Genomic DNA, 72,089 nt, shown 5'->3' with positions numbered 1-72,089 from the left:
TTATTAGGAACATGTGAGCAAACTAGAGGGATGTCAGAGAACACAAACAAAAGTCAGGATTAGTTTGTAGGAATTGGTTTCATTTTATTCAGTGTACTAGAACAAGATGTATAGCTTGGCCGAGGGATGATTAAAAGGAGATACTGTAACTATTTATGAACGGTTGAAAGGGTAAGTACTGAGGAGGGAGATGAATTAATGGACTAGTGGATAGCACATTCGACTGTGACTTGATGCATAGGTGCAGTTCTCTGCTGTGCTATGGACTTCCTGTGTGACCTTGGGCAAGTCGCTTAATCTTTCAGTGCATCGGTTCCCCATCTGTAACATGGGAAAAATAGGTTTCAGAGTAGCAGCCATGTTAGTCTGTATCCTCAGAGGGGCATTGCATAAAATCCATTAGTGATCCTGAGATATGATGGTGATGAAGGCCAGATAAGTACAGAGCAAGAGACAGACAGACAGACAGAATTTTTCATAATCAGGGAAAATGGGATTAAATTAAAGCCACTAATACAGTTAGATTTTACACTACCTTTTCCATATGCTAGTTTTAAGTGTGTTAGCTGATTTATTTGCAGGGGACTGTTTCCAGATTGGTATGAGTGTAGGTTGCATGTGACAGGAGGTGAGCAAACTGGCCAGCCTGCTTGCATTCCATATTTACTTTTTATCAATGCCCTTCCTGAGCAAATTTTCTGAGTTTACACACCAACTGCCAAGTGTAACCTGGAATCTGATAATTAAGTCATGTTCTGCTTAATTTCTAATTTTAATTTAGGATTTTGTACTCCCATTTCCTTGTTTTTGTTCCCTTTCTCTCACAGCCAAGAGGAGCATTATGCCCTCTGTAACAGACCTATGATTTACAGCGGTTTAGGCATACAAATACATGCTATTTGCATGACTAATTTGCTCTCAGTTATCAGATTTTCACAAACAATCACAGTAATTAGACATGCAAATGACCAGTTATGCATTTAACTGGGTATTTGCATGTGCATTCAAGCAATTGTGCACATAAGAACACATTTTTGAATATGTATTTTAGAAACCAGGATTCCAAAAGACTTCTGCAAATTACTCGTTTATTCTCTTGTTTTACATCCTACATCCCTGTTCTTCTTGTCTGTTTCTACAGACTTTGTTGTAAGTAATGATAATGATCTCACCACAAGGGTTTCCCCTCCTTCAAACTAGCATTTTCCATCAACACAAGTGAATCAAATACAGCCTTGAGTTCCACACTTCGTTACACCACCCAGTAATCTGTCCATTCTAATTTAAATCAATAATAGCTTAAAAGAGGTCACCAAAGAAACATGATGGGCCAAATTTATCCCTGATATAACTTCATAGAAGTCAGTAGTTCGGATCCTCAGACCAGACTCTAAATCACCTTTCCCACTTACCAGCCGTGGGAACAGCCCTTGACATAAATATAGCAGCTAGAGGAAGGCACTAACGATGCCACCTGGGTGCCTAGCAGTCTTCCTGCTGGTCCAAGATTGCCAGCGTGCAATATGCTCCAGCCGCATATCCTCATCCTTCATCACACCTCCTCCCTGCCCTAGAGCGTGCCTTGTGTGTGTGTGGGGGGGGGGCGGGGGAGGGTGGTATTGGTAAAGATGGATTGGCATAGATCCAGCTATGCTCGCTTTATGTCCCATGGGGATTCCTCTGTATCGTTACTGCTAGAATGGCACAAAGGGGACTTAGCTTGGGCTGAGGATCTGGCCAGTGTATTTACACATAAGTGAATTTGGCCCCATATGATCTTCTTTTGTATGCGTCACAAGTCAATATCTAAATTGTTCAGCATCTGCCTTCTGCATCATCAAGGGTAGAAAGGGGTTGCAGTCCACCCTCCAATCTTCCTCCACCATGTTTGACTGTCCACATCACTGCCCTGCAGTCACACTGTGAAGATTGAACTAAGTCAAATGTTTGCACTGTGGCAGCCCCTCTGGCCATTTCAGCAAGCAGCCTGTTCAGCCTAGTCAAGGATCTGCATCCCAGGTTGAGAACAGGTGAATGTAAATTAGCGCTTCTGGAGTTCATTAGCATGCCTACGTGGCATATTAGGACCAATAGTTGTTCATCTGAGATTGGCATTGGGCCGGCAGTACTGGACATGAATGCATGAATGGTTGCTGCAAAAGGATGTCATGAAGTCAGTCAGGTCCAGTATGATTAATTTAACATACTGCTAAACAAATTTTGCAGGCAATTACCATCCAGAGAATTTATAACTCTTGGAGATGGTGCCTAAGCAAATCCCAGATGAGAACACTCTTAAACTCTGGGCATATTAAACTTTGAAAGTTGAATCCCCAAACACACATCATCTTTGCAACTCAGGCTCATCAGTGCAACACCTCTATTAAATACACTGTAAAAATGGATGTCAAATGACAATGATCATAAATAATGGTAATTAATATGAATATGAACAGAACCATCTTAAATGTAATTATAACTTATATAGCATATTCATTTAATGAATATTGAAAAATTAAAATATTTGCTATTTTATTTACTAAAGGGAAACACAATTGTAGACAAATTTAAGTTATTTTCTTCCCTTAGGGCTGGTCTTCATTATAGGGAGATCGACACTGATGCAATTGATGCTGCAGGGATCAATTTAGCGGGTTTAGTGAAGACCTGCTAAATCGATGGCAGAGAGCTCTCTGGTTGACCCTGGTACTCCCTACATGGGTAGGAGGTGACCAGCCCTCTGTGGAGAAAGAAGTGGTTCAGGACTATTTAGAAAAGCTGGATGAGCACAAGTTCATGGGACCAGATGCACTGCATCTGAGGGTGCTAAAGGAGTTGGAGGATGTGATTGCAGAACCATTGGCCATTATCTTTTAAAACTCATGGCAATCAGGGGAGGTCCCGGAAGACTGGAAAAAGGCTAATGTATTGCCCATCTTTTAAAAAGGGAAGGAGGAGTATCCTGGGAACTACAGGCTAGTCAGCCTCACCTCAGTCCCGCCTCACCTCAGTCCCTGGAAAAATCATGGAGCAGGTCCTCAAGGAATCAATTCTGAAGCACTTAGAGGAGAGGAAAGTGATCAGGAACAGACAGCATGGATTCACCAAGGGCAAGTCATGCCTGACTAACCTAATTGCCTTCTATGATGAGATAACTGGCTCTGTGGATGCAGGGAAAGCAGTGGATGTGTTATTCCTCGACTTTAACAAAGCTTTTGATATGGTCTCCCACAGTATTTTTGCCAGCAAATTAAAGAAGTATGGGCTGGATGAATGGACTATAAGGTGGATAGAAAGCTGGCTAGATCGTCCGGCTCAAGGGGTAGGGATCAATGGTTCCATGTCTAGTTGACAGACGGTATCAAGCGGAGTGCCCCAAGGGTCGGTCCCGGGGCCAGTTTTGTTCAATATCTTCATTAATGTTCTGGAGGATGGCGTGGATTGCACTCTCAGCAAGTTTGCAATGATACTAAACTGGGAGGAGAGGTAGATACACTGGAGGGTAGGGATAGGATACAGAGGGCCCTAGACAAATTAGATGATTGGGCCAAAAGAAATCTGATGAGGTTCAACAAGGACAAGTGCAGAGTCCTGCACTTAGGACAGAAGAATCCCATGCACTGCTACAGACTAGGGACCAAATGGCTAGGCAGCAGTTCTGCCGAAAAGGACCTAAGGGTTACAGTGGACGAGAAGCTGGATATGAATCAACAGTATTCCCTTGTTGCCAAGCAGGCTAATGGCATTTTGGGCTGTATAAGTAGGGGCATAGCGAGCAGATCGAGGGACGTGATCGTTCCCCTCTATTCGACATTGGTGAGGCCTCATCTGGAGTACTGTGTCCAGTTTTGGGCCCCACACTACAAGAAGGATGTGGAAAAATTGGAAAGAGTCCAGCAAAGGGCAACAAAAATGATTAGGGGGCTGGAGCACATGACTTATGAGGAGAGGCTGAGGGAACTGGGATTGTTCAGTCTGCAGAAGAGAAGAATGAGGTGGGATTTGATAGCTGCTTTCAACTATCTGAAGGAGAGTTCCAAAGCAGATGGCTCTAGACTGTTCTCAGTGGTACCAGATGACAGAACAAGCGGTAATGGTCTCAACTTGCAGTGCGGGAGGTTTAGGTCGGATGTTAGAAAAATCTTTTTCACTAAGAGGGTGGTGAAGCACTGGGATGGGTGTACCTACGGAGGTGGTGGAATCTCCTTCTTTAGAGGTTTTCAAGATCAGGCTTGACAAAGCCCTGGCTGGGATGATTTAGTTGGGGATTGGTCCTGCTTTGAGCAGGGGGTTGGACTAGATGCCCTCCTGAGGTCCCTTCCAACCCTGATATTCTATGATTCTATTCTATGATTCACTTAGCTGAAGTAGTGTAACTTCGGTCGACTTACCCCCTGTAAGGAAGACAAGCCCTAAGAAGCATTAAATGGAGCTACAGATAATATGCTGTTCAAGACAAGAGAATGTTGGTGCAGTGTTGGTGTAGTGGTGTTAGTCCCAGGATATGAGAGAAACAAAGTGGGTGAGGTAGCATCTTTTATTAGACCAACTTCTGTTGGTGGAAGGCATGAGTTTTTGAGCTTCACAGGTCTCTTCTTTGGGTTTGAGGAGCCAGAGTGCCTAAGCTAAATACAATTTGGGACAGATTAAGCATAAGGGGATTCACACATAAGATATATGTATAAGAGAATGTAACAGAGCTCAGAGTTGTGAAAATGCAAGACTTAAAGTGGGTAAAATGCAATAACAGACCTAGCACTTCTTGGAGACTCCTTTAAGGTCTGGCTGCTGACTGGCACTAAGGCCAGACAAGGTGGGTGAGGTAATGTGTTTTATTCAGGACTGGAAGAAAAGCTATGTGTAAGTGGCAAAGCATGTCTCTTTCACCAAAAAAAATTTCTCCGATAAAAATTATTACTTCACCCATGTTATCGCTCTAATATCCTGGGACCAGCATGGGTACAACAACACTACAGACAGAGACAGAGCAATTTATCTGTGCTACAGGTTTTGCCCTGTGCTTTAGTTTGATTGTGCACAGTTTCTTTGACAGACAATAAATGTGAGTAACATGCCGGCCATTGCAAAGAAAATCTAAGGTTAATTTGCTGCTTCCATACTAGCCAGTCATGCTCTGTTAATGAAAAATATCTTCCCCGTTCTGTGTTAAACAGCACATCCTGAACAGGTGGAACTCCACCCACTTTACGCTTGAATGAATGTCCGAACAATATGAAACCACTAACTGCTTTGCAATGCTGCTGAAGGTCAACAAGGAAGGACAATCTGTAGCTATCATCTGTCTTGTAGAAAGTTTGCAGCATCCCAGGACCTTTGGTAGAGGCCACAGTATTGCTGAGCTGCAAGGAGGAATCACAATTTTGTACCATCACTACTACTGTGGTGAAACAAACATCATTATGACAAACGGTGTCAAAAGCAGTTAGCTTCATGATCGTACATGCTGTTACTAGCAAAATGAAAGAAATGTACACATCGAAGACAGATGTTTTCTGTACTGGGATTCATGCTAAGTTCTAGTTAGGGTCTCATGGACCTAAGTGCAAATGCTGCTCAGGACTTATTTTACTCCAGGTTCCTAACTCTTGAACTATAGCTGGAGCAGTATTAGGGCTTTTGGCACACGTCTGCAAGTTTTACATGACTTCCAGTAGAGAGCAGTGGTAAGAAACAAACTACAATGGGTGAACTCCTAGCCCCGTTGAAGTCAATACACCATATAATAGCCTATAGTATAGAAATGAACATTTCTGTCTCTGGCAGTTATAGCAACATGATTTTTCCTAAGATGCTGGTCTGGACTGAGAGCAGGTTTTTACAGAGTCAGAGCAGTAAAAGGGTGATTTAGGAATCTGTTGTTTGATTTCTAACATATGTGATAAGGTGGTTATAGCTTTAAGTATAATAATTCTGGAATATATGTTCCCAAGGCTGAAAGCCCTTGTCCCCTGAAATCTCACTGAGGAGTAAAAGTCACTGGGTCAGGAACACTCTAAATCCAGATTGACTCTATTGACTTTAGTGGAGTTTCTCTGAAATTACAAGTGAGATTAGAATCAGGCACTCTGAATACTCATAGCTCTCAGGGTTTCAGGAGCATGTCTGTGTAAACAAAGAGTTTCTGACAGGACCACCTCTGGAGTGAACCTGTTTTTTGTCAGCCTGGCTGTATATCTTCCTATGGAGTTCATAACTGGCATCTCAGTATTTAAAATGCCAGCTGAAAATTTGTCTTTTTATTTTGATCACCTGGTTTACTGTCTCACATGAGAGACTGGAATTCAGCAATTTCTCTTCTGTCCTCATTTCTTTTTCATACTCTGAAATCTTGTTTTGGTTTCTAAAGCTACTGTCACTGGATGCGAAAAGTCATGATGTTATTTCTGTATCCTCTCAGCCACCAGCCTCTCAGCCATCATCTGTTGTTCTCTTCCTAGGGGATCTTCTCTACTCTTTCAAATGTACATAGGTCGATTCATGGAAGGAAAAAGCGGAGAGTGTTTAATGATATATCTAGTGGCCATTGCTGAATGTTTATAGCAGCGACTCATGAGTGGCCTGGTTTAGTCTCATAAATTGCAGTTGCTCTAGGATCCTGTATTTTTGGTTTTCCCTTTGCTTTGTATATATTTCTCTTCTTAGTAGCACTCTACTGAATGATGACAGATATCTGAGTTTTCACATCCCCTCATCCAGTTTCCAGCTCTCTCACTATCAAAAAATGAAACCAGATCCTGGTCATTAAAAAAAAATATAATAGTTTGATTGGTTTTGTAAGGAGAGTGATCACTTACAATGTGTATGATAACACCCATTTTTTCATGGTCTGTGTGTATATAAATCTCCTCACTGTATTTTCCACTTTATGCATCCGATGAAGTGAGCTGTAGCTCACAAAAGCTTATGCTCAAATAAATTGGTTAGTCTCTAAGGTGCCACAAGTACTCCTTTTCTTTTTGCGAATAGTTTGATTGTAATTCAGCTTTTTTAAAATAAATTTTGTGATTTTTAACATCTGGATTCAGGTTTAAACTTCCTTTCTCTTTTCCTTTTTTGCAGGCAGACATATGCATGATAATTGCATACACAAATAACTGGTTAGACATATCATTTGACCAAGTGTCCAGTCAAAATAACTCACATTTTGAATGTCAAATACTTGTAACAAACTGCTCCTAAACCAACTACAGAGCAAGCATCATAAGAAGGAATTATTTGATGAACAATATGAATAATGAATAAATCTAAAAGAGATTATAATCTGTTTGCAGACAGGTCACAAATAGATGAAAATGCAAAATTAATAGAATAGAATAACTTATATAATTTATTCAGATCTAGTCTGAATTATCTTTTTATTTTTCTAGAACTACAATTCTGATCATAATATAAAGTATGAAACTCAGCTAATAAACACCCAGTTTAGTGCTGGTGCATGAGGTGATAACTTGCTTTGGTTTCAGATCAGTGAATAAAATGATATGCTGGATCTTTGAAAGCCATGGACTTTGTTTTAGAGTAGTTGCTTGCTGTGTTTACAGACAGCTATTTATGCTTCCTGTTTACTGCAACTTACTTAGTTATAGCATAAGTTACACATGATTATCTTCTCAATAGGATGCTAAGATGACATCTGTCAAGTTTAAAAGTCCGTGTAGCTGCTATTAGTCAGTAAAATGATCCAGAGGTGCATTCATTGGCATAGTGGCAAATCAGTGCTTTAAACAAAAAAGCTTGTGAAAATGTTTAAACAGATTTTTGGATGACTCCATCTATTCAGTAATGAGATGGTTTTAATCATTAAAGGCTAATGCGTGGAGCAGGAGAGTGGAAGACCCAGGGGAAATGTACAATTGGTGGTTATGATAATATTTATCAGAGTAATGTCAACTAAACAAGGAAAAAATCTGATGTTTGTAACCTCTTGTTTCTTCACTGCAGCAGCGCCACGGGAGTTTAAAGCATCGGCCATTTGCATTAGAAACTTCATTTCCCCAGGGTTTATAATGTTGCCATTTCAAACTGTATCAAGCTGAAATTGCCTTATATGTCCTCGGCTCTCGCACAAATTTAATATTCCTTTAAGTTGAGCTTTCCACTTTTTATGCAGAACTGCTCTAAATACAAATTCTTGGATGTTTCAGATGTTGTTTTCTTTCTAGTATGGTGCTAGAGAAACAAATAGCTGGAACTTGAAAACTGCTTTTCAAGCCTCTGTGGCCTGTGGCTGCTGAAGTCAATGGCCAAACCTTCTTTGACTTAATTGAGAACACAGTCGGGCCTTCACCCTACCAATGAGTTTAATAGCTTTGACGGTTGGGAACAGAAACAAGAGAATGGCAATGTTACTTAATTTTGAAGAGTGGTGGACCTCCATGGCCTTTGGAAATCTGCTCAGTCACCCACATGATGCACAATTCTCACAGTGCACAAGCTATACAAAATACTGTTACCTTTGAATTGCATAGAAGGATTACTTTAAAGCTGCACCAAAGGTACCCCCACTTATCTGGGATTCTGTGGATTGAAAACATTCTGCACTGATGATTAGCTATTTAGGTTCCTAAAAGGGAACAGAGGAGTCTGGATAGAAAGTGCTTTCCTTTCTTTCACTTCTCTTTTCTTTCATTTTTTAAATTGATTTGACAGTGACAAAGACTTCAGAAATAACTAGTGTGTGTGAAAAATTATATGCAAACTAAAATTTACTTGTCGCCACAACTCCTGGAGTAAAGTAGTACTCAGGAATGGATAAGGGTGACAGAATCAGACATTTAAAGCTGATTCGCCTACCTTTAATCATGATGGGTAGCACTTGACTCTACAATAGTCCTATTGACTTCCATAAGGGATTCAACATCAGCAAGGGGATCAGAATCTGGTCCTTGGATTTTAAACTCTTTGGGTCAGGGACTGTGTGGCTTTACTACTGGAATGCACCAGGCACAAATACGATGCTGTACAAAGATGGAATAATAATAATGTCATTGTTCAGATCTCGGTTTCTAAGCGGAGGTTGTTTGTGGCCTGAGAATTACCTATCCTCTTTTATTTTATACCTTGTCTTCCTGTTTTTTTGTTGACAACACATCTGCTGCTCTTCTGTCTGACCAAGATTGTAAATACATAATAGCCAAACACTCAAATAAAGACAGAAAGGAAAGTCTGAAACAAACCTGCTGAAATGAACAAGTGACACAGGAAGTGAGCATATTCGTGAGAACAGAACCACACTTGTGTGCAGCAAATTGCCGTAGTTTCAGAGGGAGAAATGACCACAAGCACAGGGGCTATAAGAACAGAAGCCGTGAACTTAGCATTCACATCAGAATATTAATAATTAATGTAACCATCCAAAATGTGGGAAAATGAACACTGAAACCCTGCTATTATGGCCTGTGTTTGTTTGTGTATGAGATAGAGATGTTGGTTCTCAACACATCATGAGTCATTCAACTGTACTCTGAGAATAATGGTTGCAAATTGATTTTCACTGTATTCGTGGATTGGAAAAATCAGCAAAAAATTCATTTATAGCAATTATTTCTAATAACAGGCCAGGGCAACTGTTCCTCAGCAGAGACTGGCTGGGAGTGTGAAAACAATTGAATATAAATATGCAGTTGGGCTCTTTGGAGCTAACATAAACAGATACTAAAACAAACAATTCTGTAATATATAGGTCACACACACTTAATATGAGTACATAGCCATCTCATTGGCCTAAACTGTGTGTGCAAACTAGTGTCCACAAATATTTTTGCCTACCAATTGCAGTTTCAAATTCTAAGTTCAGGCTTTCAAAATCTGGGCTAAAATTTTCAAAATTGCCTAAATGACTTAGTCTCCTAAGTGCCATTTTCAAAAGAGATATAGGAGTCAATGAGACTTGGCTACTAAGTCATTTAGGCACTTCTGAAAATTTCCCTCAATCCCATAATGTCAGTGTCCACAGGGTCTTGTTGGCTGATCTTTATAGTTTACATTGCAGTAATGCTCAGTGGTTCTAACCAAACCTCATTGTGCTATGCATTGAACAAACACATATTAAGCGGCAATCCCTGTCCTGAAAAGTTTACAATACAAGGAGACAAGAGGGGAAACAGGCACAGAGAAGGGAAGTGACTGGTACAAGGGGCCACAGCAGGTCATTGGCAGAGTTAGGAATAGGACCCAGGTTTCCTGAATCTTAGTCTGTGGACTCCACTGGACCATGCTGCTTCTAGCCATCCTCCCAGGCTCTGACTGCTTTGGAAGCAAGTGATGCATACACAGCTACATCACAAGCTGTTACTGGAACTCCATTCCTGATACCTATTACACTTGTTTGTATTGGTTTTGGTTTGGAAAGATACTTGCCATAGGGATGATCACATTTACCCAGACCTTTTGACTCATGTTTAGTCATTTTTTTAATGAACAATATCAGTACCCTGCATTGTTATCTTGTTATGAGGTGACTTAAAAGGGCAGATACGCTGGTGCATATTCTTGGACTCATAGCATTAGTTGGCTTTATCCTGTAGTCATGGGAACTCTGATTCATTGTTCGAGGACAGTCTGTAATGAATAATGTATTATAAGCCTATTCACTAAGATTTCCTGTGTGCTATAGCATTAAAAATTTCCTACACACCGGATTCATAATTGTCCTTTCCTATATTTAACAACAGAAGTAGATAATGTCTGTTGCTCAGCCAACACATATATATTCTGATGTTGGATCTGTTTGTTGTTTAACATTTTCAGAGCATGCTGAGCAGAGAAAACTTCATAACCTATTAAAAATTATTAATGAAATAAAACACAATACTGTGCGTTTCCCAGAGAGAGATTCAAAAATAAGCTCTGTATTTAAATGGCACATTCTGTAACTGCAATACACAAACCTATGTATTCTGAGCTGATGGGAATGCTGCTCAGAAATGGCCAGGCTGTATTGTGGGATGGTGGAGAATATAGTGTAAAAGACTTTAAGCTGTAAGACTTTAAGACAGGTCTGGTATATTATGCAACACATTAATACACACAGTCAGCTTTATGCTGTGTTTTTGTTGGGCAAAAAATTAAATCTTGGCATGTCACAGTATCAACTCCTGATCAAGATAATGTAGTATGTAGCTCTTGAGTTTAATATGCAGAAGTAATTGTTTTTACAGCAGATGAATGAATCACCAGCTAATTGATTTAGTGGGTATGTAAGTGGGCAAGGTTTATGCTTTACATGGTTCAAAGTGTTGAATCAGTTACTGAATCTTGGATGGCTAATTGCAAATCCATACTCCAACAACATTGGATCGTGGAGAGTGTCTGTTCATTGCATATCTACTGGTGCACTTACAAAGTAAGACAAAAATACAGTTGAAGTTAAACCTTGAAAGATTTTTATATCAAAAGGAACCTGATTCTGATCTCACTTACACCAGTATAAAGCAGAGGTAACTCCAATGAAGACAAGATCAAAATCAGGCCCAGAGTCTGTACAAAAGGTTCCCAGGTTTGCAGTGATGTTAGAGGTTTGTGTTTCATGCCATAATCTTTTACTATACTTGGCACTTGTTGGCACCTTTGTTTGGGATTTCAGTGGAGGCACCAGGGATTGAACTGGCAAGGAAATTGAACTGTCCACACACACATACACAGCTGGTCCCTGCATGTCTGTGGGTTGGTGTAGGGCACTGTGGCTGCCCTTACTGAGCCTACTGTATGGACTAAGGAGGATTCTTCAGTCTCCAGTGCTATCAGTGTGGCACCTTTCAGTAGTATTGGAGTAATTTAAAATAATTGTGAAGAAATGTGATACTTAACTTGGAGAAATAGCTTTTTTGTTACTCCAAAAGAGAGCAGGGTATTGGGTTTTAGCTCCTATAATAAAGATACTCAGAGTGTGATGTCATGTAACAATATGCTAGTGTTTGTGTGTATGTGTGTATAGCCCCACCACAAACATACCTTGTGGACGGGACCAAGAGTCTGATCCAAAGCCCACTGAAGACAATGGAAAGACTCCCATTAAATGGAAAGATTCCCATTATCTTTAATCAGGCCCTCAATCCTATAGTCCTTATTCAGGCAAAAATCCTCTTGAAGTAAATTGGTCTTGGCCATCTGTATTCTTATACCACTGTTACCACTGCAGTCTCTGAGCACCTTCCAATAGTGCATTAAGCGGAGTGACTACACATCTGTCACTCGTTTGTTCACTCATCCTCTCTCCAGGGGGAGAAGCACTACAGGAGAGTGTCTTATTTGGTGGGTTGGCTTGCTTGTTTAATACAAATATACCTGTTGCTATGTGTTTATATTAGAGAAGGCAAGGTCAAAGAAATTCACCTTGCACTTGGAGTGGAAGGAGGTGAGGTTTGCAATGGTCCTTAGTTCTTGGGGGAAATCTTTCCACAGTGTCAGGCTGCCCCCAGAGAAAGTTCTGTCTCCTCCACACGCTAGCTTTACTTTTATTGTTGAGTTCCACTGTGCCAGGGGAGTAGAATTGTCAACTAAGGTCTTTGTCCTGGAGCTTTAGGCAGTCTTTTAGATATCCTGGACTCAGGCCATAGAGCTCCTTGAAGATAAGGACCAAGACCTTGAACTTGATTCTAAATCCTATGGGAAGCCTCTGAGGAGAACAGAGGACAGGTTTGATGTGTTCACAGTAGCCTATGTTGCTGAGGGGATGCACTGCAGCCTTCTGTGCTAGTTGGAGTTTCCTAAGTGCCGAAGGCTTCAGACCCAAGTATACCGTATTGCTGTAGTTCAGCTGAAGGTGACAAAGGCATGAATAACTATAGGCTATGTATTTGCAACTGCAAATATAGAAGCTAAACCCTTACGCAATGAGATAGATCAGTTTCAGGGCACTCGGATGTATATAGAGCAGTCGTCACAGATACTCAAAAGACAATGCATAGGTCTGACATTCTCCTTTGTCTTCCATATAGGCTTCTTCCATAGAAGCAGAAAAAGAAAGTGAGTAAAATTGTCACCAAGAATTTCACTTTACTTAGTCATGTTCTATTTACATGGAACCTGGGCCACAGTTAAGCAAGACATCTATTAAATGAGTTTCACTGTTGTTTTTGGCTGAGATCTTACACTTCTGATGGTCATGTTCATAGTTCTATTCAACTAGTACACACATTATTAACAATCCGTCACACTTCACTTATGCTATAGTACATCAGAATTTGCCATCATTAATGTGATTGCGGGAAGCATTTTCAAGTTCACCTTTTGACTTTTCATAAATATTAATGACAGTTACATTTAGGACCAAATATTTAAAAACAAACCATACTGGGCCTATTTGAACAAACAAGTTTGTGTGCTCCAAGTCTTGCATTTGCTTATGGAAATGTGTATTCAGGCATTGCAAATGTGCTCACAAAATAGGCAATAGTGTGTAGAAATTAGCATTTGCAGGCAGTAAGTGCAGAGACTGTAGCTCACAAACTGATGTACTTGCAAATGTGGAGGTGCTCTTTTGAAAATGAGGCTGTCAATGTGCAGTTATATTCTCCTGATACTATTAGCTTCATTAATCATACCACTTATATTGTCCACACTGTTTGGATTTCTTTTTTCTTTATTGTGCTTGTGATGGATGAGTGGTAGTAGGGGTGGGGAGGTCACAGACTTCCACACCATGGCTGGCAGGGAGAGAGTTAAAGCTCTATTCTTTAGGAGAGCTTTGTCAGGCATTTTCTCTCATTGTTGAGAAATCTGGCCATGTGGAAATCAGCCTGGGCTCAGCTGAGACTGATTACCTAGTTGTGGAGACCAGTTGGGACTGCAAGGGGCATGGCCAGGAGGTCAGGAAGATGCTTTCTGCCTAAGCTTTGATATACCCTGTCTGCAAGGGGAAGAAAGAGCATGTACTGTTGTTTATTTTATTAGGGGATTAGGGTTGTTATGGTGTATGGTCTGCAAGTAAAGACCAAGAGAGACTTTTAGAGGACTTTGGAAGGAAGTGTATTTTATTGTCTGTGGATGTGAAACCTCTCATCTTAAAGAGCAGTACCATTTTCCTGCTTATTTGGTCAACTAAGGGTCAACTATTTGTTCTTTTTGTTATCTGCCATCTAGTGGCCAGACTGTAAAGTGCAAAGTGCTTATTAACATATTTTCTTTTTAAATTGTGTATTATTAATGCAAAAATCAATCTTCATGTAAATGAAATTTGAGATTTCCCTTTAAAATCAGGATTATTTCTTGAGTAAAAAGCAAACAAAACAAAAACAGAAATCCCTCTCCTTCCCGCAGAAAAAAACCCAACAAAATTCAACAACACCTTTTCTTCTTTCTCTCCTTCTCTCATGCTGGATTATAAAGTGCAGTAATACGAATTCCTCACTGACAGTAGCATGTCAGCTCACACCTCTGGGTCTTCCTTTTGGGTAGCCCACAGTGCCATCTGCAATAACTGACACTCACTCCACAGCGCTGAGAAAGTGCTGGAGGTAAATTTCTGCTAGAATTACAAGAGAAGGATGTGGAGATGTTCCGGTTTAATATCCGCTCTCTTTCTTATCTGTATTAGAAATGGCTATCACTGAGCATGCCTCAGTAGAGCTGGAATTATGAAGAAGAGCACTCTTTCAGGTGCTTAAATTTTCTGAAGCCACAGTAATACTCATGAGTGATAAAGGACCATAGGTGGGCTATTATGCATTTCGGGCTTTACACATAATAAGTGATAAATGGGTGTAAAGGAGGAGAATCAAGCCCTTAGGCTGTCAGGTCTTCAGGTCAAGGACTGTGTCTTCTTGTGTATATAGACAATGCCTCGCACATTCTAAGTGATACTGGAATAATAACAAAATCAGATTGCGCAATCTGCCTTGGAGAATATTCTGCAATGAGCAATCTGGCATTGGAAAGAGGCTAGACTAGACTCTCCTCTGCCTCTGAATTATGCTTTAGTGCTAAACATCCTTTTAACAACATGCCCGGAAAATGAAATCCTTGCTTAACCAGGGATGGCAGGGATGCTGGAACAGTTTCAGAGTGGGGGAGCTGAGAGCCATTGAGCCAAACTGTAAGCCTTGTATATAATGGAAACCACTTCAAACCAGGGCGTGCAGCAGCACCCCCAGTTCCAGCACCTATGAGGGATAGTCAGCATTTTTCAATCTGTTCCCTTAAAGGAGCTGATAGCATTTACAATTTCCTCTTCCTGGTGCTTGAAACATTGTTGCTTCCAAGGGTCCATTTAGCTTGCCAGTTTAATTCCAGAGTTTTATGCTGAAATCCATGCTGCTTGGCAGACAAGCAGATAATTCAGGTGGTGGACACTAACCCATAAATTGTTGCAGATAATTAGTAGATTGGAACGAAACTGGCAGCTTTTCACAGTTGGCAATAATAATTCCTTACTAAGACACCAGCTCTGTGGCTATCAGTCCGTTACTAATTGAACTTATTTTCCTATGCAGGATGCATGTTGAATAGGTTTGAATAAACATTTTTCATTATATATTATCTTTTTTGAATCTTCTGTTCAGGGTTCTGGCCAGTACTGGAAACACTGAAATACCACGAGCCACTCATACCCCAGAAATCTCATGGAGGTCTCTCATGAGATTTCCAGTAGAATTTTGCAAACCTTTACAATATAGGATGAACCCTTTTATTCTTGTTTTATGTAACTAAGGCCCTCATTAGCAATGTACTTAAGTACATACCTGCCTTTAAGCACATGATTAGTTCTGTTAACTTTAAAGGGACTACTTACATGCTTAAAACTAAACATGTACTTTAGTGCTTTCCTGAACTGGGGTCTAAGTGCAGAGATTGGAAGCAATTTTGTATGACAGAGATTCTGACTTAGTGGATAAGAAGATGTTGGACTACCACCTCAGACATTGGTTTTAGTACTTGTGCTGCTAATAGTGTCCAGCACAGCCTTTGGCAAGACTGTTCCGTGGTTGCCCATCTGACAAATGTACGTTGTCCTTTTGCTTAGAGGAATGTAGTAGTAGGAATAATTTTACCAGACCCTGGAGTTTCACGTCCACTTTTTGAAAAGTTGCTCTGGCTGGTTTGAACGTAGATTGCCATGTTTTGTATCCATCTTCTTCATTGATTTAACTATGGACTTCATAGGCACCAAAATAAGTGGAGCATCTGCTGCTCCTGTTAACTTGATCCTGAGTAAGGAGTGCAGGATTCAGCCCAGCTGTTCTACAGTGCTTTTAAATGTAAAGCACTATAAAAGTGCTATTTATTACTATTAAATATACACCATATTTTCGTAAAATTTGTAACCCACAACTTCCTCTTTCATCATTTTTGCTGGCTTCTCTACAAAGATTTCTGCCCCCACTCCCCATGATCACAATGTCTAAACAATACATCTTGTTTAGTCTGTAAACTGCTGCTTTATGCTCATCTTCAGTGATGAATGGAATGGCCTACTAAAGTCTACCTCTAGAATATAGAAGAATGAGGATGTACCTAGGAGAGTTTTCTGACACAAGAGATATTGACTCTGGACTATGAGTGTGATTTTCCCCCCCTCTCATTTACATCAGGGTGTGGAGAGGCAGAGTGGCCTCCCTCCAGGCTGGAGTGTGAGGGATCACTACACCTGGGTGCTGAATCGACACTCTGCATCACCCTGTCAATGGAGGAGATGGACCCAGAAGGGGAGTTGCCGGAACTACCATCTGCTGTGTACCCTGAGGACCTGTGGATTCCAGAGATACCAAACCCCAGGGAAGTAAGAAGTAGCCCAGGGCAGCCGATGACTGTCTGGCTGTGTGGCTGACTGCTTCTAGGTCAGTGTGTTGCAGCTGGATCCCTGCTGACGCAGTGGTGGACCACTCTGCCCTGGACTGGGAAGTGGTGGAGTTGGGTGGGCCTGCATTGCCCTACCCCGGCCATCCCACCGCTGTGGTGACTGACTCCCCACATAGGCAAGGAGGCCTGTGTGAATCTACCATCCGGCAAGCTAGGATGCTAGACTGTGTGGGTGCTCACCCCTTCTGGAGCCCCTAGACTGGGTGCTCATCCCAACTTGAACCCTGAACTGAGTGTTTGTTGGCTGCCTTAGCCAGAAGGCTTAGGCTAGAGCCTGCCTCCTGCTCTGCCCATCCAATGGGCTAGAGCTTCAGACTGTGTGTCTGCTGGCTGCATTGGCCCACAAGCTGAGGCTAAAGCCTGTTCCCGGCTCTGCCCCACCCAAAAAGCTAGACCCCCCAGACTGTCTGTGTGGTAGCTGGCTGTCTTGGCCAGGAGGCTTAGGCTACAGCCTGCTCTCTGCTCAGCCCCGCCGAAAGGCCTAGAGCTTCAAACTGTTAAGTACTGACAGCTGCAGCTGAAAGAACAGGAGTACTTGTGGCACCTTAGAGACTAACAAATTTATTAGAGCATAAGCTTTCGTGGGCTACAGCCCACTTCATCGGATGCAAAGAATGGAACATATAGTAAGAAGATATATATATACACACACACACATACAGAGAAGGTGGAAGTTGCCATACAAACTGTAAGAGGCTAATTAATTAAGATGAACTATTATCAGCAGGAGAAAAAAACTTTTGTAGTGATAATCAAGCTGAGGGGCTGGGAGCTAAAGGCTCCACAGTGCTCTACCCTGCCCAGGGTGGGACCATGAGCACCCGACTATTATTTCTTGTTTGCCTACGTTAGATGGGTCCAGACCTACAGACTACTTACAACTCAGCCTCGCCAGTGCGACCTGAGCCCGAGGGTTACTGCCCAATACAAGAGGCAGAGTGGCCTCCCTCCCCACCAGTAAACTGAGAAAATTCTATTGAAATCAGTGGTGCAGAACCATTGCAAGAGAAAGGTGAATCAGGCCAAATGCTGATTTTCTTTGAAAAATATCCGTGGTATGATTCAAGCGAGGCTCCAAATAATCAAAAATGAAGTGTGAAACACCCAATGCACTCTCTCAGGAGTATTTGTCACCCTTGCTCCCAAGGCCATTGCAAAGTCATACAATTGAGCCTTGTTGTTGTGACCTAAATCTCTCTAGTAACCAATATTACTGTGTGTTTTAATTTGTCCAGGAAAAGGTAAAAAATTATTGTAATACTGTTGACTCCTCTAATTTGACTGCTTGAGATTCAAAAAATTATTTTGCAGCTCAGGTAATACTAATTTCTCGTAAACAGAACGTAATAAAAGGGCAACCACCACTATATTATAGTCTGTTGTTTTCTAAGGGGCCAGTCCAGCAGCTATATTTGCTGTTAGGGACTACTGATGCACATAATAGAGGCAAGATTTGTCCCTGAATTAGAAAGCCTAAATTTACTGAAAATGCTATGTAACATTTAAACCATGTGCATAACTCTTGGAAGTAATAGTGTCTAATTGCATTTTATTAAGCTGGCCTTTTCAAGTTCATTATCATTAATTATGATCAGACAGTGTTCCTTCATTCAGGGAATCTGGTGTTGTCTAAATAGCTCACCTTCTTAGGTGAAATGTACAGCAGGATGTGATATGAGAACACTATACATAGCTGATGTTAAAAGCAAGCTTTCTGAAGAGTTCTAATTGGTGTGCTTATAGAGAGACGTCTTCAGCACACATGAACATTCTTTTACTGGGATTTAGACTGGGGAGTATTATTAACACATGACAAAAAACAAAGATCTGAAACTTTAGTCACTGGCACTGAAATATTATTGAGTTAGGGGAATTCCAATTTGTTTTTGGTGCTTTCTATATGATCTATGAACACACTAAATTCTGTTAGCAAATATGGGACACTTTAGCCTGCTTTGACTGAATATTTAATACCCTCTTTTACACTAATAAATACCTTTTAAAAATCTTCTGTAGCATAAAGATGCACTGTTTTTGTTTTGGCAAGAGGGGTGACTTGTAAATTGCCACAGATTTGCAGAGGTGACAAATCAGATGACAATCAATTAGATTATGTACTTTTTGTCACTTGTAGGGAGTTTGTGAATCATTCTTTCATCCATTCCTAAAGAGTTCCAACAATGCTTTACTCATGTTAAACCAGATCTACCTAAAATTCAGAAAGGTTGAGCTGAAAGTACATTTGAAAAACATGTGACTTGAATATTTCTGCATACAGAATGTAATGTACACTAACCCATTAAGTGCATATCTCATCCTGCTGAATTACACATGCCCATAGCCCTCTTTGTAACAAACTACAATATGCAAATTATTGATCAAAGATGTTCATCCTTTCTGTGCACTAAACTGAATGCTTAAAATCTGGCTAAGTGACAGATAAGCAAAACATGAAGTGGCTAAACAACTGGCTTGCATTATTACTGTAAATGGGACAGACGACTGGCACTAGCTGGTGTCACAAGAGAGCTTATACATTTGTCAAAAATAAATGTTGAGGCAAAGCCAAGATGTTTACTGTATTTTTAAAGTGGGAGGATGATCCGGTGACAGATTTCTAGTGCAATTACACTAGTTTATTTTTATCATTCCAAACATGTGACGTTGATATCGTTTTGTCAAATGGATGTTGGAACCCTAGAGTGATTGTTGCTCAGAGAGAAGCAGCATTTTGATAAACTCAGAACGTGCTAGTTTAGTCCATCAGCCAATGATTATCCACAAAATTAGTCTTTTAAAGAGTACTAAGGATGTGTCCCTGAAATTATCTTTTTCTCCTGGTTAAATGTTATCAGGATTCTAAATCCAATTGGCTGGTAGAGATTACACTGGTGGTTGTATCACATAAACAGCAACTTCACCATAGCCTGAGCAGTCTTGTACAGTTTTGTACAGTAATTTTAAAATTACTTTCTCAATCTTTGATTCTGCTTTTCCTCCTATTACCGCCCACCTTTGTTCAGCTGAATCTGCTGACAGCAGATTCCATTGAGATTATGCATACTCACACATTTTTTTATTTTTTTTTCCTGTTGAAAAACCACAGCTATACAGTAGCTCTCCTAATACAAAACAGAAATAAAAATGGCAGGATATTTCATTATATATTTATATTCTGTAATGAGGATGTTGCTAATACTGCACATACTTGCACAGCATGTAAGGAGCCTTGGTAAAGACTCTAGAGCAGGGGTGGCCAACCTGAGCCTGAGAAGGAGCCAGAACTTACTAATGTACATTTCCAAAGAGTCACAGTAATAGGTCAGCAGCCCCTGCCCCCCCAAGCCTCCCAACCCCACCAATCAGCGCTTCCCCCTCAGGATCAGAGGGAAACATGCTAGCTAACCCTCACCACTTTTCTTACTCTAGACAAACCTTTGAAGGCTAAAGCTGAGGTGGGCCTGGCCCATGCGTCCCTTTGGAAATCATATAAGAACAGCCATACTGGGTCAGACTAAAAGTCCATCTAGCCCAGTATCCGGTCTTCTGACCGTGGCCAACGCCAGGTGCCCGAGGGAATGAACAGAACAGGCAATCAAGTGATCCTCCCTCCCCGCACCTCCCGATCAACTGTTTTGTGGCATGCAGGAGGCTTGGAAGGGGAGTGGGAGGAGTGGGAGGAGTGAGGGCATAGCAGGCTCAGGGGAGGGGACGGGAAGGCGTGGAGTGGGGACAGGGCCTGTGGCAGAGCCAGGAGTTGAGCGGTGAGCACCCTCCAGCACATTGGAAAGTTGGCTCTTGTAGCTCCAGCCTTGGAATCTGTGCCTATAAAAGGAGCCACATGTTAACTTCTGAAGAGCCGCATATGGTTCCGGAGCCACAGGTTGCCCACCCCTGCTCTAGAGTACCCCAGGGAACAGAACTCAGCCTGCAGTTTCACTGCAATTGTCACTGGTTACACCGCCAAGAGTGGACCAGATTTTGCCCTCAGATCTGCATCCATGACTTGCAGGGCTTCTAGACAAGTTGTGATGGGAATGAATTTGTGGGCATTTGGACATTTGAATATTGCATAAAATGACTTATAAGCCATTTCTGCACATTAAAGCCCCTTTTCGGCAATTAAGTCTGTGTTTACATTTGAACATGGGCTTAAGTCTAATTTCAACTGGCCTTAAATCCGTGCTTAAATTTAACTTTGAACTTAAGTACACTATTGAATAGGGATGAACTTAACCCCTTCAAGTGCTTTGATAAATTGGGACCCAAACCAAAGTGATCATCAGTTGCTTCAAGAATATCAGATTAAAGTCTGGAAAAGAAATTTACACACACAAAAGAAACATAAAAATGAAGAATAAATATTGCCATGTAGAAAGCTTTTCTCTTTGCATGACTGTACTGCTGTGTCTGACTGAAGGACATTTTTCATGGCTGTGGAAGGTTTTAAGAGGTGATGCCATCTATGATATTTTTGACAAGTTAGAAAATATTACACAGTAAGGAGGACTAACTTCAGCAGTTTGCTGGAGTAATATAATGCAAAACCAATATATTGGATATTAATTTAGTAATTTGTTAACAAAAGAGAAAATTAATCTAAAATAGACATTAAATAGTAAGAATGGGGCTAAATCTCCTCCCTTCAACACTGCTGTGACTGTCAATTTCAGTAGAATTAGTTCAGATGCTAACTAGAGTAAGTGAAAGGAAAGCCAGACATACTGACTTTGACTTGTACACGGGATATCCCCCAAAATACCAAAGTATTTTTTATGAATAAAAGTTAGACATTTGGCAATGACGGGTTTGCTGTTAAAAAGCATTAGTACCCCAGAACTGGTGAAGCTGATAAATGAAAAACTTTGTTTTGATACAGTATGGCTATATTTGTCAACATTCACAAATGAACGGTTGTCATTTTAAATAATTTAGAACCAATAATTTAGATGAAAGACCATAGGTTGTAGGTAGTGTTTTCTTGTACAGCACAGAGTACATTAATGTTCAAACATATGCTCTGCTTTATTTTACTTCAGTATGTAAAGATATTGATTTGCTGTATTTATTTCCATGTAATGGTCCTTTTTATGACAGCCATTCATATTATCAACTGTCACCCAGCAAGCAGATATTATACTGTGGCTGTACCATCAATAACCATTCCTGGGCTTCTATTATTCCCAAGCAACTGGGTTCATTTTCTCCCTGGGTCTCTTTAGCCAGGCTTCCTACCACTTATTTTTTCTTCCCCCAATTTCCAGATTGTACTGCCCTATGAAGAAATATCAGCATAAAACTGTTCTTGACCTAGTGATGCTGGAAAAGTTTCAACTTTAAAATTAAAGAATCATTAGTAATGTGAAAATCTACGTACACGTTAAGTGTCTGATTTAAAGCAACGTTCTGAACAGGTTTCCAGTTTTGGACAGAGCTGCAAGATCTGTGGCAGTGCTGCAAAATGTCCTGGAAGAAATGGCTCAGTGTGTTCAGTACATGCTGGATCTGAAGGTGGACACATCTGAGTGTTTTATCAAGAGTTTTGATTTTACTTAGAGGCACTATTTAGAATGGCCAGTAAACACAAATTAACAACAGTTTTGCATTAATTTAAGGTGGAAGGGCCCTTCTCTCCATCTGGACCTTTCTTCAGCATTAGCTTTAAAATATTTAACTAAAGCTGTTGTGATTCATTTGTTCATTAGAAACTGAAGGGCACTTAAGACAGCATAAGGTGGAAGTAAATCTAATTCTTTAGAATGATCAAAATGCAGAAGTTACAGAGGCAGAACACAGTCCTCTTTACTCCAATGGAACTGAGAGGAGTAACACTATTTAATCCTGTATTCTTGAGTTTACATGGGCACAGTTACAAGTACATACACAAGTTACTAATTTAAATGAAATGTGATTCCTGCTTTAAAAAAAAAATCTGAACTTGTGATGTAAAAGAGAATTCTTTCGTTATAAGAATTAGCCAGAAAATCCATTAACAAAAGTTTTTTAAACATTTTGTTCTATTGTGGCTCTTCTGAGTATTTATCTACACATACAATGTTTGTTTTGCTCAAGCATAAGTTAAAGTACAGCTACAACTGAGAATATTAGCTTGGAAAAGTTTCAGCAATGACAAGTTACATACATTAAGTAAGAACTCAGTGGTATGTTTAAAATTAAATATCAATAAAGGATTATTACTTTAAAAAGTACAGCTGCATCAGTGTCTCAAAATATTGTTGCAGCAAATCTATTCACATGGATTCTGAATAACAATCAGAAGATACTCCTTATCTGTGAAGAGATACAAGAATATTTTAATCAAAATCATCGAGAAAAGAGAACATTTAAGTTAAAATATTACAGAAATATTAACGTCTACTGGTTTACTAGTAGTTTGCCCTGATTGATTTCTTTATTTCTGTTAAGATAGGAATAAATCAAACTTTTGCATTTAAACCCTAAAACATGCTTGACAAAAATGATTTCAGTCTTTTACTATTAACTGTCGACTAATTGCTATCACTTAAAGTAATAGGGCCCGATTCTGCTAATATTGGTTTTACACAAATGTAACTGCATTGTCTTCACTGGAGTTATTTATGATTTCTAGTAGGAACAGTGAGATCAGTGGCATCAGTGCAGCCACTTTGCACTGTGCTGCTGGTAGAATCTGATGACAGAATCAGTATATCTGGCATTGTAAGGATTACTTCAGTGAAAGGGTATTATGGTGGGACAAGTATAGTGAATCCAATGCCACCTCCCTCCTTACTGACATTAGGGGCATAGTTGGGTCTTCTTGATACCCTACACATTCTCATCTGATATTTTTTTACCCATTGGAGTTGTTGGCAGCCAGCATAATATATGATGGGGTACCAGTCTAGCACGCCCCCAAAAATCACAGCACCTTTGCACTCCCCGTCCTGGCTGCCTCAATTTGTAGTGTATGCTCCTTGGCCATAGCTAAGAATCTGGCCCCTTATCCATATTAATTAGGGGAAACAACCCAAAGCAAATACAAAATATTTGTACTTAAGATGAACAAGACAAATACATAAGTTTCTCTTATTGACAAGTAAGTAATTCAATCGTAATTGTTATATTAATGGTGCTAATACCACCTGTCTGATCCATTACCTACTATATTGTAAAAGAAACCCTCTTATGAGCAATGAGAAGCTTGGTACATACAGTACAGTATCAAGTGAAAAATCTGTTCTTAGAAACAACAATCGATGGATGATCATTAGTTGTTTGTTTGGTATTTGTTGTGAAAAAAAGTGAACACGTTTGCCATGTTTACTAAAAGCTTGTACAAGAGTGTTGAAAATAAGATGTATGAGGTGACTGTCCCATTCTACTGAGCATTGGTGAAGCTTCCACTATAGTACTGTGTCCAGTTCTGAGCACCACAGCTTAGAAAGATGTGAACAAATTGAAGAAAGTCCAGGGGAAAGAAAAGAAATGATAAATTGTTTAGAAAATCTGACCTACGAGGCAAGGTTAAAATTGGTCATGTTTAGGCGTGAGCAAAGAAGACTGAGGGGAGAACTGATAAGTCTTCAAAATGTGTTAAAGGTTGTTATAAAGGGAAGAATCAGTGATATTTATCCATGTCCACTGAAGATAGGACAGAAGTAATGGGCTTAATTTGCAGCCAGGGAGATTTAGGTTAGCTACTAGGAAAAACTATATAATAATAAGGGTAGTTAAGCTCTGGAATAGACTTCCAAGGGAGGTTTGGGAATCCCAGTCAGTGGAGGTTTTTAAGAACAGATTGGACAAACAGTTGTCAGGGATACTTGGTCCAGCCTAAGTGCAGGAGGCTAGACTTGATGACTTCTTAAGGTCCCTTCCAGCACTACATTTCTGTAAGATCTGGTCTTATCTTCTTGCCTCAAGTCTTGTATACTATAATTCTTATGCATCAAGATGCTAGTGTAGCTGTCTATGTAGACAATAGAAGTGAACAATATTGTGTGCATCCTATCCAAATGTAAAGGACTTAGAGCAAAAGCAAGATGTTATGTCTTATATTTTTGTTTTCATATATTATATACATGTTCTACAGTAGCTTTGTGCATTGAGAAACACACAACATTTTAACAATATTTTAGGAATAGAAATCTTAAATTACCTGGAAAAACAACAAGGAGCACTTGTGGCACTTTAGAGACTAACATTTATTTGGGCATAAACTTTTGTGGGCTAAAACCCACTTCATCAGATGCATGGAGTGGAAAATACAGAAGGAAGTATTTTCCACTCCATGCATCTGATGAAATAGGTTTTAGCCCACAAAAGCTTATGCCCAAATAAATTTGTTAGTCTCTAAGGTGCCACAAGTACTCCTCATTGTTTTTGCTGATACAGACTAACACGGCTACCACTCTGAAATAAATTACCTGGGGCTACCATGATTTCATGTTTCTTTGATCTGATCCGAAGAAAAGTTAGATCGTTCTGAGGATCTATATCTCTCACTGTGCTCCTCGCTTTCATTGTGAGCTGATGAAGAAGACCTGCATATTGTACTGTTGTAGAGTTATCTAGGGTTGTTCTGATTGGAATTCCTGCAAACAAACAGGCACATTAAAGCAATTTTATTATTAAAATCTTTTACTGTCTGTCACATTAACAAAGCGGCAAACAGAACAAGATAGATTTTTTTTCCATTATATTTTAGGTTTTATATTGGAAAGGAAAAACAACTACATTGCTTAATACTAATACATAAGGCTACAATTTTTTTTTTTTTTTTACAGAGAATTTAGCCCCAGCGGCCTGCGGTGGTGGGGAACTGCGGGGTACCTCTGCTGCCTGGTGGGGGGTACCCGAGAGCTCTGAGCAATGCGGGCATCAGGGGGACCCTGAAAGCTCCCGGTCGCTGTGGACAGTGCGCCCCCACCCCCGGGAGCTCAGAGCGGGACCCTGCAGCTGCCCAGCCTCTGTGGGACTGTGTGGACCCCGCAGTTGAGCTCCCTGTTTTGTCATGGATATTTTTAGTCAAAGTCAGGGACAGGTCACTGGCTTCGTGATTTTTTTTTTTTTTTGCCTGTGACCTGTCCCTGACTGACTAAAAATAACTGTGACAAAATATTAGCCTTACTAATATATACAGCCAAATTTCTAAAAGGATCTCTGAACCTGAAGTCAATGGCAGTAGGATGTCTAGGAGCTTCTGAAAAATCTCACTAGGTGTCTGTCTACATCTTTAGACACCAAAATACCTTTAAAAATCTAGCTTGTAGTACTTACAAGTTTCATTGATTCATCTGTTTAAGATTACATTAAATGTTGCTGCTTTTTACATATTTCCACTATGTGTATTTTAAATACAACCATCTAACAATCATTTTAGCCAACTGTATTTAGTAAGCATTTTACATGTTTAATGATGGAATATGATTATAAATTTCGAATCTCTGTCAAATACCAAAGGAGACTATTGTAAAATGGTGTATTTGCATTTGGTGAGCATATTGCACCTTCTAGAACAGCTCTTTTAAAATTGCAATACAACATGCTGATAATAGATAGTCCACATTATATGGATCCAAAATATGATGAATGGTTGACAATATATGGATCCAGGCTTCTACTAAAAGTCTGGCAATGTAACATCAACATCCATTTTGATGAATTAACTGTAATCTTCTGTCAAATAATAATTTCCATATTGATAGACTATGCAGTCAGAACAAAAGATGTCGTCTTTACAATTATGGTTTAACTGCAAAACTCAAAACTATTAGGGCTTAATATTTTTGCTTCACTTATAAAAAGCTACCTTGCTTTTGGACTGATTACAGAGGCACGACGTTACAAGCCCGTGAGACAATATTCCCTATTTACACACTGATGATGGTACAGCTCCTAAATAATGGGTAGAATTTTGCATATCCCAATGCCACAAAACATTTTGACATTGTAAATAATCTAGAAAGGAGCAACTAAAATTTAAGAGGCAGGAGTGATTGATTTGAGGAAAGATTAAAAATATGAACATTGTAAATTTTGGCTAAAAAAGTATTGAAGGAATACAACAACTTTCAAATATATTTGAAGGGCAATATATGAAGAAAGAAGTGAAATACAAAAGGGAATAATGGGATGAAAGTGATCAAGGGAACACGGAGAACAACTATTTGGAAAAAGTTCCTAAGAACTTAAACTATTCCATAATCTCTTTAGAAAAGCATTATTTGAGCAACTTAAACCCAAAATGCTCTCAATTTTTGATTATCCTGTTCAAGGATAATCGTTCACTGCAAGGGGATACAACCGGATGACCTAATAAATATATTCTGTCTCTCATATCTATGAAACCTTAGTATGTTGAAACTGAACTCAGGCAAATTTGGAAATAGGGATTTAATAAGGACAGGTGCTCCCAGGCACTACATTAGTGAGAGAACATCTGCATAATCACATATTGTCACTTAATAATCACAACAGTCACTTAAAAAGCAGCAATGGATAAAAATATCAAGTTTATATGATCTCGAAACCCAATGACCATTCCAACAAACTCAGCATCTTTAATAAAATCTGTCAGCCTCTAAAGGTGTAAATAAAGTGAAATGTCTGGCCACAAATAACTTGAAAATTAATGGTTGACATTAGTGACTTCCCTAGATTAAAAGGAACTGATGCTCAGTTTGTGGGACAAACTGGAAATTAACAGAGAAACCAACAAGGCAGACAATTTTTAAACTAGTGATCTTATATGTGTGAAAGACAGAATCAATCTGGAAACATTTTCAATTCAAACAATTGAATACAGCTCTATCAGGTGTAACAAACTGTACTCTTTTCTTAAATTAACTCTACTACATATTATTTTAACAGGATGTTCAATATTATGTGCTTGTTTCAGGAATTTTATCACCATTTTATTTACATTGTTAACCACTTTAAAAAAAGGATTAAAACAGTTTGTTTAAATATAGACACTTTAATCTCTTTAGAAAAATGTAGACACCTGGCAAAAATAAAATAAAAAATAAAGTGGCTATTGGACCACCAATTCAAATTGGCCTTCTGACTTCAAATACTGACATCTTTAAAATAAATATACAGTCATTTTTCATGTCCCTGGATGGAAAGGAACAGATTTTCAAACAAGTTAGTCACACAAATATTGTTATATTTATTTGTGTGACTAACTTGTTTGAAAATCTGTTCCTTTCCATCCAGGGACATGAAAAATGACTGTATATTTATTTTAAAGAAGTACATTTAATTTGTGTGGGCAAATTTTCAGGTAACTGTACATGCAAATGGTGATTCTGGACAGTTGGGGAACCAGTTACACAAATCAGGCATGCAGTCACGCACCTGACTTTCTTGAAAGGCAGTGGCCTGATCACTAGCTTTCTCGTATCTTGGATATGCCCACGGTTTAAGAGCAAGTTTCTTATATTTGTCCCCAGTATAAGTGGATGCAACATCTCTGAAGCAAATGCACATGTCCTAGAAGATCCTTGACTGACTTGGCCTGAAAAGATTCTAGAGGGAGGTGAGGAGATGGCAGTTGGAACAGAACACAGGGAGGACCTCCTGGTCAGCTGTCAGGGCCCCAGTGGGTCAAACCAGACATATAAAATGTTCTGACCTGCCTGTGCAAGGAAACGGAGGCTCAAGAACAGAAATCTGATGACGATTGTACTCTGTTCATCTTTAAAGATACTACAACCAGGATAACCTCTAAACAATGACATAAGAGCCTGCCTAAAAGTGTAAAAAGAAAAGGAGTACTTGTGGCACCTTAGAGACTAACCAATTTATTTGAGCATAAGCTTTCGTGAGCTACAGCTCACTTCATCGGATGCATACTATGGAAAGTGTAGAAGATCTTATTATATACACACACAAAGCATGAAAAAATACCTCCTCCCACCTCACTCTCCTGCTGGTAATAGCTTATCTAAAGTGATCACTCTCCTTACAATGTGTATGATAATCAAGTTGGGCCATTTCTTGACATCTGATTTGTGTCCATTTACTCTTTTACGTAGAGACTGTCCAGTTTGACCAATGTACATGGCAGAGGGGCATTGCTGGCACATGATGGCATATATCACATTGGTGGATGTGCAGGTGAACGAGCCTCTGATAGTGTGGCTGATGTGATTAGGCCCTGTGATGGTGTCCCCTGAATAGATATGTGGGCACAGTTGGCAACGGGCTTTGTTGCAAGGATAGATTCCTGGGTTAGTGGTTCTGTTGTGTGGTATGTGGCTGCTGGTGAGTATTTGCTTCAGGTTGGGGGGCTGTCTGTAGGCAAGGACTGGCCTGTCTCCCAAGATTTGTGAGAGTTTTCGGTCATCCTTCAGGATAGGTTGTAGATCCTTAATAATGCGTTGGAGGGGTTTTAGTTGGGGGCTGAAGGTGAGGGCTAGTGGCGTTCTGTTATTTTCTTTGTTAGGCCTGTCCTGTAGTAGGTGACTTCAGGGAACTCTTCTGGCTCTATCAATCTGTTTCTTCACTTCCGCAGGTGGGTATTGTAGTTGTAAGAATGCTTGATAGAGATCTTGTAGGTGTTTGTCTCTGTCTGAGGGGTTGGAGCAAATGCGGTTGTATCGTAGAGCTTGGCTGTAGACGATGGATCGTGTGGTGTGGTCCGGCTTTCACAAATCAGATGTCAAGAATTATAACATTCATAAACCAGTCGGAGAACACTTCAATCTCTCTGGTCATGCGATTACAGACATGAAAGTCGCTATTTTACAACAAAAAAACTTCAAATCCAGACTCCAGCGAGAAACTGCTGAATTGGAATTCATTTGCAAATTGGATACAATTAACTTAGGCTTGAATAGAGACTGGGAGTGGCTTAATCATTATGCAAGGTAGCCTATTTCCCCTTGTTTTTTCCTAACCCCCCCCACAGACGTTCTTGTTAAACCCTGGATTTGTGCTGGAAATGGCCCACCTTGATTATTATACACAATGTAAGGAGAGTGGTCCCTTTGGATAAGCTATTACCAGCAGGAGAGTGAGTTTGCGGTGGGGGTGGGGTGAGAAAACCTGGATTTGTGTTGGAAATGGCCCACCTTGATTATCATACACATTGTAAGGAGAGTGATCACTTTAGATAAGCTATTACCAGCAGGAGAGTGGGGTGGGAGGAGGTATTTTTTCATGCTTTGTGTGTGTATATAATAAGATCTTCTACACTTTCCATAGTATGCATCCGATGAAGTGAGCTGTAGCTCACGAAAGCTTATGCTCAAATAAATTGGTTAGTCTCTAAGGTGCCACAAGTACTCCTTTTCTTTTTTCGAATACAGACTAACACGGCTGTTACTCTGAAACCTGCCTAAAAGTGTAGGTGAAGATGGAGGTGCATTAGCAGATCTGTGAGAGAAAGCATACTGTACTTTTATTATGTCAATGAACCTGTGCTGAGAAATGTGCTTTCTTTTATGCAAACAAGTGTCACAATATTTAAAAAGACAAAGTAGAAACTCAAATTTCCATAATCTGAATAAAGAAAACATTCTTCCTTTAAAAATTTAAGACAACAAAAATGAGAAAAATATTGTTTGCATAAAGTAGGCAACATTTTAAGCATCACTGCTCTTGACATTAACAAAGTTTTAAAAATACTGGCGTTATTTTCCTATTCAAATATTACAGATCGATGTTTCATTTGTTCTTCTACAAGAAGAAAAAACTAAAACAATCAATTAACAATCTCCAAATTCCAAACACTGATCAGTGATTCTTCCATCACCATTTAAATGGTTGGTTTTGTCCATAGTTTAAGTGTGCAAATTAGTCACGGCATAATTGCTCACTGGACCAAGTCACATACTGTTATTTTTTAACAATTGTCCTAAAACCAAGTTGTACCATCAAGCGAATAAACAACAGTTAATAGAAAGACACAAATATGAATGGGTACAATACAATTCTTCAATTACTGTTAATGTCAGTGCACAAATTTCTCTTTTGACCTGCAACAGCTATTCTGTGACCCGGTGAACCATTTTTGACCTGGCCAGGCATGTAAATTAATTATCTAGACTTACCAACCTCTGAAAGAACACTTATAATTCCCTCTTGGTTTTTCTCCCTTCTGTTGTTGAACTGCTACTAGGACAACAGATAGATACTGGGTTTATTTGGATTGTGAAAGTGATAAGGGATTGTCAGAGCTTTACCACAATATATGCAACTATTTAATGCAGTGTTTTTACTGGGGGGAAGAGGGGAGAGGAGAGATTAGAATAAAAATATTCTGGGTCAGAACCTTGGCCCCACAAACAGGCTTAAGTGAACAACTGGGGATTCCTCCAGGAGCACAGCACTGACATATCTGACTACATGCCACGCCCCATTCATCCCAACTTGCAGCCCTCTACTTAAGGGTTATGGCCAAGGGCCAGGTGGCATAACACAGGAGTCACTATTTCCACCAAATCCCTGATGACCCCAGGAGACACTTGAAGACCTCTGAAATGGCTGAAGTTAGAGCAGCCCGGAGGCTGTTGCCCAGCAGGCTAAGCCTAAATTTTGGCTGTGGGATATTTTTCTCCCAGTGTTTTTGTTTTTTTTCTGTGGGGGTGGGGGAGAATGTGGAGAAAGTGAGTTTCTAATCGAATTGGTATGAAACAGAGGAATGATTCTAGGAGGGGCTGTATACTCCTCTTCACCTTCTGAGCTATGCAAAGGGTCAACCATCCAGTACTGTAAGTCTGGCCTTTCAACTCTACATCATATGGTTGAATTTTGCTAACCCACATTTGGCTAAACAGCACACTTTAAAAAGCCATGTAAAAATAGTGGTCTCTGACCAACTCTCAGCAAGACTTAATGGCAGATGCTGTAGCAAGGTCTCAGACTATAATTATTAAATTTCTCAGATCTGAAGAAAAGATCTGTGCAAGCTCGAAAGCTTCTCCAATAAAAGCTACTATCTTACCCACCTCATCTCTCTAATATCCTGCGACCAACACAGCAATAACAACGCATATATTAATATTTACTAGCAGACTACAAAGTATTATAATAATAGAACTACAGTTGACAAAAACAACAAAATGCGATGCATTTTTAACAATTGTTTCTCCACTTAATTCCTAATTCACAAAATTCCAGAATTTGCCATGTTTCTACCTTTCAGTATCTTGAATTAAAGAAGCTGCAGCATATTAAAAATATAAGGTCAGATTTACAGAACTGTGTGCATTTTTGCTGCACAAATCAAGGTCTGCATGCATCAGTTTTGAGTGTGCATTTTTGAAAGTTTAACCTATAATGATTACATTTTTGCAAAATATTGTAAAGTGGTTACATTGTTTAATAACACAGGATATATTGCAATGATGTAAGTGGTTACATCCAGTGCCTCTATGAAGTTTATTTTTGGATTTATAAATGCAGTATATTTACCTTCTGCATTTACAACAATAGTTCCAATAACCCCTTTGTGTGCCTGAATCCTCTTTAGCGTTTCCTCTACTTCTGCCTATAAAAAAAAAAATGAAATCACAGAAGTAAAGAAAATTAACAGTCTTATACTCAGCTGTGTCCCAGCCCTCTCATCAAAATGTGTGTATGTGAAGGTATCCCTCCCCGCCCCTCATTTACACCCATGTAACTCTACTGAGGACTGACTATGCCTCTTGGTTTTCATCCCTGCAGAAAAGTGCTGCTTGCCAAAACAGGAGGATCTGCCCAGCAGCGTTTACCGAGGCAGCGGCTAGAGAGGAGCAGGCAGGCAGCATCCCACTGCAGGGGCCCTTCAGGGGCAATGGCATCCGAAAGGGGCTCTAGTTTGGCAGAGGGGTCAGGTACCACAGACTCAGTGGGGCTTTCCTCACCGACAGGAAGGGGATCTAGGAGTGCACGCCCCATGGGGAAACGGAGAAAAAAGACCGCTCCGCGCTGTGTAACAGTGTGGGTGCCGATGGCCGCTGTACCCCGCAAAGTGCTGCCTAGTGACCCCCTCCCCCCCGAGCGCTGCCCAGTGCCCCCCCCACAGTGCTGCTCAGTGCCTCCCACGCCCCCTGAAACTGCGGCTGCCCAGCGCCCCCCATGCACCGCTCCCCCCGGGGGGAGGCCCCGTTACCATGGCCAGGGACGCGCAGGAGGAGTCACCAGCGTGAGACCTAGACTCCCTCCTCGCAACGGTTGCTATGGGGCTGGCCCGGAAGTGCGGCTGGGAGCGGAAGTGGGGGAGCTGCGGGGTGGAGGAGGAGGAGGAGGAGGAGGAACAGCCCCGCCCCCTGCCCGCCCCGCGCCAACCCGCTCCCAGGCTAGCGCCAGAGGCGGGGCTCTGGCACGTCCCTGGCAACCCCCCCCTTCCCCCAACAAACAAACTAACAAACCCCATTACTCCAAACACAAACCAGGATCAGGATGTCCGCAAACAAACCCAGCCACATAACAAAACAAACACACCCAACCAACTCAGAGAAAAGTTCCCCCCCCAACCCAACCAAAAACCACCCCAGCATCCTCCCAAACAAACCCAACCAAAAACCACCCCCAGCATCCTCCCAAACAAACCCAACCAAAAACCACCCCCAGCATCCTCAAACCACCCCCAGCATCCTCCCAAACAAACCCAACCAAAACCCACCCCCAGCATCCTCCCCCCCCAACCCACCCAAAAACCACCTCCAGCATCCTCCCAAACAAACCCAACCAAAAACCACCCCCAGCATCCTCAAACCATCCCCAGCATCCTCCCAAACAAACCCAACCAAAAACCACCCCCAGCATCCTCAAACCACCCCCAGCATCCTCCCAAACAAACCCAACCAAAACCCACCCCCAGCATCCTCCCCCCCCAACCCAACCAAAAACCACCTCCAGCATCCTCCCAAACAAACCCAACCAAAAACCACCCCCAGCATCCTCAAACCATCCCCAGCATCCTCCCAAACAAACCCAACCAAAAACCACCCCCAGCATCCTCAAACCACCCCCAGCATCCTCCCAAACAAACCCAACCAAAAACCACCCCCAGCATCCTCCCAAACAAACCCAACCAAAAACCACCCCCAGCATCCTCAAACCATCCCCAGCATCCTCCCAAACAAACCCAACCAAAAACCACCCCCAGCATCCTCAAACCACCCCCAGCATCCTCCCAAACAAACCCAACCAAAAACCACCCCCAGCATCCTCAAACCACCCCCAGCATCCTCCCAAACAAACCCAACCAAAAACCACCCCCAGCATCCTCCCAAACAAACCCAACCAACCATCAAAACAAACAAACCCAACCAAAAACCACCCCCAGCATCCTCCCAAACAAACCCAACCAAAAACCACCCCCAGCATCCTCAAACCACCCCCAGCATCCTCCCAAACAAACCCAACCAAAAACCACCCCCAGCACCCTCCCAAACAAACCCAACCAAAAACCACCACCAAAAACCCAGTACAGAACAACAACAAAATCAACCCTCTCCCCACCATCCATTCCGAAAAACCAACCAAGCAAAAGCAGAACAATCAAACCAAATAAAAAAACCAACCCACCAAAAAAAGTTTGTTGCTATTCTGCAGTTGGTGGGTCCTTTATTTAAGTCTACTTCATTTTGAAACTTATTAGTGAGTGAATTAAAATAACACCTGTGTATAGTGCTGTTGTATTAGCTAGGACAGCCCCACATGTTGAAGTTATAATTTTAATTTCCCCAAATATGGGGCCATATTTCGGTCTCTTACACCAGCGTAGATCAGGATAATCAGATTGATGGAGTTGCTGTGGATTTACACTCGTGTAATTGATTTCTGGATATGCACAGGACTGGGTTCTTTGGAGTGACTGGAGTTATGTCTGACAGTATGATATGCATTTTATTTGTAAACAAAAAGAATTAATTTTTCTGCAAAATGTTTAATTCAGACCTGCCAACTATGAAATCTGCAAAGATGCACCCAGTTTTCACATAATAGAAAGTACAATGTTCTGAATCCTTGGAATTGAGATCCCTTCAAAGATTTCCCCATTTTTAAACAATTGGAAACACCGGTGCATGATTATTGAATCTAACTGGAACATCTGGCTGGCAACTTTTTATTAGCACAGTTCTGTAGATGTTTTTGAATGAGAAGGTATGTATTACATTTCCTGGGTCTAATGCTGCAAAACCTTATTTTCAGGAATGATCCTTTCTCACGCAGTCCCGTTGCAGTCAATGGCGGTTGAAGGATCACATCCTGTGTGTAAGATACTAATGGGCTTTCATGGGAAATTCTCTGCCCAGTGCCCATCCCAAATAACTGGGATTCAGTTGCAGAGATCTATGGAGGTAAGAATAAGGAATCCTCCAGTTTAGCTGCTACTCCATCTTCAATCGCCCTTGAATCCCTCCCTGCATGGGTATGGACTGTCTTTTTAAACTCTTTTTAAAACTATCAAATATTTCTTTGTAGGGAATCCTGCAAATGGAACTAATGTGACAGTAAGTGAGCAGCAGGTTTAATTGCAGAAGCATAATTTATGCCCAGCATTACAGTTTAAAATACACACCCTTTTAGAGATAACATTTTCTGTGTCACTACGTAGTTCAAACCCCAAATTTTAGGTTTTTAATCTAGATATATAAAAACAAAAGAGCTAGCTTCCGGATTACTTTTTAAATCAAATTGAAAACAGCTTTTAAAAATGTCTACACTCCCCTGCTACTCAGTGATATATGTGCCATTCCACAGTATTGTAGTTACACCTGAAAACCAGGAACTGTCCGCAAACTAGGACCCCAACCTTGCAAATGCTTGCCCGAGTGCAATGGGGCATACAAACCCCACACCAGGCAGTAAGGGGTTAAAGAGCAACTAAGAGTTTAGGCAGCCCTGCACCTGCACAGCATGTCAGGCTTGGAGGAGGAGCCTTAAAAGGGAAACCCCCTTATTAGTGGGAAGGAGTATAAATCTCTCATTCTCAGCTCCCAGAGGCAGAATGTGGTTGAGAATAAAGAGTGGTTGTAGGTAGCTAGACCTTCTTGAGCAGAAGGTAAGCCACCCCTGAATAGCGACCTTAGGACTTCTGTCAAACTTGAGCTGTAGCCTAGATGGCAGGAGGCTGATTGTGAAACAGAAAGTCTGTTACTAAACTTTTACTTTTGTTAGTTTGGTTTTCTTTCTCAAACATCTTGCAGACTCCCTCTCTCAATCCAGGAAATGTTTGGGACTGTGGGGTTTTTTTTTTTTTTTTTTGGTTTTCTTTTGTTTGCTTCTGATACTGGGAATGGCCTAGAGACAGGCTGAGGGAGGAAGCAAGGGGGCTGAGGAGGCAGCTCTTAACTGCTTGCTACAGGTTCCCCGGCCTAGACCCATAGGGCGTATGGAGGTCCTCCACAGGCTCACAGACAAATAGATAGAAGGACTACTAAGCCCTTAGCCTGTCTGAAGATCTGGTGTGAGGTTGCAGGACTGTTGTTGCATTGGACCCTTTTTTACCTTAGGAGGGGTAGGATTGAATGTGATCAGTTGGAGGGCTGAGTCACAAGACAAACGTGAACCATCTGGATGGCCATTTGGTGTGGGGAGGGCAAGAGAGAGGAAGACCCTACAATTCTGTGCCCAGCCTCGAGGGGGCACGCTGGCTGAGTCACTCTGTCACACCATGTGAGTAACTTTCAGTATTGCCCACCCTAAACATTCAAAAATCATGAGATTGTGGGTTGTTTTTATTTGTTTTTATTATTAAGATACTTGGTCTCTTTATTTGATCTCTGACTTTTGCCCCGTAGGGAGCACTTGTGTCACATTTGCAGGCTTTTCTCTGTGATCATATGGTCCAGAAACTTTATATTCTTTAAAAAAGCTGCAGTTCTCATGTAATCCTATGTTCCCAGGAGGCGGGGCTTTATGTAAAACACTGTGTATTGAGATGACTCATGACAAATGTACAAGACTTGGTAACATAAGTAACCCTATTGAAGGCAGGTCACTCAGGTGCATATGAGTTTGCAGGATTTAGAAATGAAAGTGATTAGTTGAGCTTATTTTCCAAACTGAGTTTAAAAAAAAAAGGGGGAGGGGGGTCCGGACACAATCTATATGTTGAAAAGTAAACAAGTTTTTTAAAATAAACACTCTATTTTAATACTTGGGTACACCAGTATCAGGGTGAGGATTGTCCCCTATCCTCGGTGTGAATAACCCTGTCCTTTCAGAAGATCCATCCCTGGGGTGAAATATTTTCTCCATTGAAGTGATAAAACTCCAGTTGACTTCCATGGGGGCCAGGAATTCACCATCGGACTTGGATTTTCTGCAGTATGGTGACCTCCTTCCCTCTGGACAGAAGAATATAGAAGAAATTCATAATGGGAATGTTTCAATATAATTACCCTGGCATTAAACTGGAATAATGCAAAAGTGAATCAGGCCTTAAATCTAGAGATTGCTTTGATTTTATTTAAATCACTGCGGATGGGAATTGTTAGTATGGCTGAGAACACAAAGATGGTAGAATCTGACTGGAGGTTTTTGTATGTGTTGAATACAAAAGTGTTCAAGTTTCACGTTGTTTTGGTATTGTGCATTCTAGAACAGCGTGTTTATTTTTACAAAGTGAAAGCAAGGTCATGACCTTGACATTTGAACTCCGGTGGTTCAGAATAGTAACAGAGAATGCCCTCAAAGGACAAATGCTCACATGAAGAAAGGAAGAATGGTTTTATATTTCTGATCACCATTGTCCTCGAACATCTGAAAAGGATGTGCACTTGTGATGGAGTGGGTTTGCTAGGTATGACATACCCAGATGGGTTGTGTAAAATGGTATTGAAAGCATGAAGTGGGGGTGAATTTCTTCAAGTGTAAGAAAGCAAAAAAGCAAATTAATAGTCATGTGTGTCATGGGATATGCAGAATGCTTGGGAATATAGTTTAGAAATCAGGCATGTGCGCTGTGCCTATTTTAGGATCAAAGACTGGAGAGGGAATCTCTCCCCAAGTTTGGTGAAATTCTTTGTTTTAATGATCATATGCATAAGTTTGCTTTTGGGAATATGTGAAGACTGTGCATGTGTGGCACAGTAAAATGAATTACATGGTAGCAAACATCAGCTTAGATAAGATATGCAAAACAGTAAAGACTCCAGTGCTGCAAGACTAATTCTCATTCCTGATGGACCCAAAACTCCCTGCAGAAATTGAACAAAGCCCCATAAGCCACAAGAGCCCTTGTTAGCAGATCCAGTTGGAGAATCAGTGGCATTATAGATGGGGCCAGGTTTTTAAAGGTATTTAAGCATCTAGTAGGATTTTCCAAATCATCTAGGTGCCTAAAACTCATTGATTTCAAAAGATGTTAGGTGCTTAGACTCCTAACGTATCTAATGGAATTTTCAAAATAGCATTAATCTGGCCCAGGGTTTTAATTGCATCCTCATCTCTAGAGGTGTGCTTGACAAGTCTGGCTTGAAATACATCAGTTAGACACTATATAGACAACCTTATGTTGGGCAGTGGCAGAACAATAGGACATTAAGTGGTTAAAGCTTCACCATCCTGTTAATATCTCTAAGTTCACTATATATATAATCATAAACTTCAGTGTCCGCTTCCAAGCTATCACCATCTGTAGCTCAGTTTCCTTTAGCCTCTCCCATTCACCTAGAAGAAAGTATGCACAAAGATATCTCCAGTGAATTCTGGCTTTTCAAATGAAGAGAGATTATTTTACCTGGGCACAGAAACTAACTCTTAAAAAGTTTCAATTTTTTTCTTGGATCTTGGTTTCTTAACTAAATATTTACTAGAGGAATTTGGTGGAATCTGTAAAACTCCCCCACATGGGCACAGAGGTCCATGCCGGCAGATCTGCTTGCAGGATTGGGGCCTGTTAGCACAAGAACTGGGTGAATCCCTCATAAAACTGACTGTAGATATTAATTTGGATTTGAAAACCAAATTGCTTTGTGTACATGCCTTTCTTTTACTCATTCCCAGTGAATAGTCTAGCAGACATAAAGATTTTGTCTCTCCAGATGCTCTAAATGTAAATTTTAAATGCAAAGATGAAATTATGTGTTTTGGTTATACACAAATCTCCAATCGGAGAACAACCAATATCCTGTGTGTTTCTTAACAGAGTGGGAATATATATATATTTAACTTCCCTAGCCAACAAAATCTGGATAAGTTAGACTAAGGAATACAGGTGAGGATTTCATAGTCTGTTGACAGGCAAATTACAAGAGTTAAAATCCATCAAGGTATTCATTACAAATTATTTGCCCAGCTCTAGGCAGCTGATTTTGGTCTTTATTGCTACCAGCTGAACTTGATCCAGAGACCTACAGCTGAGAATCCCATTATCTGTCTCCCGAGTCATAACTTGGGTGTTAAAAGTGCCTGTGCATGAAACTCTGCCTGAAAGGAGTCTCAAAAAAAAAAAACAACCCAAAAAACCCCCCTGCCTTAAAGTTCTAGAAGAGTGATCTGAATGAATTGTTGCTGTTAGGTAACTACACGAGATTCAACAATGTATTTCACAGATTCGCTATGGATATAAAACTCCCGTGGAGAGGCCTGAGCTCATGTGCTTTAATTCACTTTAAGAATGATTAGATTCCCCCCCCCCCCATTTCAATATATAGGTTTATGCTAGCAGGGTGAGGATGCAGAGTGATCTGACTAAAAACAGATTCTAAAACATAAGTGTGATTCACCTTACCTGATTATATGTGCCAGTAACTTTTATACAAACAGGCTTGCAGGCAACCCATGTTCCTCAACTTTTTTTATTCACTGGTGGTCTTATTTTCATGTAAATATTACATTCTGCTCTCATAGCCAGAAATACATAATTAAAGAAAACATAACAGAAAAGCACCCACCTGGACAGTGTTTGGGTTGTCCTTACTTCATTACATCCTCTTCTGTGTTCTAAACAACTTCTTTTATAGGGACCAATTCATTGTTAACCTATGGCCCCGTGTGTGTGTGATGCCACTGACTACTGTAGCTACATAGGGGCCCCATGGAAACGCCCCTGGCTCAAGAGACCCTGTATAGGAGTCAGAGGTGGTGATGTCAGCTTTGCTCCCCCTCTTCTTCCTCCAGGAGGGCATGGGATGGCTCAGGGCAGGTAAAGGATGAGAGGAGGATTAACATTCTTACACGAATGGGAAGCAGCTAGGGGAGCCTCAGGCCTGGCACATGTGAATAAAGGAGGAACAAGTTTGCCTCCTATTGATTCCATCAGCTAGCTCTGCAGCATTGCAGGGGTGAACTTCCACCCTGTAGTGTTTCTGGCCTTGCTCATGGACTGTCTGATGGGTTTGCAGGCTACAGCACAGTCTAATTATTCCCCCCACCCCCCAAGTCCCTGTTCAAAGGGATGCCGAGCTGGGATTTCCATGCAGCTCAGCATAGTACCTTGTTGCAGTATTGCAGATCCCACTTAGTTTTGTGATAGGGTGCACATCCAGTAAAGATCAAAAGTCTGGAACATGAACACACAGCTCATCAAAGGGAAGAGCAAATAAGAACTAATAGGGGAAAATACACTTTAATTACTGGGCATGCAAATGATTATGAACGTTGTGGCATAATTAATAACTTGGTTTATGGAGTTAAACTGTAGAACCTGCACTCCTGGAGCAAATGAAACCTTCCTGTGGTCTGAGCTGTCAAACCCTTAGGGGCCACAGGGAGGGAGGGATGGAGGGAAAAGACATGGAACACACACGATAAAGCAACCTGCTGGAACAGGTCATTTCTTGTTGGCTTGCAACCACTGATAACCAGCAACTTCTGTTGGTGAAATAAAAATCACAAAACATAGTTCTTTATTAGTCAGCTAAAGTTAGTACTTTCCCATTGAAATTTTGGTCATATTTCCAATACAGAGATCTACTCTTACAGGGTGGAATTCAGGAAGCCTGACACAGCCAGTTATCCTGCAGGGTATGAACAACACTGCTTGTCAGGGCACAGATTCAGACTGTTTCCCCATTCTTGCTTGCTGACAAATATTCTTCCACCATTCATCTGCTGGAATCGTATCTTGGTGCTTCCAAAAGTTGTAAGCTAGAGTGAGATTTTTTTTTATATAAAAAAAATCATGTGAGCATGATCCATAACTTAATAGAGGTCAAACAATTCTATAGACAATGGAATGAGAGGCCTTGCAAAATTTTGGGTGTCACAAAGATAATTTATCATAACTTCTAAAGTTGGTACCACTGGCTATTTGGATTTAATTTTTTACCCTCAAGAAATTAGCTCCAGGTAAATTTGAGTTTCTCTCACAAATCCTCTAGATGGTGCTACAGCTATATCCTATGGAAATGATAGTAGGCTTAAGAAGCTGCTAGCTATCCAAACAAATGTTTAACTTGGTAAATGCCAGATAACTTTGTTCAGGCATTGTACTACAGTATAGCAGGTTCTGCTATGCTACTGTTTACAGGTCTACTCAGGGAAGAATCAGGGTACACGAATCATGTATCCATTGCTAATTAGAAAGGGTGGAACACTTCTAAGTAATCTATCTGTAGGAAGCAGTTGTGTGGCCAGATCATCCTTTGAAATTTCCATAAAAATAACTTCTTAATGCTTCCATACCTAGAGTGCTGATGAGGGCAGAAGTGCCAACTAGCGTAGGCTGTGCTGCTGATTGAGTGAAGGCAGTCCGCTTCTTAAGACTCTCAGCAGCTGTTGCTGCTTTTGTATGTGAATAGAAACTTTATGAACCATTTTCCTTCCTTCTGAGAGCAGATATAAGTACATGAAAATCACTTCTTATAGCAAGAGCAAATTGATGATAACCGTGGCTCTGTTGTGAGGAAGAAGCTGTATAGACACTTCATTTGATAATTGTGATAAGCTTTTGCAGAGCTTTATCAAAATTAATATTTGCTATTCTGCTGACTTTTCTCCTATTAGAGCAAACCCTGATTAGTAAGCCCATTCCTACTTGTCACTTTAAATACAATCTCTACCAGCCTTGCACTTTTCCAGCTGACTGATATATGGATCCTATTTGGCATGTGTGTGGGGTATGGTTTGTGTGTGGTTTTTTTCCACAATCCCAGGTGTAAGGAAACACCCAAAACTTCTGCCCCCCATAGTCTTTCAGAGGGGTGAAAAGTTAGTCAGAAATAAGCAAATCAAACTTAAGAGTAGACTTGTCTCAGGGAGACTCCATTATAAAACTGAGTTGTTTTGTGTGGTCAGCAGAGCATATAAGAGTAGGATGGCTTATGGTTAAGATTTAGTCATGAGCATTCTTAGTAAAAGTCAGGGACAGGTCATGGGCAATACAGAAAAATTCATGACCTGTCTGTGACTTTTACTAAAAATATGCATTGCAAAACAGGGAGCTCAGCTGTGTGGTCCTCACACTGCCTGCAGTGGCTTGGCAGCTGCAGAGCCCTGCTTGGAGCTCTGGGGACCACTACCGCCTTCGACAGCTCGGAGTTCCTGGGGGTCCCAGTGGCTGGGAGCCACAGGGTCCCCCTGCTTCCCACAGTGGCTGGGAGTTCCCAGGGGCCCCACGTGACTGGGAGCTGCGGGGGGACCCTGCAGCTCCCAGAGATCCCCATGACTTCAGCCCATAGTGGCTGGAAGTCACAGATTCTTTCTGCAATTTCTGTGATTAAAATTGTAGCCTTACTAATGGTTCAGGAGGAGGGTACCGAATGAGGTATTTTGCAACACAACTTGTTGATGTTTCCCAATCCTGTCTTGAACAGGAAAGGCCCCTTGTAATCATCAGGAGTTTTTGAGCAAGGATCAGTGGCTGGGATTAAGATTAACGTTTGTTATTGGCCGTAACATGAAAGGTTTATTTTTTTTGCACTTAGCTATTCAGGAAATAAGTGCTGAAGGAACATCATGAGCATGGAGTTAGTTTAAAACTTCTGTTCACATGGATAATTGCATCCTTTCTGAGGTAAACTGACATCTTGCACTTCAGATGCTTTCTGGGGCTAAAAATACTTTGGAAAATGTTTTCTAAATCAATAGTTTAAAATGACTTTATATTTCTCTTGTATGAAACAAAGGAAAAGTCCTGTCCACTCAAGGTAATTAAAAAAGCCTATAGCACTCCTCATAAGAGTAGGGGCTTTAGTTCCTGGACAAATTCCAACTTGGGTAGTGACAACCTGTCCAAAATCCCTCTGTAGCGTCTGTTAAATAAGATGGGAGTGATTCTAAGATGAAGCAAATTTAGAGATACCAATTTACACCAGATGAAGATCTAGTCTAATATTATTTCCTTAAACTATGATGTAGTGTTAAACCACTGTTTTGTTCCACTCAAAGTGGCTTCAGTTCAGTGAACATCTGAAAAATTTGCATATTTGTGTGGTGCTTTTGAGATCTTCGGGATGACGGACTTGTTAGTGTAGGATCTCTCAGTTGTTTTTATATATGCATGCACAGTGTATTGCTGAACAGGTACAAAAGTGGCCAAAAAATTAGAGGGCTCACTTTCTTATCTCTCTACTCCTACCCCTAAACCCTGGTTAAATTTTAAAAATCTGATTAAACAAATGCCTTGCACAACCTCCTTAAAGTGGCTAACCTTGAGATTTGGCAGGTTGCGGGTGATAGTGAGAGATGGAGCCTGGGCTAGCGTCCTTCCCCCCCCTAGGGAATTCAAATCTGAGAATAGAGTGTCCCAGCTGGCTGTAATTGTAACCATGGGAGATAAAGGATTGGAGGAAACTAGGCTCTAGGTCATTTACGTCTCTACAGATGATCATCTGGGAATACAACTAGATGTGAATAGGAAGCCTCTGCAGAGTTTGGGACAGAGGTGTATTTGCACATGTTGACTTTCCTCAAAAAGTGAGTAGTTTGTTTCTATGATATGAAGTTTCTGGGTCTTCAAGGGCATTCCTAATTAAAATGCAATGTACTAGTCCAGGGCCAGTATTGTTTCCTAGTTTCGGGTAGGACAAAAAGTAGGAATATAAAATAATTAACCGGTTAAGCAGTAAGTCTTACTGGTTAAACCACCCTAACAGTTAACCCCCATCTGCTGGCCTGCTGACTCTGGCCCTGGCTCCGGGCTGGCTGGGGTGACCCCAGCTCCATGCCAGCCAGAGCAGCCCCAGCCCCTCTCCCTTTAATTGGTTAACTCAGTGGTTCTCAAACTGTGGGTTGCGACCCCAAAGTAGGTTGTGACCCATTTTAATCAGGTTGCTAGGGCTGGCTTGACTTGTTGGGCCCAGGGCTGAAGCCCAAGCCCCACTGCCCTGGGATTGAAACCAGAGGGCTGGCCTGCTGCAGGCCTGCTGCCTGGGGCTGAAGCCCTTTAGCTTCAGCTTTGGTCCCCCCCCTTTTGGAGTGGAGGGGCTTGGGCTTTGGCCTTACACCTCGGGCAGCAGGGCTTGGGCGGGCTCACGCTTTGGTCTCCCGTCCTGGGGTTGTGTAGTAATTTTTGTTGTCAGAAGGGGGTCAAGGTGCAATGAAATTTGAGAAACCCTGGGTTAACCTATTAAACGATATTATTTTCATTGTTTAAATGGTTAACTTTTTAAACAATATTTACATCCATAACAAGAAGTAGAAATACCAAAGTAACATAAGAAAAACAATTTTTGTGATTTGGAAATCCTGAAAGAATCAAAACAAACATCTGAACTTTCAAATACTTACTGAACTGAATTTCATGAGGTTTTCTCAGCACTAAGGATTAACCTTAAAGTTGCTCATATATAAAGTACTTAAGGACCTAATTTGCCATCAGTTTTCCTAAAGGTCTTAGTTGCTTTTAAAAAGACTGTTTAGGGCCACCTATGAGAGTTCCTGAATATATCACTGGAAGAGTGGTGAATAAGCTGTCGTGTAGTAATTTCTCTAAGTAAAAAAAAAAAAAAAATGAATCTACCTAGATCGTCATAATCTGCTGACTTGCTGTATGTGGCAAAGTGAAATTTCCTGGTTTCCTGGAAGACCAAGTGCAACTGTGTAACTTCTTCCTCACATCACTGATGTGTTTTGAAAACCAAACTTGGCTATCAAAGACACTACCTGTCTCCCTCAGTGCTGCTACTTTAGGGTAGCTGAGGCGTTCTTTTGCTAACAACCCTTATACTGGAATAGTTGGGAGATAGAGGGAGAGCAGTTCTTGGTAGAAGGCCCTTTGTTCTTACATTCACGTTCCTTAGTTGTCTGCCAGAACCCAAAGCTTGACCTTCAACCAAGGTGTTAAGGCTATCTGTTTCTCAGGCTTTGGAGGGAATTAAAGAAACCATGTTTGATTTTGTAAGAATCTCTTAATTTTGCTATTGGCTAATGGGTTGTATATATTGTTTTAACATTCTCTCCCCCCCCCCCCTCATATGGATGCATGGACTATATGGCTGGGTCACTCTGCAAATCGAAACAAGAAATCCAGCAGTTGAAACAGATATTTCAATGGTGATAGGTGGTTAGTGTAAAACTTCTCAGAAGCAATGGGGATTAACACTAGATTTAGTTATTGAGTTGTTTTGTAACGGGGCAATGCAACCTCCCTAGTCAAATTCCTTCCTCATTGTAACTTAGTGAACTCTTAAATGCTTTGGTCACCTATTCTGGCTTCCTGACAGTTTACTACTAAAATACATGATTCAGTTCAATCCCTCTGCAGCTAGTAATCTGAAACCCAGCCCCCAACGGAGAGACGGGTAAATCTGTTTCTATATCTCTAGAAGTGGTGTTGGAATAGCTTTTCTTTGATGGACCTGCATTTACTTGGTGCTCTCAAAACTAAGTGCTGTACTGGTAAACAAGTTAATAAATAACGTAGAATTCTGACATCATTGGAGAGGAAACAGATGCTACAACGGGGTGCTATAGTTTAAGCAAAATTATTTGTCAACTTTCATGTGATGGAAATGTTTCCATGGGCTTTTCTACGTAAATCAAACAAATAATAACCATTGGCACATGAAATGTAAATGAGGATGCATGTTTTCCAAACACCTCTCGCATTACATTGTTCATCATGACTCGTGGGATTCCTTGTCCGACTTTAAATGGATTCTTTGATGCATTGTCAATATCACACAATTTACAAGGTGGAGTAAAGCAGCTTCAAGTGCGAAATGTTGAGCAGTGTTGCTGAAGATACTAATCCAACTATCAATCTATCCCAGCTTTCCTTTCCACTTTGACTGTGTTACTAATGTTCTCTCAAACCAGGTCACTGTCTACTCCCACAGCTGCATTCTGGCTTCTTTTGATTTGATGTCATCTCCTTTGAGTTACACTGTAATTTATCTATTTAATAGGCACCTTTGAAAAGCCTAACTCACATTCACTATTAAATTTATCCTTGCAACATCCCATGAGGTGGGGAAGTATTATGAGATGAGGAACTGAAACACAGATGGAAAATTTTTCAAAAGTGCTTATGTGTCTTAAAAACTGGAGTCTTATTTTCAAAAGTGACTCTGGCACTTAGGAACCTAGTATCACTGAAAGTCAGTGGGAATTAGGCATCTAACTTGCTTAGGAGCTCTTGAAAATGTCACTTGTAGGTGCTTATTTCATTTTGAAAATGGGACTTATGGTCCTTAATACCTTTAGGGCTTTTTTTGTTTGTTTGTTTAAACCTTCCCCATAGAAAGTAAGACACTTGCTCAAGATCGCACAGGAAAAATACAACAGAACCTAGATCTCCCACCTCTAGCCTCGCATCTTACCTTCAAGACCATTCTTCCTTCCGTTTCAAAGAGGAAGATGTGGACAAGGTGGGATCAACCTACATGAGCAATGGTGTGCCCTCATATTTTATTCAGTCTCCTGCCCCAACAATATTTTGGTGCTGATGGTCCATTATTGTCATGCACTGGGAATATCTCAGAGGCATGCAGTCCCCTGCTATGCTACAACCCTCCTTCATGGCACCACCTCTTCTCCTCTGACTCTTCAGCTCCTGCTACCAGATTTTCTAGCCTGCTACTCTCTCTTGCTGCCCTCTGCTAGTCCACTAGTTGCTGTTAAAGGTCTCTCTGCCCACATGGTTCCTGTAGCTGATGCTGCTCCCTGTGACCGATAAAGCAATTTCCTATAATATCTTTGTAGATCTTACTCTATAAAGCTTATGTCTCGTTGTGGGCCAGGGATTGTATGTAATTCCATGTGGGAGGGTGACCACAGCGCTCCAGGAATTAGGAACCATGGGTGGTGAGTAAGCCTATTTGCTCAGGTTGTAACACCTCCAGAGAGTTACCCCCACCTGGAAAGACTCATGTATGTTAATTCACACTGGATTATCCAAAGACCCACAAACGAAAAAAGGGCTTTTGGATGAATAGTGTGAGTTTAAACTGACTCATGGCCTTGTTGCCGATCCAGAAAATGGATTGGACATTCTGTCCAAAAATATGTGTGCTTGCTTATATAGAGCTCTGTGATAACTTACAACTACTGGCACTGACATTGTTCATATCCTTTGAAGAGTAAGCAACATGCCTGGTTAGCCAGTTTGGCTTGCTGGGAATACCACAGTGTAGATAGGGAACTGTGCAGGCTGGAAAAACCCAGGTCAGGGGAAAAGAGATGTTGGCCTCTGCCCAAGAGGGGTGCTGGAGCTTAGAGTGCAAGCTTGGTGAATCATGGAGGGGAACTACAGGTGCAACTGTCTTGAAATGTGACACTCCCCTTCCCTACAGTCCTACTTTATGCATAGCTCTCTTCAAAATGGCACCTTTATGAACACTCTCCCTAGCTCTGACCTCATAGGCCGGTACATTAATGTGTCCTTGTGGGTGGATTTTTCTGCTTCTTGGAATCTCAGCGTCAGGTTTCAATAACGCACCCTAGAAATCCTCCCATAGTCTACCTTTCACAATAAATTTGATGTAAGAAAATGGCTGGGTTTTACGTTTTTGCTTCTATTGGTATTATCTTTTTGCAGCCAGCTGTGCTACAGTGTTTATTATGCAAAGAATAATTATTTTGATTATTGACAATAGGCTCCCTTCTTACAATTTATAATTCTTCATTTTGGAATTGTTTCCTCACCTCATCCACTGTAGTTACATATGAATGCAAATCTAAAACACTTGCCAGTATCCTTACTCATAGCAGCTGTTATGAGAAAATAACGGTATAAAGTTCAATAGCAAGTTGATAAACTATTATCACCATTTGTAAGAAGAGAAGATAAATACGATCAAACAATAGACTCAGATACCTACAGCAGAAATCATTTTAATGATTAAGAGAATCATTGCCTGAAATTCCATAAATACGAGCAAGACTGCTACTCAACTCTATTCAAATTTTACCTAAAAGAGGATTTCAGGACAGGGGTCTAAGATTCCCCAGTAAGTATCTAATTTTGTTATGTAAAATGCTATGAAGCACCACACTGTTATATAGAACATATGCAAAATTCATATGATATATAGAATTCCTACTGTTCACTTAATAAAAGGAAAATACATCTCATTTGCATCTCATTGCAGCAAGATTAGCTTAACAAATTCATATTGCAGAAATAAAATGATAGAATGCCATCTAAGGTCCATCTGGTCAGAGATGAGTCCTCTCAATGCCTGTTGAATTCAATGTTTATTTAGGACACTCAGCACTTCCCAATATCAGACCTTTGCTGGGATAACTTCTTGTGCTATTCTCCCCTTCCCCCTGATCTTATTTAAAAACAAAAACAAACAAACAAAAAACCAGACTACTAAGTATGTGCAGGGAGACTTGGGTTTTGTTTCCCCTTTTCTCCACATAAAGCTCTGTTTCTTCCTCTTCACCCCCTGGGAAGCGTAGCTTTTTCAAATTGGTGAATGACCTACAGAGAGAAGATTAGATCTGATCCGGAAAGGCACAATGCGGATAGCAGAGAGTAGAAGGCACTGCTTTAAAGCTTGTTTGTTTTTTGGCTGGGGTTGCTTGACATAATGAATTTTAGCTCAGTCATGCTGGGCTGAATGGGAGACTTTAAAAAAATACCTTTATTGAAATGAGTACACAAGGAGTATCCTAGAGATTCCTGTTACAGCCGCAAGGACTTCAGTTTTACAAACATAGGCAACATGATCCGTTTTAGAAGTCCCAGTTCATTACATTACAAAAACTGAGCTGATTTTAATACAGAACTGCCCTGTGCAGGGGTGCTCCCATATATATCATTGTATAGGGCCATATAGAATTCCAGGAAAGGAATAGTATATTTTATACTATTGTATCTAGTCAAGGATTCCCATTTCTTGAGGGCTGTTATAAACTGGGTCTTTACTCATGACTCCCTGTGAGACTTCTGAAGTCTGTGCACATGCCTTTGGGACCCCCTATGACATGTAACATGGTGTAATATGTAAAATTGTAGAAGAGAGGAAAAGAAGATAGGTGTTTGTGAGGAGTAATTCTCAGGAGTGTGGTATAGAGGTGATGTAATGCTCACAAAGGTTCTCTTATGGCAGGACAATTCTAGCTGCCTTGTTATGGTAGCTTTAAGTTGCCTTTGCACCACTTAACATGGGCTAAGGTTCTGACTTTGGGTGAGAGTAAAGGTTTGCAGGTCTGAACCCTCTATCTCTATGCTGTATAACTGAAAAATTATTAATATTTAAGATCAGCCCTGCACTTGAAACGTGTGTCAACTTAAAACGAACATTTTTAGACAGTACATCTTTCTGGGGGAGGGGGAAACTCTGACAGATGTTTGAAGCAGGTTACTTTGTTGTCACAAAATGTACATGTTTAAGTGAAAAAAATCCTCCTGGTGTAAGATGAAGGTTGTCCAAATAAAATAAATAGGCAATGAAACCATTACAGTGCCTACAGCAGCATTGTGAATTACATTGAACGCCTTGGGAATTATGTGGTATTGGAAAAATATAGGATCCTGCTATGCATTGCACAAAGTGGAGGGGAAATCAGCAGTTTCACTGCTTGTTCCATCTCACCTGTGGCCATGCAAACGCTGTTTCATGTGGATAGAAGGTAAAGGCTCTCTACTGTAGAGGCATGTACCATGCACACTGTGAAGTGCTCTCACTAGCCACATTAGTAATGGTGTTGATGGGGTCAGGATGGTGTCCCGGTAAGCCAGCGTTGGCCAAGGAAGGCAACTGTAACATAGAGCCAAAAAGGAAGAAGATGACCTCTACTGAGGGCAAAAAGCAATGTTGGAAGAAAGCAGGTAGGCAGGTTGCAAAGTGAACTCAGAATTTGGACCCCAGCGCATTGGGTGTGAGCCAAAGGGATCACGCCAATGAGTTTCTTTTTATGTACATGTAAATGCACCCCACCCATGTAATCAAGGTTTTTCTTTTAAATATCTTGAGTAGCAGTCTTTGTACCTTGCCCTCTTTTGCCTCTGAGTACATTTAGTCATCATATAATACTTTCTGTCACAGACACTGCCACGCCTCTGTTGCACTCAGTGTACTTGACTTCTTAAATGGTAGAAGGATGAGAGTGGAGTGTACATGTGAATGTAAAACCTGCCAGTGGTGCTAAGAAAAATCAATACCTTAGTTACTGGAAAATGTCCTTAAAAGCAGATCTGTTTATTGGAATTTTGTGCAGTTGCCATCTACTCACTAAATCATGCAGTGGTTCTTCTTGCAATTGGAGAAAGTGTGCGTCCTTTCCAGAAAATTAGTGTTTATCAGTAGTAATACTTGGAGAAAATTGAATATAATATAATAAAGAGTAAGGGGTTCTGATTTCTTGCTAATGCATAATGAACTTGTATGGTAAAAGCCTGACCCTGAAATCAATCTTCATTCCAAGTGTCACATTAGAACAGACCAGTAGTCCATCTAGTCCAGTACCTTGTTTCTGATAGTGTCCAGTACCAGATGCTTCAGAGAAAGGTGCAAAAAACCCTGAAGTGAGAAGTTATGGAAAATACTGTCCATAAAGAAAGTGTCTTCCTAGACCCTCTGTCAGAGGTTGGCTTATGTCCTGAAGAGTTAGGTTTTTTTAATTCCGCAACTCCAGTTGAATTCACTGGGAATCAGGAGATCTGAGTTCTAATCCTGGGTCTGCTCCTGGGAGAAAGGGTTGACAGCAATGGAGTTTGCCTTGCACCTAGAAAAGAATGTCAACCAGTCACTCCTTGATCTGCACAAGCTGGCAACTGACAAGAATGACCCTCATTTGTGTGACTTCATTGAAACTCACTGTGCTGTGCGATCTTGGGCAAGTAATTTCATTTCTCTGTGCCTCTTCTTTCCTTCCCAATCTTTGTCTGTTTTGTCTGCTTCGCCTGCCAGCTTTTTAGACAGAGAGCATCTCTCACTCTGTATGTACAGTACCTAATACAGTGTGGCTCTGATCTCTGTTGTGGCCTCTAACTCCTACCATAATGCAAATACATAGGAATGAGATTTCTCTCACACAAGGCTGCAGGCTCGGTCTCTGGGCTTGGGAACCCAAGAGACTTAGGTGCCCAGTTTCCATGGGCCCTTTAATAGTCACAGCCTGACCAGTCATAAGCTTAACACAAATCCACTGCACATCAGTTGACCCAATCCTGCTACAACTGCAGTCAACAGAAAGAATTCTGTTGACTTCAGTGGTGCAGGCCTGGGCTCTTGGAGAACAACACAGGAAACATAACCCTAGAATCACTCCAAGTGACCCCAGCAATCTTCCTTTGGAACTTATCCAAATTTTAAACAAAATGAGAGAGATTTTCAGTGCAACTTATTGGGCTTTGGGGACAAGCACATTTTGTGGTTACCAGTAGGACTTGCATGCCTAATTCTCTGAGCACTGAATGGAAACATGCACACTTATCTTTTGTTCTTATACATAGTCTTAATTAAGTAAAGCATAGGCTGGCAACAAGGTAAATAAACTAACAGGATTAGCTAGTGTGGAATGAAATGGGTGTGGAAAGTTTTTCCTCCCTATCTAATGGAGACACTTGGAATGGAGTTAGTGGGTTATTAGTTTCTTTTTATTGTAAATATAAAGTAAATTAAATCAATAGTTTTAATTAAGTTTGAATTGGCTATGGTTTTAAACCATTTTAAAGGCCACTGGAGACACTCAAGTTGCACTTAAAATGTAGTTTTGTAATTAGCGACATCTACATGCATTGTAGTGGTAACTGCACTTTTAATGAATGTATTCAGTCCGAAACAAAGCTACAATATCTAAACACCTCTGAACATAGAACTTTGTTGGCTTCAGCTGTATTTTTATTCCCTCTCTCCCTGTGTAGTTTATCTGTCTTCTTGGGGGTGAGGGATAGCTCAGTGGTTTGAGCATTGGCCTGCTAAACCCAGGATTGTGAGTTCAATCCTTGAGGGGGCCATTTAGGATCTGGGAAAAAAATTGGGGATTGGTCCTGCTTTAAGCAGGGAGTTGGACTAGATGACTTCCTGAGGTCCCTTCCAACCCTGATATTCTATGATTCTATGAACTTGGGTGACTAAACTCATGTTGAGGCGGCTAGAAATTAGAAGCATGGAAAAACTAAATGTACAACTCACTTATTTTCCAGAGTTAAAGCTTCTCTTTAAAACTGCAGCTTCTGGTTTCTTCTTCCATCTATTCTAAGGTTCTTAATGGTCCCTGTCACTGTCATATCAGAATGCCTCACTGTTTCTACCATCATTCCCTCTGGACATCCCTGTGAAGTAGGGAAGGACCATTATCCTCATTTAATCAGGTCTCTAGAATCCTACAATAGTACCCTGACCATGGACCATCCTTCCTCCTATTGGACCGTCTTCCTTCTACTGCTGAGCTAGCTTTCCTTACGGAGTAAGAATATGGTCAAACCAGCCCTGGAGAAAACTAGATACAGAGGGGGGAAAAAAATTCTAAACTTGGCAAAGATTTTCTACTCCAAACGTTAAATTTCACTGAGCAGACTGTGAAATCTTCAACTAGGATAAAAAGGTACCACTAATATTACCTATCCCTGTCAATGCAAATGTACCCAACATAAGTTCTTAGGTCTTTCAGACCTAAGAGACCCCCTGCACCTGTATGGAGCCCTGTTGAATTCATTAGGGTTCCACAAAGTTACAGGCGACTTCCTATGTTGAGCTTATTTCCAAATCAGGGCCTTACTTTCTCTATGTATTCTGAAGTAGGGACTTTCTGGATATACTGCTTGGTTGGAAAAGAGATTGGGGTTGCCTTGTGCGCGCTCTCTCTCTCCTTGACTTTTTCCCAGGCCACCTATTATCTTTCTCTTATTCTGATGCAGTAAATGTAGTGCGACTCTTTACCTCAGCCTCGAAAAGCAGCAAATGGAGAACTTTTAGAGAAGAGCAGAAAAGGATAACCTTTCTAATTGAGTTCTTAGAGCAACCTATAGGATTCTATACCAGAGCTACAATTCCATATTACAGGCTATGGGTTGTTGGCTAGTCTATAGAAGGGACATCATGGTCTATCGAATCCTAGGGAGGAGATTCTGCCTCTTAAATGTGAAGCATAGAGCTTGCATCCTTTGGTGAGAGAGCTTTGGACTGAAGTCACCTTTTTTTGCCTGCCTGATCTTGGACTGCTCCAAGGGCTAAAGAGGCCCCTGGCATAACTGAGACAGCACTGGGGTACTGTCTAAGATAAGGCACCTTCGTGGGCTGCCCTAAGAACCACAGTGCTTCCAGGAATCTTTGCAGTGCTGCATGTGGTGGACTCGCTCAAGAAATACACTCCAGCCCTGCCCCTGGGATGCCTCCTATGCCAGGGCTTGGCATAGAGGGGTTCCAGGGAGTCAGCCTTCGGGTTACTGTCCATAGTGGCTGCACTGGGGGAATCCTCCTTGGCAGGAATTGGGGCTTTCAGGGCTTGTATATGCAACATAAAGGGTCTTGAGTCAGGGTTAGAATCTCGCCTGAGGGTTTTAGAGTAACTTATGTAGAATCCTATGGGTTGAATCTTTGAACTTTTCCGTAAGGGCTTTCTTCATTGAACTGTTGGTACAAAATGCTGCACAAATTGCCGGGCAAGAGAGCTGTGGAATACCAAACCCTTGAGACTGTCCCTTAAAGACTGAACAGTATTGTTGGGTGAACTATTCACAGCCAACAATTTAGTCCATGAATTTATCCCTTTGTCTGTTCAGAGATCACTGACAAGCAGGCATTGACTTTGTGAACTTGTTCATTGTCCAAAACTATTCAATGAGTGGCTTATGTAAATATGTTTCAGCCTCAGGCTGCTGACAAACTCCACAAGTATTGCTTTAAGAGTGCTGTCTGTAGCCCTTATAGAAAAGTCCTACAGAATGCAATAGAGAAATGTAGTGTTTTGGATGATCTCATAAGACTTAATAGAAAATTATATCCTTACTATAAAATCCTACCTGGTAGTTTTAAGTTTTTAGCATTTTCTATTGAATTTTGTCTCTGGTTTCATCCCTGCTAAATTCCATCACTTACAAACTTTCCATCATGTAAAGGGCCTGTAAAATAGGTGTAAATCTTTTGTGCATTGGCCTCATTTGTCCTTGAGTATGTTTAGTCGGATGATAAATGGACAATTACCCACTATCGGCGAATTTTCACTGCTAGTGTGCCAATGAGAATCAGGCCCTAAATTTTAAAATTATTATTAATACCTCCCCCTCTGTTTCCATCCCCTCCTACAACTCTCTTCTTCTGTCACAGTGGGAGAAGTTCCTTGTCTGCTGTTCTCATCTCACCCATCCACTTGCCCCAGTGACCCCAACTCCTCTCCTGATCTAACTCTCATCCACTCTCCTCTTACTCCCATCATCTTCTTCTTCTTCTTAATCTTTTACCCTCATCTGGCTTTTTTCCTCACAATACAAGCATGCTTAGTCTCTCCCATCTTTAAAAAAAAATTGAACCACCATAGGAGCTTTCAATGAAGAGGCAAGTGGGATCATAGCTGTTCTCCCTTGAATCTCTGTAGTCATTGAACATGCTGTCTATAATCACTGTCTGGAGTTCCTTGCTTCCAGTTCCGTCTAAGAACCTCTCCATTCTGGTTTGTAGTCCACTGAAACAGGTCTTGCACAAGTCTATCGTGACCTTTTCCTAGCCAGAGTTCAGAACCAGTACTCTGTCTTCCTCTTCCTCCTTAACCTGTTAGCTGCTTTCAACATTGTTGACTATGCTCCTCTTCTTGAAATCTGGTCCTCCCTTGGCGTCTGCGACTCAATTCTCTCCTGGTTCTCCTCCAGCCTCTCTAATTGCTTCTTCATTGTGTCCTTTGGAGGATCCTCCTCATTCCCACTCCAACTTTCTGTGGGAATTCCACAGGGCTTTGTCCACAGTCCCTTCTCTTCTCCCTCTATAAATTATCCATAAACAAATTCAGCTACCATCTCTATGCTGATGACTCGCTGATTTACCGTCTCCTTCTGTCTGAAATTTAATTTTAGCCTATCTCTGATATCTAGCAGTCAGTTCAAGCTCAACACAGTTAAAACTGAGCTCTTAATCTCCTCCTCCTCCTCCTCACTACTTCCTTTCTTTATCACTGTGGGACAACACAGCCATGTCTGTCTATCCATCTGTTCTCTCTTGTCTTATACTTACCGTGTAAGATTTCTGTCACTCCGGACTATAATCTGAGTGTTTTCTTTGACTCGGTCCTCTGTCTAGGTCCTCATATCCAGATTATATCAAAATCTTGCTGATTCTTTCTGCATAAATCTAAGATATTGCCTTTCCTATCCAGCCACACAGTGAAAACTCTTGTCTAGGCTCTTATCTCTGAAATATCTCCTGTCTTGATTATTGTAACATCTTTTTCTTTGGTCTTGACAAATAAAATCCTGTCCTGCTCATCCATTTAGAGTGCCACTTCAGAGATCACATTCTTAGCCCATCACTTTGACCACATCACCTCACTCTTTGCATCCATCCACTGGCTTGCCCCTTTTCTATCACGTCAAACGTAAGCTACTTGTCTTCCCTTCAAGACCCTTTACAACCTACCCCCACTCTCCCTATTGTCTCTCGTTGAGTATCCAAATTGATTCCTGCTTCCAGTCAGCTGATGATGCCAGCCTTTCTAAGCCATTTGTTAAATATCTGAATGAAAAAAAAATTGTGCTTTTCTCTAGGTTTGCTACCTGTGAGGTACAAAAGCCCAGGAGATCAGGGATGATCCTCAGCTCACAAAACTGGACAGCTGCCTGTATGTACTGAGCACTCTTATAGACTTCCTGGGACAGTTACCTCAAAAAAGGGATGATCCTGGGAAAATTTTGGACAGGTAGCAACCCTAGCTTCCTCTAATGCTACCCCTCATGCTTGGGAGGAGCTCCCCAAAACATCTGCAAAACGAATGCATTATCCTCCTTCAAAATCCTACTTAAAACTCCGCATTGCTGTGTTGTCTATGAACAACTTGACAGCCGTTAGGCTGACGTTGTGCTGAAGCCATGGCCTGTCATGTTGACAAACTGTGTCTTTTTCTCTGCCCTCCCCTACTGTAGGTCCATCTGCTTACATTGCTCCTGCCCCAGACAGTTTACAATCTTCTTGTTCTGTTTGTACAATGCTTAGCACAATGAGGTCCTGGTCCACAATTAAGGCCTATGGTACGGTAATACAACTTGATCATAATCAGGAAGATAAACCCTTGCAGTTATCATAGAGAATTCCTTCTCTATGTACATGCTTATGACTGGATTTCATGAGCATGCTCAGAGTGCCCTGGTGTCCAGTTGTCAAATATGCCATGAGGAGGAGGTGCCCATTAAAGTTGGAGATGGGCCTGACTCAAAATGCAAGATATGAATACACCTAAACTTTAGAAAAACAGATCTGGAGCCAAACTTTGTAGTTCAGTCACTTCTTTAAGGTAGTGGAGCTGAATCTGTACCCCGAGGTTAAAACAATGTAATGGAGTAACTCTGAATTTAAATAGAAGTATATCAGTTTTGCACTGTCATCATTCCATTTAATTCAGTGGAGTTATGTTGGTGTAAAATAGCAGATATTTTATACTATTAGGTCTGGATTTTTTTTACTCGCACCGAAGTAAAACCAGTGTATTTCCATTGTCTTCAAAGAAGTTTATTCCTGGTTTAATGAGAGTAGATACAGGCCCTTTTTAGGAATGAATTCATCCTAAACTATAGAGCTTCTCCTACGGTGGAATGTATTGTACAACATTAGCCTTTGGGTGGAAAATGTATACACCATGAACACTGGCTATGTTGTGCAATATCTCCTTTCTGGTGACACTCTGGCACGCCTTATCTAAATAAATGACAATGTTTTTCTCTTGTCTTGTTAATAAAGTGCGACATTTGCAAGTGTGAAAAAAATTCCTACAGGAGTAGCATGCAATACTGTCTTTTCAGTTTAAAAAATAGCAGCAAAGTGCTGGACTCCAATTGCAAGGAATGACAAGCCTATCTTATTCTTCATCACAGTTTACTTTTACATTGACTTTTAACTCTCACTTCTTGAAAAGGAGTTTATTCCAATTATAGCTTGAAACAAGAGGTGAAGAAATCTTGTTCTGAGAAATAGTTCTAGAGTAAAGACATACTGTTAAGAGCTAATGTAAAGAGCCACACAAAGGGAGACATTAGCCGTGCATAATGTGTTTTATTAGTCCTACAGATCCCAGAAGCTGTGCTACATTTTATTGGGTGCCATCTACTGGCACCTTTTGTTAGTAACTATTTATGTATAGCTTGGTGTAGATCAGGGGTGGGCAAACTTTTTGGCCCGAGGGCCACATTAGGTTTGCAAAACTGTATGGAAGGCTGGGTAGCGAAGGCTGTGCCTCCCCAAACAGGCTGGCGCCCTGCCCCCTTCAGAACACTCCATCCATCCAACCCCCTTCTCTTTGTCCCCTGACTGCCTCAACCCCTATCCAAACCCCACCCCACCCCGTTCCCCACCCTGTGACTGGCCCCCTGGGACTCCCACATCTATCCAACCACTCCCTGTCCCCTGACTGCCCCCCCGGCCCCTTTACCATGCTGCTCAGAGCAGCATGTCGAACAGCCGTGCCGCCTGGCCGGAGCCAGGCATGCTGCTGCGCTGCCCTGCAGGAGCGCACAGCCCCACCACCCAGAGCTGGGGAGGGGGGCAGCGGGGGAGGGGCCGGGGGCTAGCCTCCCCGGCGGGGAGCGCAAAGGCTGGGCAGGACAGTCCTGCAGGCTGGATGTGGCCTATGGGCCATAGTTTGCCAACCTCTGGTGTAGATACTTGTTACAAGTGCAATGTCAGCTAGTCATTAGGGATTGGTGGGACTGAGCCTCACCATTACCCCAGCAGGCTGCCTTGCGATAACCATGGTTTGATTCTCTTCTGTTCTACACTGCTACAAACTGGGGGTAAGTTCAGTGAAAGCAATGGAGCTGACCAGTATCAATGGGAGGAGACTCAGGCCCACTGTGGCTCTATGCCTCTGGCATAGCTGCTGTACTGCAAGGTGCAGTTTTACTCGCTGCGACCAGAGGCTCGACCATCACATGGACAGTAAAGAAAAGGAAGCGCAGAGCAGGGATTGCAGCCCCCTCATCAGTTAATTGAGAGTAGTGATGCCCCCTGAGCGTGGGGCTCTTTGCAGTACCAGTAACAACCTACTCCTGCTCCTCGAGGCCCAGCAATGGATAGGGACAGTAAGAAAGTTCTGAGCTCCCAGGGCTGAGTCTGTGAACTGGGATGAGTCTTCTGAGTATGAGGGTTCAGATAGAAGGTGATGGGTTCTGAGCAGGAGGAGCCATAGGAAAGGGGAAGGGGAGAAATGTTTGAAACCATTAAATGAAAGCTCACACACAAATGATGGAATTCCCTCCAACCCACCATTTTTTTGACCCACTGTTAACACTGGGGAGAGGGAGTGATTTTTCTGAGTGTATGGGGGAAGGGGTTGGAGATTATTTCAGAAGTGGGGGTCAAGAGAGCTGTGCAATGCTGTGTGGTGAGCTGGAAGAGGGTCTGAGCTAAGTCTGAGAGTCGTCTGGGGCTGGATGATAGAGAAGGGTTTGGGGTTTTTTTGAGCTGGCTTAGAATTCTGAGAAGATGTATGGTGAGGTTGTAGGGTTGTATTGGTAGAGTATAGAGGGTGGAGGGAAATTGTTCATGTGTGAGGTTGTACAATGAGAGGAAATCAGTAGTGCAGAAAGAAGGGTAAAAGCTAGATTGCATGGTGAGAGAGAGAAGGCTGTGACTGAGAGAAAAGAATAAAAGGTTTGGTTACAGAAGGATAAATATTGCCTCTGCCTGAATTATGTCCTAGTTCGTCGTCCTGAAAGGAAGACGGCGGTGGGAGAAGGATGAGGGAACCTACTGTTTTCCCACTATCCTGCCAACCTGCTCCACTGCACTCTCCTTCTCTCCCCCCCCCCCCCTGATTCTCACCTCCATTTTCATGGGTCTTTACTTTGAAAATCTGGTCAACCCAGTGGAAGGCTGGTGTGTGTGTTAGGTGGAGGGGGGTGCAGATGGTTGTAACTCTGTTCTCTACAGCCTGATGACTTATTTCTGGGACCAGCCACTGCTGTTCATAGCCTACCTGCCATATAACATTTTTGGAGGCCTACCGAATAAATGGTAATGTACTAACCTGTCTAGTCTGTAGCTTCTGTGGTCAGAAGTGTGACAAAGCTAATACAAATGCACAACGAGCTATCACACCTGCAGATAGTGACATTTCTATTGTATCTGAACTTCAGTGCTCAAGTATATCCATAAATCCCTATCCCTTTCTAACATTTTCTTTTAGGTCTTACCATGCAAAAATACCAGGGAGATTTACAGGCATTATGCTGGATTTTCTTTTTCCTGGGAGCCTCAGGCTTTCAGTGCCCAACTTGCAGGATCTGGGACCCGATTCTTTTACTCAGCACGTAAAACTCCCAGTTACATCAATGCAAGTTACCTGCTTAGATCAAGATGAAAGTTGATTCCTAGTCTCAAGATTATTTTCCTCCTTAAAATTTCCCTTTTTTATTAATTTTAAGAACTCAGAATTCTTTGGTTGCTGTGCAAAACACTTGCTCTAGACTAGGCTGCAATCTCAAACATGCTCATGGGATTTGAATATGTGCTGTGAACAGGCAAAGGATGGGGGAAGGCTATGAAGGAGAAAGCCCCTATTAATGAACATATATCTTCAGTAATGGATTTTTTTTGGTTTGTCAGGAGAAGAATTTTAAATGTTGACACCTGTCACAGAAGCATTACAGGCTGTGATAAAATCATACACCCATTAAGTACAAATTTATGCAATACTGGAATGTAGCCCAAGATAATGGTATAATCTTTTACAGCAAAAATAAATACAGATTATATCCTGAAACACTGACCTGTAGAAAACCCTATGACAATAGATCACATTAATTAATGGCATACTTTATATGTGTGAGACTTAAATTGGCACATACGGGTATGAATTCTTCTTGGAAAATAAGTACCATTTATCCTTAGAATGTTAGTTTCTTGAAAATGACCCATGAGTACAGGTTGGTTACAGGAATGCCTATAATTTTAGGAAATAACTAATGATGCTGTGTAGTTAGTTCTGTCATTGATTTGTCCTGATTGCTTTCTTATGCAAGAGAGTTGTAAAGAGCTAGTTTAAAAGAGGAATGGGTAGCTTTTAGGAGTTCCTTTTGACTTGTGGGGAAAATAAATTTCAATTGATCAATTTATTTTAACCCATTCTAGTTGAAAAGAATGTTGGAGAAATTCCATCAGTGTTAATTTTGCTACATATTAATATAGTTATCTGAAATATCTCAGTTCTTTCTGTTACTGCCATTGTTCCTATGCTGAGTATCTCAGATGTCACATCTCAGAACTACTCTGGATGGTAACTCTGGATAAGTAACAGGTCCCACATTTTCAAGTGTCCATGCCAAAGTTGATATGGCATATGTCTGATTTGTATGTACAATACCCAGTGACATATGCCAATTTATGCATATGTGTAAACATGTGCCTACTACCAAGAATGCACATATCAGAAAATATGAGCCTGACTGTAGGTAATTTGGTAGTCCCCACTTTCTTATTGATCACTGAGACATTTTAATAAAAGAAAATGGCTGTGTTTTACTCTTTCTTTGAAAAGGCAGCTTTCAAAAACGTTAAATAGTTCATGTAACCAATGCTATACAAAATAATGTATTGTAGGTGTGTAATCCAGATGCCTAGGAGTTAATGCATGGTGCTTGAGGAAAGCGTCTTAAAGGGCACTACACATATACTTGGACAAAATCCACAGCTAAGATTCTAGTTTAAACATTAATGTGTTTAGATTAAAAGATGATGGCCACATGGTCAAAATAGGGAGTAATAGGATATCAAGATCCTATAACTTATCCCTCAGGCTCACGGGTTTTCAAGTGAGTTCCCTTCATCTGACTTCTCTCTTTGGGACTGACTTGTCACAGAACCTTGTGATGGCCCCCTTCCTGGCCACCCACTGGGATTGCTGTGAGGAAAATCCAAGCCTCTCCTGCTCAGGATCCCTAGGGTGCGTTGAGCTTATGAAGCCTCCGCATGCTGCAGCACTGGTTTCTCTGTTGACCTCTCTGGCACATTTCCTGGTCACTGACATTGTTATCGCTTTTTGGCAATGAAGCTCCTCAGACCACTTGGCCTGGGCTCTAGGACCAGTGATGACCCCTCCAAGATACCCCAGTTATTAAACCCACCCCTCTCCCAGAACTCCACCCAATAATGCAAAGCTTCTGGTCACAGTTTAACTCTCTCAGGGACATGCAGTAGTTGTAAAGCAGTCACATATATATATATATATACACACACACACATGCTCTCACTCACTTTGCACAGTCTTACTCTTTTATGCTCTTTTATACTTTAATCATATAAAGCACAGAAGAGTACAGATCATACAAAATATATACTAAATGCATGTCCCTGCCTCAATTTCTTCACTACTCCAGGACATTCTTTGGGCTGGGATTTGAGTCCCTTGGGTTGTCCAGAGTCCTTAGGCCATCTGGGCTCAGGAAAACAGGCAGGGTCCCCTGTTCCATGCAGTTACTACGTGCTCGGTGACCTCTTTCTTCTTCCTGGAACCCTTTACCCAACTTCTGGGACCATGGTCTCTCCTGCCCCCACCTTCCTCCTCCTGTCTGGTTTCCCCTATTCCCTCATTTATATAATCCCCTCCTGGTCACTTGGTCTTCTTTTGTTCTACACTTAGCAAGTTTTCACTGCCCCTACCTTCCTCTGTCCCATCAGGGAGCTAAGCTAAATCTGGATTTCTAAGGCTTGAGTTGATTTTTAGCTTAACCTTTCTGAAGGCCAGGTACCACATTACCCTGAAATATTTTCCTGTGTTCCTACCTCATGATCTGTCAGCAGGGTTGGTCCCCATATACATGCAGTTATTCATGACACAGCAGTTTTTCAAAATACAAATTGACAATGTCAACCAGAATTCGTACGTTGTGTAGACGTAGCCCCGATTCATCTCATGACTGAATAAGGATATCTTTCATTTACTTATTTGACCGGATCATTTAAGAAGGCTGAGTTGTTTTGTAGGTTGTGTAATGATACATTTACTATATTAATTATACAAGCAGATTTATGCTTGGCATAGAGTCAAATCTTCCTTAAATGTCTGGAAATAAACCTATTACAGAAACTTGAATGTTGCTGCAGAGGAGACATTTTACTAGTTGTTTTTAATGGTACATTTCGAACCACATCTCCTAACAGAGAATATGTTTTAGAAGTGTCCAAACTCTGATGAAAACTCTTTTCTGAGTATCCTGAAGAAAGGACATGGTGCACTACATGATTTTAAGGTCAGACACTTTCAGTGTGCGTGGTTCTGTGGCAACTTGATAGTTACTAAAAAATAATAATAAATGGCTGGTCTTGTTAATGCGCTAGTCAAAAGATGTTTGATATATGCTTAAATGAAGGAAAACACACCACAATGGGGAAAATGCATACAAGCTCCATTGCATTGGCCATCAGGTTTCTGGTTAAACGAATAAGAACACTTCCTATCTCCTTGTGTATGCTATAGCATCTTTGTATGATCATTTGAGCAACTTTTTTGTCAAATTACTGTGCTTTCAGTGTTGTCTCAAAGAGAATCTTTCAACCCAGCCTATGAAGCATGTACATTTTATCATAATGAGAAGCTTTTCCTAATAAACTAGCATAGAGCATCTGGAAACATAAAACACACATTAAAATGGCGGAACAAACACCTTCTCCCCAATCTGAGACCATTAAAATTTATCAGTTACAAAGCATCATGTGAACACTTTAAAAAGCATATTTGGAGCAAAAATGCCAATGAGGTTGCATCAAACTCTAAGATTTCTTCCAACCTCTGCCACATGCTTTCTACATAGAGAAGCAATAGAGTTTGCATGTTTTAGAATACATTATGCATAGCATGTTTTATTACAGGACTAAATTTCCAAGGAAACTGTTGCATGTGTAAAGCACAGCTGTGATTCTGGCCCCCTGCCCCCACACAAATGCCAGTTTTCAAAAGCCAATTGGTACCTGCAGACAGATTGAAAGAAAGGCCTGATAGGACCATGCCCAATGCCTGAGTGTGCACAGATTGTTATAGTCTGATCCAAAGTTAAGTTTCATCAACTTCAGTGTGTTTTGGATCAGGTTGTACATGGATGTGCAGAGAAAACGTACCGAAGTGCTTATAGTCTAAAGAGAGAAAACTGCTGAAGGAGTGTGGGGACACAGGATAAAGCATAAAGATAAAGTGGAGTGATCAGGATCATGAGACACTGAAGTCTTGCTAATTTCCTGAGTATCAGATGACCTTACTTATAAATAACTAGTCAGGCACAATGCAATACAAGGAAAATACATCTGCGTGTAATAGAAACCTTGCAATGCATTTAAATGATAATTTTGAACAAAAGGGTAATTAATAGTGTGGCCCTTCTGCTCTAGTAAAATAAACAAGTCGGGTGAATAGTTCGATAGACAATTGGAAGAGTAATAAAACACCAATCACTTTTACTAGATTAATAGCAAATAAACCATTGTTCTTATATTACTAAAGCCAAGCATTGATATTGTGGTCTGAGAGTTGCCATAAGATTTATGTTGCAGATTCTAGAATTTTGCAAGGGAAAAGAGGAAAAAACACTAGTGAATTTTTAAAACTGCAGTGCAGGAACGTAGACACATGCCCCCCCGCCACCAAGTGAATTTAGTCTTTAAGCACCAGAACTCATCCCCAAAGAACATGCAGAGCCCCTTCAAGGGACCACTGCAACATGAAAGAAATAGCACGCAACTGCCATCTATAGCTGACTTGTACCCATCAGTGCAAATAGGGCGGTCCGGTCTGGTATGCTGTAATGGCAAGATAGTTATAGCTGCTACAGCGTACCAGAAAGACACAAGAGGAGCAGAATGTGGGGCTGTTGGGCGGCCCCATGCCCGCAACTCCTCTGGCACAGCTGTACTGCCCCAGCCCTTCCGTGCAGAGTGTCCTCCGTCTGTATAACAGCAGCCTTGCTGGAGGACAGGGCTAGGGAGGTGGGACTGAGGCAGTACAGCCCCCGGAGGAGCTGCTGGCATTCTGCTCCTTTTCCTGCTGCGGTTCCCAGGAGAGCCCTGGACAGCAGGGTTTTCCTGGGAACCGCAGCAGGGAAAGGAGCTGTACCACCTCCATCCCCACTTCCAGCCTTGTCCCCGGTGGGGTTGGCTGTTGTACAGAGGGAGGAGACCCTCCGTGGAAGGGCTGGGGCAGGAGAGCCATGCTGGAGGAGCTGCTGGCATGGGGCTGCCTGGTGGTCCCATGTTTTGCTCCTTTTGCCACCGTGGTTCTGAAGTCTCCGGCGCAGCGGGAGGAGGACAGAGCCTCCCCTACCCCGGTAATGGGGTGGATCATGGGGACTGGGTGGGAGCCCTGGACTGGGAGTGGGGCAGGAACGAGTCACGGGAGGAAGTCATGTGCCCCCCCGTACAGCTAAGAAATGGATTCCACTTGCACAACTGCTTGTACCAGCGGAACACCTGGTACCTTATCCTTTGCCAGGATAGCTAATCTTATTAATTATGTTCTTGCATCTTTTTTCTTCAACAACAACAACAACAACAACATAAACCTCACAGGCCTGATTTCTCCTCTCCCTTGTACTTGTCTTACACTCTTGTAATTTGATTGATTTCACTGCAGTCTTTCCAGATTCTCACTGGAGAGGAGACTCAGGCCCTATATTTCCATTTGCTGCTTGATTTATGCTGCTTACATCTATCACTGACTTTGACTTCTTGTTCTATATTTCCACCGCACTTTATGAAAAGTAACTGAATTGTTTGCTGGTTGTCACTCTCCCAGGGTTCAGATGATGTTCCCTTGGTTTTGAAACAGCAACTCTGACACAGCTCATTTGCATCAGTCTATCACTTGCCTTCCACGTCTCTGAGAAATTGAATCCCCCTTTTTTTCTCCGTCATGTCTGTATTTCCTGAGCTATACAGGACAACTTCAGCTAATCTTTAATCATAATTCATACCTCCCTCGAAAGGCTGAATTATTGTAGTTGCCCTCTGCACTTTTTCAGTTTCACAAATGTTCTTTCTGTGCTAAGTGTGAATGGAATGATACAAAATACTGTAAATACAGACTTGTGCCTTATAATGATGCCCGAACAACTTGAGGAGATTTACTCTCCATACCTGTATTTATACCTCTCACGATCTTGTTTGCCTATCTATTCTTTACCCGGTAGATTCTCTCTGAGTCGTCCCTCCTTCAAAAATAGATAGCACTCCATGTTTTTGCCAAATGTGAAATAACACAAAATAAAATGAAAAAACACGTATGAAATGAAAAACTTACTTTGCAGTGGGCAGCTCCTGCCCTGTGGGGTTGGGCTGGGCTCCCTGTTCTGGGCGTCATTCAGGTTTGGCCTAGCTGCACCTACATCTTGATTGGGGAGGGGAAATTTGAGTGAGTGGTGATGTGACCTAGAACAAAAGGTTGCAGTATCACTCACTCAAACTTGGCCTGGCTATTCCAGCCTGGTCATGATGGAGGGGGATGACCAGTCTGAACCTGAGCCGCACTGCAACCCTGTGTGCTGGGTCACAATGGCTGGAGCAGGGAACTGGGCCCAGCCCCAGAGGACAGGATTTGCCACTGTAGGGTGAGCACAGGGCTGGCTTACTCTGCAACTCCCTCCTCTGGGGGCACGAGACACCTAAGATACATTTCTAGAGGTGCTATTCCATGGTGAATCTCTTTTTCAGAACTGTTTAATTTTAAACAACTTAGAGACCATATATTCGGGAATTGCTTTATTTTGCAATGAAATATAATTGCATCTGAAAACTTGATCACAGAAAGGTTTGCTGAAAATGACCACGGAAGGGATGCAGCCATGGTCCAAGCAAATTAATTTTAAAATTGGAGCAATTATTCACAGGAAATCATTTGCAGTATTCACTCAGCTTTACTATTTTTTTTAAAAATTATTGCAGTAATGTCTAGAGGCTAGATCCCTGTTATTTTAAGCACTGCACAAACATAACATAAAGAAGGTCCCTGTCTAAAAGAGCATATGATCTAGATTACCTTTTATTTCTAGTTCTCATTGTTCTTTAGCCCCCGGAACATATATCTCCAAAAATCAATAAGAACCTTGTAAATATGAACTCTTTCAGACTCGGGGAGCTTTACTCAGGGTAACTAAATGAGGTTTATACTAGTTAAGGTCTTCCTTGTTCTTCAAAAATAGCACTCTGTCACCTTTGAAAAAAAATGTTCCTAGGGAAATGAATATGTCATTCCCTTAAACAACTTCTTCTGGCATCACGGTGAATCTGATTGGTAATTTCCTTTTTTATAAATCTCTTAGGAGAGAGTCAAGTCATGTCAAAGCCTTGTTGTTTATCAGATGATTACATCTTTCATTATGAAGTTTGTATAAAAGAACAAATTTGAGTCCATCTTAGATCTGAGGAAGCTGAGTTCATTCATCACGACCAATCAACTCAAAATGGTTTCACTGGAAGCACTAGTTCATACCACACAAAAGAACTACTGCTAAGGGTCAATCAATATGAAGGATGCTTCATTTTCCATCCCTCAGCCTCCCAGGAAATACCTTGACCTTCTCAAGAAGAGTCAAGACTTTCCCTGGAATATTGACAGATCCTGGGATACGTACAAAATGCATTACCACAGTAGCAATATTTACCTAACGTGGGGAGTGCTGGTACATAATCTGTGCTCAGGCAACTGAGAAGCAGGGGAACCTCGCTTACGTTTGGTGGTTTTTTTTAAAAAATATTTTCTATAAGTTCCCCCATCCCTTTTCTTTTTTAAGGAAAGAAAATACATACAGTGATTCTCTTATGCAATTTCCTGTTCTGTACAGTTCCTTTCATAGCTTTTTAAAATGTGCTCTCCTATCATGTTTGGAAAAAGGTACGGTCCACAGAGGATCAAACTGAGCCCAAATCTCCTACTTTAGAGCATGCTGCAAGACTAGCATCTCCCCAAGCAGCCATGTGCAGAAGGAATTAGTTACTGTACCTTATTGCTATAAGAAACTGCCTTCAGAGAAGAAAGGAGGAGAGTTATATTCTCTAGAGATGAATGGCATATTATAAACAGTATGCAGTGCTCCGATACTGTGATTCTCAGCTCTATAGAAATGCTTATAAATAATAGTATGAGATGCCCCGAGCTTATGAAAATAAATAAACCCCACAAAAATATGGGCTGACAAGATGCAGGCTTCTCTCCAACTTTAAGCCACTCTTCCTTTTGTCTGTACCCGGAAAGATAACGGAGCAAATAATTAAGCAATCAATTTGGAGACATCTAGAAGATAAAAAGGTGATAGGTAACAATCAGCATGGATTTGTCAAGAACAAATCGTGTCAAACCAACCTGATAGCTTTCTTTGACAGGTAACAAGCCTTGTAAATAGGGGGAAGTGGTAGACATGGTATATCTTGACTTTAGTAAAACATTTGATATTGTCTCACCTGACCTTCTCATAAACAAACTAGGGAAATGCAACCTAGATGGAGCTACTATAAGGTGGGTGCAAAACTAGTTGGAAAATGGTTCCTAGAGAGTAGTCATGCCCTTCCAGCCTGACTGTGAACCATTGATAATGAGTGCGGTCCCACAGGGATCAGTTCTGGGTCTGTTTGTTCAATATCTTCATCAATGATTCAGATGATGGCATATAGAGCACACTTATAAAGTTTGTGGATGATACCAAGCTGGGAGGGGTTGCAGGTGCTTTGGAGGGTAGGGTTAAAATTCAAAATGATCTGGACAAACTGGAGAAATGGTCTGATGTAAATAGGATGAAATTCAATAAGGACAAATGCAAAGTACTCTACTTGGGAAGGAACAGTCAGTTGCACACGTACAAAATGAGAAATGACTGCCTAGGAAGGAGTACTGCGGAAAGGGATCTTGGGGTCATAGTGGATCACAAGCTAAATATGAATCAACAGTGTAATGCTGTTGCAAAAAAAGCGAACATAATTCTGGAGCAGGAGTGTTGTAAGCAAGACACGACAAGTAATTCTTCCACTCTGATTAGGCCTCAAATGGAGTATGGTGTCCAGTTCTGGGCGCCACATTTCAGGAAGGATGTGGACAAATTGGAGAGAGTCCCGCGAAGAGCAACAAAAATGATTAAAGGTCTAGAAAACATTACCTATGAGGGAAGATTTGAAAAAATGGGGTTTGGTTAGTCTGAAAAACAGAAGACTGACAGGGGACATGATAACGGTTTTCTAGTACGTAAAAGGTTGTTACAAGGAGGAGGAAGAAAAATTGTTTTGCTTAATCTCTGAGGATAGGACAAGAAGCAATGGGCTTAAATTGCAGCAAGGAAAGTTTAGGTTGGACATTTGAAAAAACTTCCTAACTGTTAGGGTGGTTAAGCACTGTTGAAAAATTGCCTTGGGAGGTTGTGGAATCTCCATCATTGGAGATTTTTAAGAGCAGGTTAGACAAACACCTGTCAGGGATGGTCTAGATAATTAGTCCTTCCATGAGTGCGGGGGACAGGACTAGATGACCTCTCGAGGTCCCTTCCAGTTCTATGATTCTATTGAGTACGTATCTATTTTAGGTAGTACACTAGGTAGAGTAGGGACCTTGTCTTATCAGTCTATACAGCATCTAGTACACCATGGCTTCTGTACAAACACCAAACAACACGAATGCAGTAATGAGTACCGCTGAAGTGTCAAGAATGAAAGAAAAGTACCAAAGTAAAATAAATAAATAAATGAATTATATAGCCTTTTAAAATTTAGAGTAGAAAAAGTGTGAGAAGTCCAAAAATCTGTTCAGATTTGAACTTTGAGAAAGTTAATTTCTGGATTCAGAACCATACGCAAATTTCACAATTGGTCACCATCTATATAATGGACCAAACAAAATGTTGGAAATATGAATCCAAAGCTTTCAACTGATGCCAAACCCTTCAGATGTTGTAGTGAGTTGAGGGGATGCAAGAGTTTGAGTTTTGAGCTGCAGTGGTTGGATCCAGAAATGGACCTGAACCTAAACTTTCTCTATGGATTCAGAGTTCCAGTTTGGGCACATCAGAGAGATTGGCCTGAACAGTGAAGTTCTGACTGAATCCAACCTTTCTCAAAATTCAGGACAGGGGGTCAGGGCCCATCTCCACATGGAATGGTTGCAGAATGGCCTAAGGATATCTGCATAGAACTTTAAGTTTTAGATGTGAGAGGAAAAGAGAGCCTACACTGGAGTGCTGATTGCTTTCTTGATCACTGGTATTTAACTTTACTAAATCACTGTACTCTTGAAGCATGTTTTTGTGCTTTTGATGATGATGGTCTATATTGATATGTAATTCGCTGCTACAATAGAGTCACAAGCTAGCTGCTACCCTCCTCCAGTGCTGAATGAAGAGCACAGGTGAAGTTCCTTCTTTTATTAGAAAATGTTTAAAAAAAAAAAAATCCAAAACCGAATAAAGAGGAAATCCTCTAAGTCTGTTGGCCTGAATCAGGGGTGGCCAACCTCTGGCTCCGGAGCCACATGCGGCTCCTTGTATCGGCACCGACTCTGGGGCTGGAGCTACAAGAGCCAACTTTCCACTGTGCCGGGGGGTGCTCCCTGCTCAACCCCTGGCTCTGCCACAGGCTCTGCCCCCGCTCCACCCCTTCCCACCCTCTCCCCTGAGCCTGCCGTGCCCTCACTCCTCCCACTCCCCTTCTGAGCCGCCTGCATGCCACAAAACAGTTGATCGGGAGGTGTGGGGAGGCGCTGATCGACTGGGTGGGAGGTGCTGGGAGTGGGTGGGGGGAGGGAGGTTCTGGGGGGCTGCTGACATATTACTGTGGCTCTTTGGCAATGTACATTGGTAAATTCTGGCTCCTTCTCAGGCTGAGGATAGCCACCCCTGGCCTGGATCTTGGATTTCCCTGGTGTAAATCCTGCCTGACTATGTTGAACTCAGGTCAGATTATGATCGCACAAACACCACTAATTTCAGTGGTGTTGTGCTGGTGTGAGAGTGGAATCAGGCCCATTGTTGCAAGGGCAGCATGAATTCCTGGTCTCATTGTCAACATCCTGTCATTACAGAAACTTTATGAATACATTTCCCTCCCTCCCCCGCCCCAGACACCATTAATGTGGATTAGTGAGGTTCTTCAGCAACTGCCTTATAATATTTCTGCATTCAGTAAATAATTGTAAGAGTGTAGAATTGGAAATGTGCACAATCTGCTTTGTTGTGCTTTTTTTTTATCTTTTCAGAAGGGAGCTAGATTTGTTTTGTTATTAATGAGTAGCATTCTGAATGGCACTATGCTATTGAACAGAGCTCATTGGCTATTGATTTACATTATTTAACGAAAGGTAAAGACTTTGTGACCTTGTCACACTCAAACTAACACTTGTCAGACTAACTTCCAGTGCAGTGCACATAAGTGATTGGGAGGAGGGATAGCTCAGTGGTTTGAGCATTGGCTTGCTAAACCCAGGATTGTGAGTTCAATCCTTGAGGAGGCCATTTGGGATCTGGGGCAAAAATTGGGGATTGGTCCTGCTTTGAGCAGGGGATTGGACTAGATGATCTCCTCAGGTCCCTTCCAACCCTGATATTCTTTGATTGTGAAATTCTCATGCAGCTGGTTAAGGTGTGTGAGTCTCTCTCCTCCCACGTTCCCCCACCCAGAAAAAATCCCTGTTGCATGATTGTGTGCATGCATATTTATAAGTTCAATCCTTTTATGAGATGTTTGCAAATATTTGGATCTGGATAAGAATTTGAATTTGGAATGCCCCCATATTTATGGTGGTTGTAGTTTGGGATCACTTCTTCTGTAAATGGCCCCCAGAAAATCCACTTTGTTTCTTTTGGTCCACAAACATTAATTTATAACACTGGAAAAGAGAAGGGAAATGTATAATCTCTTTTAATTGTTAAATATTCTATTCTCAAACTATATCAATAAGTGAGGGAGATTTTCAGAACTAGTTTGTATTGATTATACAGATGAATTGATTTATACTTGTTTAATAATGTCAAGCAATTTGATGAGCTGGTAGAGTGGTATTTATTCTGAGAGAATACTTACTTGGCATGTTTTGTAGTTTCAGAACAATAATATTTTATTTAATGGGTATTGTCAGGGCTTTTGCCCACACACATGTGTAGCAGGCGATTCTTTCTGGCAACAATGTATGTCTAGGTACAGTCTAACAATCTTCTTTGTTTGTTTGTTCTTGCCTTAGTCCCATCTATGTGGGGTCAGCTTTTCAAGTCCTTCTCCATTCCAGTCTGTCTTGAAGCATTTTCTTGGAAATGTGATAGCTGATCAGATCCTTTAGTATGGCATCCATCTACCTTGTGTTGGGGCTTTCAACCCTTTTTACCCTCCACTTCTAAGTTTAACACCCTGTTTCCTATATATTCTTCTGATCTTTTCACATGCCCAAACCAACTAAGCCTGGATTCCATCAGGTTTTCTGTAATTAGTACTACCTTCACACTTCCCGTAATTTATTTGTTCCAAACATGGTCCATCCTTGTAATTTCAAGCATCCATCTTAACATGTTCATTTTGACTGTATTCAAGATCTGCTCCTGTCTCTTCATTGGTGCCCAGCATTCAGAGCCATACAAAAGTGCAGGTCTAATTCCTGTCTTGTAGGTCTTACTTTTTTCAATTTGATAGGCATTCTCCTATTGCAGATCAGTCTGCTCCAGTCTCTCCATTTAGTCCATGTCCTTCCTGTTGTGCTTATAAGCTCATCATTGAGTTTACCTCTGTCCTGTACTATTGAACCTAGATATTTGAATGTCTGCACCTTTGGTACCTTGGCCCTATGAAAACACTTTGTTTCCAATTGTATTAATTATTATGTGCTAATATTTCATAATGGTAAATACTTTGTTTGCAACTTGT

At 41.3% G+C, this 72,089-nt stretch overlaps 1 protein-coding gene across 1 annotated transcript; it reads right to left on the bottom strand.

The window, feature by feature from the left end:
• Nucleotides 1–17,369: 17,369 nt before the first annotated feature.
• DYNLRB2 (dynein light chain roadblock-type 2) lies at nucleotides 17,370–32,989 on the bottom strand. The gene is made up of 4 exons (XM_084644840.1): nucleotides 32,903–32,989; nucleotides 32,224–32,299; nucleotides 25,227–25,394; nucleotides 17,370–23,109 (listed from the first exon to the last, which is right to left on the bottom strand). Exons 1-4 carry the CDS (start codon nucleotides 32,903–32,905, stop codon nucleotides 23,066–23,068), a joined length of 291 nt encoding a protein of 96 aa, XP_084500966.1. The 5' UTR covers nucleotides 32,906–32,989; the 3' UTR covers nucleotides 17,370–23,065.
• Nucleotides 32,990–72,089: the final 39,100 nt, after the last annotated feature.

This window comes from Lepidochelys olivacea (genome assembly GCF_965140295.1).
Source record: "Lepidochelys olivacea isolate rLepOli2 genome assembly, chromosome: 12".
Taxonomy (NCBI): domain Eukaryota; kingdom Metazoa; phylum Chordata; order Testudines; family Cheloniidae; genus Lepidochelys; species Lepidochelys olivacea.
Note: the sequence above shows the minus strand (reverse complement) of the source record. Positions and strands in the feature narration are given on the sequence as shown.

Bases quoted from the DNA above. Each gene is read 5' to 3' on its own strand.
- DYNLRB2 (XM_084644840.1), bottom strand. The intron at 25,395-32,223 runs GTAAATATACTG...GTTTGTTTGCAG, and splicing joins TATTGTTGTAAATGCAGAAG to GAATTCCAATCAGAACAACC. The intron at 23,110-25,226 runs GTAATTTATTTC...ATCTCTTCACAG, and splicing joins TGAAATCATGGTAGCCCCAG to ATAAGGAGTATCTTCTGATT.